At 35.5% G+C, this 72,089-nt stretch overlaps 2 protein-coding genes, 2 long non-coding RNA genes and 1 other non-coding gene across 6 annotated transcripts; 2 read left to right on the top strand and 3 right to left on the bottom strand.

Annotated features, from left to right (window-relative positions):
- Positions 1-12,093: 12,093 nt before the first annotated feature.
- Positions 12,094-12,200, bottom strand: LOC112753536 (small nucleolar RNA R71). The gene has a single exon (XR_003177920.1). It is a non-coding gene; the product is annotated as a small nucleolar RNA R71 (small nucleolar RNA).
- A 23,500-nt stretch (positions 12,201-35,700) lies between these two features.
- On the top strand, positions 35,701-47,453 carry LOC140179472 (uncharacterized). Its single transcript, XR_011872945.1, has 4 exons — positions 35,701-35,780; positions 35,915-35,967; positions 47,228-47,280; positions 47,410-47,453. It is a non-coding gene; the product is annotated as an uncharacterized lncRNA (long non-coding RNA).
- Positions 47,454-53,120: 5,667 nt separating this feature from the next.
- Positions 53,121-56,903, top strand: LOC112749563 (uncharacterized). 2 transcript variants are annotated; one of them, XR_003175119.3, is made up of 6 exons: positions 53,121-53,343; positions 53,433-54,502; positions 55,210-55,307; positions 55,819-55,877; positions 55,953-56,012; positions 56,506-56,903. It is a non-coding gene; the product is annotated as an uncharacterized lncRNA (long non-coding RNA). The 2 variants fall into 2 exon arrangements; XR_011872946.1 differs by lacking the exons at positions 53,121-53,343; positions 53,433-54,502; positions 55,210-55,307 and having other exon boundaries at positions 55,349-55,877.
- A 1,398-nt stretch (positions 56,904-58,301) lies between these two features.
- On the bottom strand, positions 58,302-60,722 carry LOC112749564 (uncharacterized). Its single transcript, XM_025797849.3, has 7 exons — positions 60,577-60,722; positions 60,152-60,383; positions 59,886-59,990; positions 59,701-59,760; positions 58,769-58,833; positions 58,570-58,672; positions 58,302-58,426 (listed from the first exon to the last, which is right to left on the bottom strand). Exons 2-7 carry the CDS (start codon positions 60,287-60,289, stop codon positions 58,379-58,381), a joined length of 519 nt encoding a protein of 172 aa, XP_025653634.1. The 5' UTR covers positions 60,290-60,383; positions 60,577-60,722; the 3' UTR covers positions 58,302-58,378.
- A 9,791-nt stretch (positions 60,723-70,513) lies between these two features.
- Positions 70,514-71,692, bottom strand: LOC112747945 (uncharacterized). Its single transcript, XM_025796151.1, has 2 exons — positions 71,273-71,692; positions 70,514-71,101 (listed from the first exon to the last, which is right to left on the bottom strand). The coding sequence occupies exons 1-2, from the start codon at positions 71,690-71,692 to the stop codon at positions 70,514-70,516; spliced, it is 1,008 nt and encodes a 335-aa protein (XP_025651936.1).
- Positions 71,693-72,089: the final 397 nt, after the last annotated feature.

A 72,089-nucleotide genomic window follows, 5' to 3' on the forward strand; every position in this document is an offset into this window, starting at 1 on the left:
GTGTGGCCCTGGAATTGGACTCGCATCAGATCATGCTTCTGCTTCTGTGGATTGTGTGGTGGCAAGGAAGAATGCTTCTTCAAGAAGGAACCTTGATGCCGTTGAGAGAGCAACACATAGGGAAGAGGTATTCTTCTTTCTCCATCATCATCTTCTACTTCAATTCTTACTGTTTTCTTTTTTATTTATTTAATTGATTCATTTATGTTGTTTTCTCTTCAGACACTGCATTTTCATGTTCATATAATTGTTGTGAATTGAAGCCTCTTCTCTTCCTCAACTCAATGACAGTTCTTGATTGTTTAATTGATCAAAGACTATACATTGGTTTGCCTGATGCGAAGCAAAGAGTCCAAGTTTTTGGTGTGCATAGTTCTGGAAAGCAACTTGCAGAGGATGTTGATTTTGAAAAGGTATATTGCTTATCTATTCAAATTCACTTCTCTCTTTTCCATTGAACTCATACATTGATTTCTTACATCAACAGCTTGTCTTCCGAACTGTTGGATTCTCAGGAGCAGATATAAGAAACCTTGTCAATGAAGCAGCAATAATGATGGTGGGTTTCTGCTGCATTTGATTTTATTCTTTGTTGTGCTACTAACTTCCAGATTTAGACCTGCTGTATGCAACATCATGGTGGTGTCTTTAGTGTGACTTTAATATGTCTGTAGTTGAAGGGAATGTGATTAATCACGGTTAAGAACTATAGGTTTTTGGTAAGGGGAGTTAATGTACAAATGATAGAGTTGATGCATTACAAAACATTTAAGGGCTGCAACATCTATTTGTTTTTTAATCTAAGAAGGCTCGAAGTGAGTTGGAGCATAGTCCAATCTTCTCATTCAGTTTATGAGAATTGACAATCATGTATTTTTCATTTATAGTAGGAAATTGTTATAGAGAAACAAAGCCTTAACCTAGTGTTTTTGAGTGTTAGTAGTAGTTATGAAAGTCCAGGTCCATGAATAGCCATAATCAAATCCTTGCATAGCTTCTGGTCATCTTGTATGCAGTTTACATGGTAAATTCCCCTTGCTGCTCTTCCCTCTGTTACTGTATTAGTAAGCAAAGATAAGATGCAAAATTAAAGCTTCTATTATTGGCTGCAGGTGAGGAAAGGGCATTCAAAAATTTCCCAGCAGGACATTGTTGATGTATTAGATAAACAACTGCTTGAGGGTATGGGTGTGCTTCTCATTTTAAATAACAAAATAAATCAACAACTTTTTTAATGTTCAAATGTTTTAAATTCTTGTTGCTATACTATTTTTATACTGTTTATGAATTTATTATAGGTTTTGATGCGTGTGGATTAAAAGCTTACCAATTTACCTTTTTTTATTTAGGTGATCTCAGATGCAAGACAACTTAATGAGAGAACAGGTAAATGATTCCATATGATCCCTTTTGTATCCATTTCTAGTTATTCCTATTTCTTAATTGATGAAAGTAGGACAAGTGACAAGTTTTATCAATATATGGTATTATGTAACCTTATATTCCTAGTGTATTATCCAATTTATACATGAATGACCAAAATAAAAAGGTCATGTGACTCTTTCTTAATTGATTATGTAGCCTTTTTAACAACCGTACATGGTTACACAACCACCATTTGCTCTTGCTCTTGCATAAAAATAAAACTACTCTTCTGACTAGATACATCCTTTTATATATGGAAAATACATGTTAATTGAGGGCACTGATTCTGTATGTATGAATGTGAAGAGTGAATTTGATTAGTTAGATCTTTCGTTAATAGTTAATATTATAATATAAAGCCACTTTTTTTAAACTCCCAAGAAATGTTCTGAAGATTAGGGGAAAAGAACAGATTCTTTAGAGCAAACACTAAGCAGGTTGTTCATCTATTTATATTTTTATTCATTTAACAAAAGATTAACAAATTAGAGCAAGGGCTTAATTCATAACTTTTTTTTCTTATGAACTTTATATTTTTATTATTTATGCCATTTACAACCTTTTAAATTATAGTTTAAATTAAGATCATACTTTTTTGATCTTCTTGAGGCAGCTCTATTGAAAAATTATAAAGATTAACTCTCTTGTGTTAATAAACCGAGACAATGTTTATCTTTCTATTCTTAGCCATTTCTCTGTACTATGGCTACCCTTTTCACATACAAGTTTTACTTTTAAAATGAAAAGTTCTTATTGGTGCCAATTTTTTTCACTTTTTTAAGGATAATAAACTAGATGCTTAGAAAAGAGAACAAAAAACTAAACTTTTTCATGATAACTCCTTTCTTGCTTACAGTATTTGTATGGTTTATTACAGTGGATGATTAATGTTACTGTTGATTTTGATTTTACACCATTTCATGTGTAATGAGGGTTGTCAGCAGCAGCACACACTTCATCAAATAAGATTATTTTGCTTTATTTGTGAAGACTATTCTAATTAGCAAGATAAAGGTTTACTTTTCTTATGCCATCGAATTTTATTTTACCTATTTATAATATTTATGAAAATATATTTTTAATTTATCTCATGATATGGACAAAAGATGTTGTTGTTGTTGTTGTTACTTTCGCGTAAAGCGCGAGTCTAAACCTTGATTTTATTTATTGACAAGGTTTTATGTTTTTCAGCATTCTTTTGCATTGGTTGCGCTCATGGAATTCCATTATCAATTGGGTGGGGCATGCGGTTATGCAAAAACTGAATGTTAGTACCTAGGTATATGTAATTCTTTCTTCGCTGTTACAACTTACAATTATGCCTCTCACTCTCACTCTTTCGCAATTCTGAACCTTTTAGCTCATCACTTTGTTGCATTAAAACATAGAGGTATGCTTATAATTTTCTGCTCTAGTTATTATGCCAGCTATGCCATTATAGACTAGACAGTTAATTTAAGCATATAACAAGTTCCTATTATCATGATAAAAGTTCCAATTCTAAATGTTGTCATTCAATTTTTACAGGAAGAGTTTAAGCCAATCTGCCTTCGAACAAAGGTACAGCTGACTATCTTTCCTTTTGTTTTATTTTATGATTTCAGGAAGAGTTTAAGTCAATTTTTGGTTTTTTAATATTTGCTTAGTGTCATAGAGTTTGGATATTTTTTTTTAAAATAGGGTTGTTCTCAGATCTTGTTTGAGTGCAAAGAGACCTGAGGGATCTCTATGTCTCTCTTTGCAGTTAATGGTAAAATTTCCCATGGAAATTGTTTTATAGACAACATTTGCTTTTTCATCTTTTTCAAGGCCTGTGACACCACTGCCAGAACCCACCGCTTTGCGACGTCGGGAAGGTCTGAAACTGTCTAGGTGGTAATCCCGACAGCTTCGCTTCTCCTTTCTATCAAGATATCCAAATGCCAATTCTTTCATTTGCTAGTTATTCTGTCATTCAATTTCATCTTTCACGTAGGTAAGAGCCACCCTCGATGCAGTTGAGGAAGTCATAGAAGAAAGAGATCTCGATCCCTTGTTTTCAGAGAGGTATTGTCTGCTTTTGCCTATAACTGAAGTAGCTTATATAGGATGTATATATTTTTTATATATATTTAAAAGTTAAAATATGTTATGCTTCAATTTAACAATTAGTGAAGCTTAAGTTGAATTAAGAAGTCTTCGTTGTCATTAAGTTCTCTATGTGCTAGTCTTATCCACATTTTTGCTTATTCTAGTAGAGGGTTTGCCTTAAAATTTGCTAGTCTTATCGACAGAGAAGGTAAACATGAACCACTTTTTTTTTTGGGGTCAAAATTCTCAAACTCATCCATTCTTTATAATAATTATTATATTATTAATAAGAAATACAAAGTGTTGGTTACTAATAATTATTATATTATTCTCAAACTTTTTGCAATTTTTTTTTTACTTTTTAATTATTTTATTTTTGTTCTGATCTCTGTTTTTCTCTGTTTTGATTCTTTGGCATAAATTATTCTAGAGGTACCTTTATGAGTGAAGCAAAATTTGTCATGTGTACATTTAATATAGAGAAGTGAAGTTGGCAGTGATAATGGGGCATTAAAGTATACAACCACTATTTGATAATGGTTCAATTGAGAGTTTACGTTTAGCTCTTCGTATATTTTGGTATTAAAGTATATGATTGTACTTTGTTATGGCAGGTATACTTTATTTTGGATAATGCTACTACTTAGCAAGCTTGCATTCAGCTACTATGTGGAGGTATTATGTCTTTAAATTTTACAACAGTTCCTCCTTTACCCTCCTTTAAGAAGCTCATGGTTCTTGCTTTCTAAGAAGAGATGTGATTCTCTATTTACTGATTCTTTTATAGAAAATTATTCATGCAAAAAGAGACTACTTCTGGAGTGCAAAATGCTTTAAATAATATGCTTTATTTTTATTCAAGCATTCCAATTCACTCCAATTCCAATTCGGGTTTTGATTCTATTTCAGTCAGGAGATGTCAAGATTAACTTTCAATGTGAAGCTTGATGCTGCCGATGCAATTTAGTTATCTATTAATATTTTAGATTATTCTATCTTTAAGTGCTAAGTGTAATTTGTGACATTCAGGTAACATTAGGATGGTCATCTTATCTTTTTTGGGTATCTTTTTATTAAGACAGAGAGATATTGGCCAATGATGTTGAAAAATAACATCCAATTTTATAGGTATCATGTAATGAATATTATGTTTATTTATGTGATTTTTGGCTTTTTTTTTCAATTTACAGTGTTTGATGGAGTAAATTTAGAAAACAAACCTAAAGTATTCATTTTGCAATGAAAAAATTTTAAAAACAAATTTCTATTTTACCTTACTGACGGATTTACAGACGGATTTTCTGTCTGTAATCAGAGTGTGAGATGATTTTCCAAAGTTCAAATTACAGACGAAAAATTTGTCGGAAAATTCGTCTGTAATTACAGACAGAAAATCCGTCTGAAAATCCGTTTGTAATTACAGACGAAAAATCCGTTGAAAAATCCGTCTGTAATTACAGACAGAAAATCCGTCGGAAAGTTCATCGCCTGCGGGAAATGGATGGAGAATTTACAGAGAAAAAATCCGTCGGTAATTTTCCGACGAAAAAAATCTGTCGGTAAATAATTTCCAATGGGGCTTTTACAGAGGGACAAAATCCGTCGGTAACCAAAAATTCGTCTGTAATAAAGACTAAATTTGTCTGTAAATCTGTCTGTATTAATCAATTTTCTAGTTGTGAACCTTTGTGTCACATGTGAAAACTATTTCAGTTTTACCGTGGCGCATGTTTGATTTTTTTATAAATATTGTTTAAGTTGTTTGATATGTTCACTTTTGGAATAATCTGCAAGCTAAATTCTAATGTTACAAAACCTTTCTGTATATAAAGTTTTTGAACTGGGTTGGGGTTATTTGTTACATTTTTAATCACACTTAATAGTGTAATATACATTTTCTACACATGATTACTAGCTTATTTTTTTACTTGCTTGACCATGGATGTTCTAATTTGAATAAGATATATTAAGACCAGATGATCATTCTTAATAAAAAGTTAATTAATATTAATCCATGATAAAATAAATATTAATTTTTTTTCAAAATATATTTCAAGAAGATGTCAAAGGGTATGTTTTGATTTTATTTTAGGTATAAAATTTATTTGAGTTGATTTACAATATTTTAGCAGTCTTTAGTTTATGTATTTGTATTTCATTTGATTTAATGTGAAATGATATCCATTAGGGATATTTGCTTTTGTAAGACAATTTGATACAAATCTGAGACGAAATTCTGTGGTGAAGTAACTCGTGACATATTATTTAGGTTCTGAATACTATGGAAGACTAACTATAATGGTAGAAAAAACTTTGGGTCTATGGTTCTGGAATTCGGTAGGTCTTATTCGTTTGTATTTTTAATCACAAGTAAAATTGTAGTATGCTGGTAATACACGTCTTCACATTGTTTGTATGCTACACTCACACTGCGGATGTTCAACTAGGAGTGGTCACTTATTCGGATGATTATTTCACCTGGTGTCTAGTTGTTTGCTTGTTTGGTCTAGTGGTTGATTCTCTGATTGGTTGACTTGTTTCTAGTGTGATTGATAGTTGGTTTTGTTAACACTGCACCACATCGGTTATTCTGCTTATTTGACAATGAATCCTTCATTATCGTATACTCATTTTAGTGCCATGATGCCGTGTGTGTGGAGATCTTGGGGTGGTTAGTTAGGTTTCTAATTATATTCAAATGATAACGTGTAGTAAGTGGCAAGAATGATGATTTACTGGTTCATTATAGGCACGAACGTGGTCTGAGTTTGATTTGCAGAGTACCATTCAGATGGGGAAAAAGGTAATATGCGTTTTGTTGTTAAGCAGTCTTTATTCTAGTTGCTTATAACTTGTATTCTTTTTGTTGATAGAAATTAGTAGAGACGCGCTATTCTCCATGCTATATCAACGGGATGATCACCCACCTGAAAAACATTAATGTCGTCGCGAAGCTAGCGGAGATCGATGCAATTGGGTTCGGATTCGTGAAGAGGATTCCAAAATGGGCAGTGAAGCAGAGTATAATGATAATACAACTAGTGAAGGCATACGATGTGGACACAATACACTTATAGTGGATGTCAGTAACATCCGTGTTAATTCTGAGTTGATTGGGAGAGCGTTAGGGATACGCGATGGTGGTAAGCTATTGCTGTTTCCTTTTTAGTTTTTGTCATATATAGCTTGGTTAGTTTCCTTTTTCTTTGCGTAACATTTATTGTACACATTTTGCTGAATCCAAAATTCTAGGTTTTGCCATACCCGAATTAAACAAGAAGAATCCTGCGCATATGGCCATCAAAGAACAGTTTAAGAATAAAAACATCAATCACCCAGTTGTATGACTTTGTATATGCCTGTCCCATGGACACCGAAGCAGAACGGGCAAATTTTAGAAGGCACTTCATCTTGGTGGTCTTCAAGATGTTCCTATGCCGCACGAGTCAACAGACCATTTCGCTGTGGCACATACCTCCTATTCTCGATGTCTCTGACCCCAACAGATTCAATTAGGCACATAAGACATTCAAAGTGGTTGGGGCGAGCAGTAGAAAAATTCAAATCTAAGAAGCATGAAACTTGTGGTTGCTGCATGTTCGCTCTGATGGTATCCTTTAAAGTTTAGTTGCTTATTTTACCTACTTGCTTTTATGTTACACCACATAACCTTTCAACCTTGCCATCCAGCTGTTATACTTTCAGCGATTGCAGCATGGGCCACTCGATTGCTGTCGAGAACCAGAGCCATGGGTTATTGCATGGACTGTTGCAGAACTTGACAAGAAGGCCACTAATGTCCTTGCAGATGTACTAACCCGGATGATTTATTCGTTGTTATATGCTAATCCACTTAACCATTGAGTAATTTTTTAAAAAAGGAATAATGTTCCAACGTGGGAATTTAGATTTTTACTTTCTAAACACAATGGACCTTTCCCTAATAGGGTTACATTGCATCGGAGATAGGGCAAAAGTGAGTGAGGAATCAACATCCAAAAAATAAAGCCAAAAGAGGGAACGCAAGACTAGAGCGGCGCACAAGGTAATGTGTTTGTTGGAATTTAAATTATTTACAGTATTGAAGTTATAGGTGGTTAGATTATATGAATATTTGAATTGTTCATTTCCAATTGCAAAACTGGATGCATGCCCCTATTTCCTTTGGATGTTTTATACGGTTAACGTAAGTGTGATTGTATGTCCAACATAGTAAGGGTGCTATATGCATTTATCAATGGATGTACACAGGAAAGCAAGGATGGATCTGTTAAAAGCAGGCACTGTAAGTCATCAGAAAAATCACCACCTAGGCCTATTGAAACAAAAGAACTTGATAGCCATACAACGCCACAAGAGGTGAGTGAATCTTGTTGTGGAGATACGTTGACTTTGTAACTTATGTACTCAGATTAAATACCAATTTTGTTGGGGTTGCGGGTTGAATATTTTTTGGGTGCCATGTTAGTTTTGTTGGATGTTGAAATGTCATTGTATGCAGGTAGATATTGACATAGTGATGTATATGTTCATCTTGGAACCTACATTGCTTATATTTTTAATTGAATTTTCTCATGTTGTCCCTATTTTGTGAGTGGAATTTGTAACATGCTCGTTTATAACACAGGAGACCAGAATAGGAACACGCAAAAAACTGCCCGTCGTTAGAGGCAAATCCTGGAAAGGCAACACTGCAACTCATGAAGCCCCAACGTGCAAGGAGAGACCTGTAGTTTCCTCAAACTCCGACGATGACGATGATGAGCCACTTGCTGGAAGAGGGCGCCGACTGTTTCAAGACCACTGGAATCCAAATGGTGAGCATATAAATAAGGAGGCCAGCCCGTCAGCTCCATCGGAGAATGATTTAGTTACACCATCTACAGCACTTGTGGAAGTTATTGATTACGATTTTGACAGGCAAGTTCAAGAAATAACCATCTGTTTATATGTCAATTGGCCATATCTCATTTTTTCTGTGATTTCAATCCGCTTACAACTAGTGTTATCTTACTATAGTTGCATTCGATGCAGAAACTTTGATTTGAACTTCGTGCAGTGTCCAAAAGTTGAGGAAATATTGGTAAAGGTTGAACAGGGTAGGAACACAAGGTTGATTAACATGGAACCCCTCCAGACCGTCATGCCTAAGAAGTCACGCTGTCACACACCTAGCCCTGGAAAGACTAGCTTTTCCCTTGGATTGACACAGCTTGAGAAGTCACCGGCCACACCCCCAATCACAACAGTACATTCGAGGCTTAAAAGTGTTAGATTAGGAGAGGATAAGGAGAAAAAGGTCCGGGGTTGGATTTTGAACTCTATCCTCAACAAAGAGGCGCCGTTGGTAACCTATGAAGGTAAGCCGCATCTTCAGCTGTCAAGGAGAGATCTATGGACTTTGAAAGCACGTGGTTGGGTCAATAGCAACGTAAGTTATTGAACTCAATGTTGTAGGAATTTGTTCCTCGTACCCTGGATATCATGCTTCTTAATTTTTTCATGCAGATAATTCAATGGATGTGCTACACATTTAACGATGCACCGGCTGTGCAATTCACATATGATTTCTATTGCGTGTCTCCAGGAATATTGGTATGAGGAATATAGTTTTTTCGTAATCTCATGATGCCTATTGCATGATTGGTTGCTGCTTTGACAATAGGAAACGATGATACTATAGCATAATCTGGATGCATTCCATAACGGGCCAGTTCCGGTGAATAAGGGCTTTGGTCCAAACTTCGGAGAGGATACCAGATTCTTTGACAAAGTGGAGGCAACCAAGAGAAGATGGGTGAGACATCATTCTATTTTATGTAGTGCATGGTCTACCATATTTAAATGAGAACTTATTTGTCCGGATTATTCATTCTACCTAATTTGATAGGTGTGTGTTGAAAATGTTAGACATTGCCTCATGTGTTTGCTTCATGTACTTATTGAATCGTACTATTTTCATTTGAAAATGACTTTGTTATGTCAATTAACCATTAATGGGAAAGGTTGGGTAAACTTTTGAAGGGTATGATATGGTTGTCGTGCATCTTACGCCATGCAGTTAATAGTTGAACGTGTTGTTATTTGTGAGTTCCTGTTGCAATGGTTTATTCCAATGTGTTGGAAAGGACATTGGTGGATGTATGCGTTTGACGTGACAAGGAAAAGGGTGTTGGCAATCGATAGTCTGCAATATAAGGAACTCACTAATGAACGGAGGAAACTAGATGCATATGCGGTAAGCTAAGACACCACGTGTGCATTGTTTATGTATACACCGATAACAAACAACAAAAACTGACGAAACATCATTGATTATTTTACAGGGGCGACTAATTGAAGACATGGGCAAAGTGGCCATCCCAACTTACAAACGTAGTACGAATGGCCCTAATTTTGCATATGTGATAAACCACTATTTTATGGTTTATCTTGTGCTAAGTTGAGTGGCTTTTATCAAGTCTCTGCACACTTATTCATACTATTTGCATGATTTTACAATCCCTTCCTAGTTTTGTTCTATAATTGAAAACTTGCTTCCTAAGCCTTTAATTTGTGTATTTTAATCCTTCTTTATACCATTCGATGCTGTGATCCGTGTGTTAAGTGTTTCAGGCTTTATAGGACAGGAATGGATTAGAGGATGGAGAGGAAGCTTGCAAAAATAGAAGGAATACAAGAAACTAAGGAGATAACCAGCGAGCATCGACGCGCACGCATGGCTCACGCGTGCACGCGATTTGGAAATCTGCAAAGCGACGCGTGCGCGTACCTGACGCTTACGCGTGACAAGGAAAATCGCCAAACGACACACAAGCGTGACTGACGCGTATGCGTGACATACGCGATCTGCAGAAGTTGCAGAAAACGCTGGGGGCAATTTTGGGCCGAGTTTGGACCCAGTTTCCAGCCCAGAAACACAGACTAGAGCCAGGGGACATGCAGAGAGTCAACACACATTCACATTAGGCATAGTTTTAGTTTTGTTTTGGAATCTTAGAGAGAATTCTACTACTTCCTCTAGGGTTCTTCACATTAATAGCTTTTAGAATTTATTGCTTTTGTTTTGGATATTGAGAAGAGTCATTACCTCCGTTGAAGCTTCATTATTCTAGTTTGTTTTCCTATTCCTTTACTCTTTTCTTGCCCATTAACCTTGTTTGGATAAGTATGTTTATGATTTTGGGATTTATTAATGCAAAGAACCACTTTTACTTTTAATTAATTTTCAGTTATTGTTTATCATGTCTTCCTTTTATTCCCTTTTTAATCCTGTGAAAGTTATATTCATGTTAATAGAGTAGTTCCCTAACTTGACTTGAGGTTGATTAAAAGGAGACCCTAGAGTTGGAATGCTCAAGTAATTAGTTAAATTGGAAGTTGTTGGCTAACTTCCTGGTCTCTGACTCTAATCCTTCTTTAGGAAAGGATTAGGACCTGGGGTTCAGAGTTGGTTAGTTAGTTGCTTGACTTTCCTTTATTTTATAAAGGATAACCAAGTAGAACAATAACCTTTTGATACTACACTTGAGAAAATCCAACAAGGATAGAACTTCCAATTAATCATTCCCCCGGTCAAGGCTTTTAATTGATTATATAAATTCTCTCATTACCTTCTATTGCTTCAATTTACAATTATTTATTTTTCTATTTCTCAAACTCAAAAATTTCTTGGAAAACCTCTGACCAATAAGCTGCACTCTTTTGTTAACTCGTTGAGAGATGACTTGGGATTTCTACTCCCAGTATTTTGTTCTTAATTTTGTGACAACTCTTTTCTAAATTGATAAGCGGACTTTAGTCGGTTGAGAACTGTACTTGCAACGCTGTTTTCTCTATAAATTCTTAATCGGCCAATTTCTGCCACGTCAATTTTTGGCGCCGTTGCCGGAGAGTTGCAACAGTGTGCTAATTTATTAGTTGAAATTTATTTATTTTCATTTTATTTTTTTATTTTATTTTTTTATTTTATTTTATTACGATGAGCTATATGTTTCTCTCATTGAATGACGCGTTCACTGCATGATCCGAGCTTAGCCGCATTTGATCCTGAAATTGAAAGAAATCTTTCACGTATTAGGCGAGCTCGGCGTCGGTTTGCCTCTGAAGGTGGTGAAGTGGTTATTGCCAATTCAGCAGTCTTATCTGAGAGCGAATCTGAACCGGCATTTGAGGAAGAAACAAGCTCCTCTACTACTGATTCAGTTGATTTACGTGCAGGTAACATGGCAGCACCCAGGAGGATTACTCTCCAGGAAGTAGGAGCTCCAGATTTTACACTGCAACCGTATCAAGTGCATCATCCTAATCTGGCAGCAGATTTTGAACTGAAGACTGCACTAATCAACTTGATGCCCAAGTTTCATGGCTTACCTGCTCAGGAGCCTATCAAGCACCTCAGGGATTTTCAGACAGCCTGTTCTACTGTTAGGCGTCTTGGTGCAAATGAAACTTCTATTCTGCTAACCGCCTTCCTGTTTTCTCTTGAGGGAAAGGCGAGGGAGTGGTACTACTCCCAACCTGAAGCAACTGTTACCAATTGGGATACACTCAGAAGAGAATTCTTGAAAAAAATACTTTCCAGCTGAAGTCACTGATAGAATGAGAAAGGAGATCTCCTGCATCATCCAAGGTGAATCAGAAACCCTTTATGAGTACTGGGAGCGCTTCAAGAATCTTTTGGATGCATGCCCCCACCACATGATTGACAAGTTGGTGTTGATCAACTACTTCACTCAAGGCATGAAGCGTCAGGATAAGACTACATTGGATGGTGCGAGTAATGGTCCCCTGAAAAGTACAAGACCGCAGATGAAGCGTGGCAACTGATCAACGACTTAGCTGAGTCCACTCGTAATCACAGGCATAGGAACAACCATCCCAAGATTGTTGCAGAGGTTTCCTCTAGCATTGAGACTACTGCTCTTACACAGTCTCTGTGTGAGATGACCAACCTACTGAAGCAGATACATCTGAGCCAACAACAATCTCAACCCCTCTCACCACAACATAGTCAACAACTGGTTCCTCAGAGAGTATGCGGAATATGTGCTGATTATAGTCATTACACTGATGAGTGTCCACAGCTCCAACAAGAGGACAACACCTTGGCAGCTACTCACAATTTCTATGACCGTCCGAATCAAAGATACTATCAACAAGGCGGCAATTATAACCAAGGTGGGAACTATAACCAAGGCTGGCAAGACAACTCCAACCAGGGGTGGAGAGATAATTCCAACCAAGGCTGGAGGGACAACCATAACAGAGGAGGCAGAGACAACCAGGAAAATCAGAGGTGGAATAATAACAACAATCAGAATAACCGGTATCAGCAGAACCAAAACCAGCCCTACAGAGCACCTCACCTAAGGCAATCCCAAGCGTCTCAGAACAACCAGCAGCAGGCCCCTCAGATTACTTATCACCCTCCTCTTCTAATGACGAGTTGCTTCAGTCTATTGAGCAAAGACAAAAGGCCATGGAGAACACACTTAGCTCCACTTTAAATGGTCTGACCTCTGCTGTACAAGCTCTTGCCTCACAGATTGGATCCATGAACACTTCCAACAACCAGCCTTTGAGCTCCAGTGGAATTCCTTCTCAACCCTTACCCAACCCCAAAGGTGGCATCAATGCCATCACCTTGAGGTCCGGAACCACACTGCAAAAGAAGAATCAGGAGGAGCCAAGCCCACAAGAACACGCCCCAGTTGAGGATATGGTTGAAGTGGAGGATGCTGAAAGGAAGATGCAACTACAAGAATTAGAGAACATTCGCCTAGAAGCATATGACAACTCCAGGCGATACAAAGAGAAGATGAAGGCTGTGCATGACAGGCACATCAAAAGGAGAGAGTTCAGACCTGGGGAGTTGGTTCTCCTTTACAATTCCAGACTAAGGCTCATACCAGGCAAGTTGAGATCCAGATGGGAAGGTCCCTACAGAGTAGAGAAAGCAGAGCCACACAGAGTCTTTCACCTGCGTCATCCTTCAAGCTCCAAATTCATCAAGGTCAATGGACATCGCTTAAAGCTATATCATGGTGAGAAGATGAAGAAAAACAAGGAGCTGGAGATCTTCCTCTTGGAGGATCCACCAACCGCAGAAGACTGAGCTAGTGGACCGTCCAACTTAAGGACGTTAAAGAAAAGTGCTAGGTGGGAGACAACCCACCATGGTACGATCTTTCACTTTTATTCTTAGCTTTATTTTATTTTATTTTTCTCAGTAGCCATTCATAGTTTCTGCATATACATCTGCATGCTGCATTTTGCATTCTACATATATATATATAAAAAAAGCACACGACGCGCAAGCGTCGCTGACGCGTACGAGTCATATGTGCGTGCAAGCCAAAGAAGAATTGAACAGAGAGTTGCGTGGGAGCAGGGCTGGAGGCGTGCTTTAGGCAAAAACACACCCACGCGTACGCGTCACTCACGTGTACGCGTAACCCTGCAAATCAGCATAAATAAGTATATGGCCAGAGAGTTATGATGGTGTGGGGTTGGAATTGTGCTAGAAGCGCAAATCCTATCACGCGTACGCGCCCCTGACGCGCGTACGCGTCGTTTTCCAATCCAGGGCACCCACGCGTGCCGTCCCTGACGCGCACGCGTCGTTTAAAAATTTGGCAATTGTGCGTATTGGATAGAGAGTTGTGCGTGCGCGGGGCTGCCTTCACGCCAACAGCACAACCCATGTCACGCGTACGCGTCCCTGACGCGTACGCGTCTCCTGAAATTTCCGCGCCCCATGCGTACGCGTGATGCACGTGTATACGTCGCATGCGACGCACAACTAAAACACCTCAGCGCCTGATTTCATATCTTCCACCCCTCCAATCCTAATTCTTTTCAATACTAATTATTTCTTCCCTCTTCTTTCTTTCTTCTTCCTTATTCTTTCTTACTCTCTATTACTTTCTTTTCCATTCTTCATCTTCTTCATCCAGGTTCTTTTTTTCCTCCCTTTTTACCCTTTTACTTTAATTTATGTTTCCTTCTTCTTTATTTTTCTTTTAATTTCATTATCTATGGGTTCTTTTTCTTTCTTCTTCCATGCATTTTTTCTGTTGGTGTTAGAAATGTAAATGGGTGATTCTTTTCTTCTCTATTTTGCTTGTGGATATATCAGGATGTGATTTGACAATTAATATTATTCTTTGGGTTGCTTGCATGTTGGATTTCATACTTTCCTTAACATATTTTACATGCCTACCAAGTGTTTGTGAAAAGTCCATATGGCATTATGCATTCTTAATTATTCTATTATTCTACTCTACTGCCTGTTTTTCACAAAACTCTTGTAACCCTTTATTAATTGGATATAATTGTCAATACAAATGTGATGGTTAGTTTGTTACGAGTGATAATACATTTTGGCTATCGAAGCTTGACCTATGCTACTCATGCCTTTGCCGACATGCTAATAAACATCTTGCATCTACTTGCCATAATATGCACTTGCCATATTTCCATTGATGAACTGATCACATGTAGTCGCGACCATATGTTAACGACATCCTTCTTTACCTTGGCATTGATTATCACTTGTACTGTCCTCCTCCTTGTTTTAACCCTTGGCTTTACATGTTACTTTCCTTTTCCCTTTTCAGGATGGCCACCAAGAAGGGTAAAGAGAAAGCTACTCCTAAACCACAGGCAAGGAGAGGAACAAAAAGAGCGCTAGCTGCGGAACTGTCCTCAACATCAGTCAAGCCATCCACAAAGCGAGTCAAGAGGATCATCAAGGTCGATGAAACAGAGAAAGCCTTTCCAGTAAGGGACACTGTGCGGTTCACTAACCGCTACTGTGAGCAGATGTTCCCCATCCTAGCTGAGCGGAACTACAACAATGAGCACCTACTCATCCTCCCTACCCATATTATTGAGTTTGTAGAGCCCCGTATTGAGCGCAGACAATGGAGATTCTTACAGAGATAGCCACGGCAGGTTAACCTCTCATGGGTAGTTGAAATCTACTCCAATTTTCACATGCCAACCCTGCAGTCTGTCTATGTCTGTCAGAAGCAAGTCCCTATCTCTGAAGGGGCCATTCAGCGAGCTTTAGATCTCCCCCTTGCCCCAGAAGGATTGGACGCATACCAAGAAGCCTCTTTCAAGCACCAGACATACCAATTTGATTGGGACGCCGTCCTTAGAGTTATAGCACAACTTGGCAGCAGATGGATATATGGATACCATCGATCCCGACCTAAGGGCATATTGGCTTCAGCACTTACCTTGGAGGCTCGAGTGTGGACACAGATTATGTCCTACTACATCTTTCCGAGCACTCACGAGTCCTCCTTCACTACAGACATGGCTGTTCCCCTCTGGTGTATCCTTACAGACCAGTCTCTTAACTTACCAAGATACCTCCGGCACGCCATGAGACACGTACAGATTACGGGCAACCTACCTTTTTCTGCCTTGGTTTCAGATCTAGTCTCGGCAGCTGGAGTCTCCTACAGAGCTGGGGTCCCCAACAGGAAGTACATCAGACCACAAGCAGCCACTACCAGCTGGATTGCAGACCCGGCCGGAGATATTCCTTCTTCTTCCACATCACAAGCACCTTCAATAAATCAGCTGCTCCTTCAGATACTTCAGAGATTGGACCGGCTTGACCGGCAGACAAAGAGAATGGAGCACCGTAACAAGCGCCAATTTACAGACCTCAAGGAGCTGATTGTTGACAACCACCCACCTGAAGAAGAACCAGACACTCTGGACTCCACTTTACCTACCAGTAACGGGAGCCATGATAACCCCGACTGTGGAGATGCTGTTACCAGCCCCCCTTTGTTCCTGACTGATGGCACTGAGGACGGTGCCAAGCTTTAAGTGTGGGGAGGTCGGTCAGTATCTGACTTCTGGAGGTAACCTCTCTCTCTTAACACCAACATTTTAGTTTTTCTTTTGGTAGATAGAATAGATTGCATGATAATAATTGTTTGCATGTATGTTTGCTTGGTTAAAGTAATAAATTTCTTTTCAAGACTCTATTTTATAATATTTCACTAATTTAAATTAAAACTTTTTTGTTAAACTTGTTTGAAGACTGTAAATTGGAACATAAGTTATAGCTAAGAACACACAACCTAGTGAGATTTTTGAGCCTAATTGTATGGTTACATTATCTAACCATGATATTTTATTCTTGTGTGTTTTCTTCTCTATAATTATAATCTTTATTTTGTTCCACACTATATGTCCAATGTTTAATGTGTTTATATGCATGCATATGATTGAGGCCATTATTTGATTATTAGCTCACTTATCCCAAATAGCCTACCCTTCCATTTACCTTTGTTAGCCACTTTGAGCCTTTTAACCCCCATTTATTCTATATTTTACCACATCACTAGCCTTAAGCGGAAAAAACAATTAAACACCCCAATTGAATCTTTGGTTAGCTTAAGATAGAGATTGTGTGTCAATTAAGTGTGGGAAAAATGTGGGAACATGGGTTAATAGGGAATGTGTTATGATAAAATATTAGGAATTTGGGCACCTACTCACGTGAGACCAGAAAAATTAAAAATTCATGTGCATTGATATATTATGTTTGCTTTTATCATTAAAAAAAAAAACCCAAAAATATTCAATAAATAAATAAATAAATAAATAAGGGGACAAAATTATCCCAATGTTAAGTTAATGAAAGATCAATGCATATGTGATAAAAATTAAAAGAAAATTTGGTACATGAGTATGAGAAATATGCAAAAGTGGGAATTTTGGGTAGCAAGGCATGATTTTAGAATTACATAGAGTGTGTGTGTGTGTTTAGGTGAAAGCTTAGGTTAATCAAGGATTCATATTATAGCTCACTTAGCCATATATACACCCTCACCTTTACCTTAGCCCCATTACAACCTTGAAAAGACCTCATGATATTTGCATTGGTACATTAAATACTTGTTGATTGGTTAGGTGAAGAACAAAGTTTGGATAGTATGACTAGAGAAGACTAGAGTGGATTACCCTATACACTTGAGTGATTAGAGTGCACATACACTATCAGTGAGGGTTCAATGCTTAATTCTATATTCCCTGCTTTCATGAGCTGTCTTCTTATAAGTCTACTTTTCTTTACTGTATGATTTTAATTAGTGATATCTGATTTATGTTTGTCTTGAGGAACTTATTTACTTTTACCCAAGTAGGCAGAATCATCTTAGCATATAGTTGCATTCATACATATGTTGCATTTCATGAGTCTTACTTTTCCCTATTTATTCTTTTAATTTCCTTGAGCTTAGCATGAGGACATGCTAATGTTTAAGTGTAGGGAGTTTGATAAACCACTATTTTATGGTTTATCTTGTGCTAATTTGAGTGGCTTTTATCAAGTCTCTACACACTTATTCATACTATTTGCATGATTTTACAATCTCTTCCTAGTTTTGTTCTATAATTAAAAACTTACTTCCTAAGCCTTTAATTTATGTATTTTAATCATTCTTTATACCATTCGATGCCGTGATCTGTGTGTTAAGTGTTTCAGGCTTTGTAGGGCAGGAATGGATTAGAGGATGGAGAGGAAGCTTGCAAAAATGGAAGGAATACAAGAAACTAAGGAGATAACCAGCGAGCATCGATGCGCACACATGGCTCACGCGTGCGCGCGATTTGAAAATTTGCACAGCAACGCGTGCGCGTACCTGACACGTACGCGTGCATTGGAGTTTGCACAAAGACGCGTGCGCGTACCTGACCCGTACACGTGACAAGGAAAATCGCCAAACAACGCGCACGCGTGACTGACGCGTACACGTGACATGCGCGATCTGCAGAAGTTGTAGAAAACGCTGGGGGCAATTTTGGGCCGAGTTTGGACCCAGTTTCCAGCCCAAAAACACAGATTAGAGCCAGGGGACATGCAGAGACTCAACACACATCACATTAGGCATAGTTTTAGTTTTGTTTTGGAATCTTAGAGAGAATTCTACTACTTCCTCTAGGGTTCTTCACATTCATAGTTTTTAAAATTTATTGCTTTTGTTTTGGATATTGAGAAAAGTCATTACCTCCGTTGAAGCTTCATTATTCTAGTTTGTTTTCCTATTCCTTTACTCTTTTCTTGCCCATTAACCCTGTTTGGATAAGTATGTTTATGATTTTGGAATTTATTAATGCAAAGAACCACTTTTACTTTTAATTAATTTTCAGTTATTGTTTATCATGTCTTCCTTTTATTCCCTTTTTAATCTTGTGAAAGTTATATTCATGTTAATGGTGTAGTTCCCCAACTTGACTTGGGGGGTTGATTAAAAGGAGACCCTCGAGTTTGAATGCTCAAGTGATTAGTTAAATTAGAAGTTGTTGGCTAACTTCCTGGTTTCTGACTCTAATCCTTCTTTAGGAAAGGATTAGGATCTGGGGTTCAGAGTTGGTTAGTTAGTTGCTTGACTTTCATTTATTCTGTAAAGGATAACCAAGTAGAACAATAACCTTTTGATACTACACTTGAGAAAATCCAACAAGGATAGAAACTTCCAATTAATCATTCCCCCGGTCAAGGCTTTTAATTGATTATATAAATTCTCTCGTTACCTTCCATTGCTTCAGTTTACAATTATTTATTTTTCTGTTTCTCAAACTCAAAAATTTCTTGGAAAACCTCTGACCAATAAGCTGCACTCTTTTGTCAACTCGTTGGGAGACGACCTGTGATTTCTACTCCCAGTATTTTGTTCTTAATTTTGTGACAACTCTTTTCTAAATTGATAAGCGGACTTTAGTTGGTTGAGAACTGTACTTGCAATACTGTTTTCTCTATAAATTCTTAATCAGCCAATTTCTGCCACGTCAATATGCCACAGTCACTCTGCAACCGAAGGGGTAAGTAGAACCAATCAACATACCCCAACAAATTTATCCATTCGTAGTTGTTGTAACATTGATATCATACTGATTGGACCATACGTACTTAATTATGTAGTTGGGACTGTGGCATCTATGTCATTAAATCCATAGAGTCATGGACTGAAGATTGTAAACTAGATGAATGGGACGATGTAAGTTACTCGGTCGCTCTGTTTTAAATTTGTAATTTTCAGTTCATGTTTACTTGACAATTCGATCATCACCCTCACAATGAAAATACCATACAGGATATGCTTCGGGGATTGAGAGTGGAGCTCATGGTGGATATTGTCATGGGAGCACACAATGAATCAATTAAACAGGTGCGAACTTTGTTGGAAAAAAATGAAGAACGTGTACGCTACAATTGTACAAGAAACAAGAAAAAGGAGGTTAAATCACCATTCACAGAACCAAGCACTAGGACATTGATGAAACGGGTCAGAGAATTACCTGTGAAGAAGAACCAGAAACGGAGAAAGCAATATATGTACTTAATCTTAAGACCACAAATACCTTTTTCACATTGTTTACGTGTTTTGTGGTAGAGTTTTGTTAGAACAGATAGGATAAATTTCCAAGTAGAAGAACATGTTTGGTTCTCTAACTACTCTGATTCTGTTTCAAGATATTAGTTAAGCGTAAAAGCTATTGGTTAAGAATAACCATTTGGGTACCAATAGAAATAAACATCCGCTATCCTACTGAATCGAACATCCAGGTTAAAATACTTGTAACTGATCACACACAATTCAACATGACTATTCTAAATAACCATCCGCGTACATGTAGAAATAACCATCCGCTAACCTACTGAATCGAATATCCACATTAAAATACTTCAAACTAATCACACACACTACAACCATACTATTCAGAATAACCATCTGGGGTACCAATAGAAATAAACATTTGCTATCATATTGAATCGAACATCCAGGTTAAAATACTTGTAACTGATCACACACAATTCACCATGACTATTCTAAATTACTATCTGGGTACATGTAGAAATAACCATCCACTATCCTACTGAATCGAACATCCACATTAAAATACTTCAAAATAATCTCACACACTACAACCATACTATTCAGAATGTACCAATAGAAATAAACATATGCTATCCTACTGAATCGAACATCCATGTTAAAATACTAGTAACTGATCACACACAATACACCATGACTATTCTAAATAACTATATGGGTATAGGTAGAAGTAACCATCCGCTAGCCTATTGATTTGAACATCCAGATTAAACAGCTTTTAACTATCTATACACACCACACCAAGTCCGTTACATTATAACCATCTGGGTACCTAGGGAATTCAACATTTAGATACGCTCAAATGGTAATTCGTTAAACCAAAGGCAATCAAACATTTAATCCAACATAAAAGATGAATTTATTTAATAGTAGTCTACAACTAGTCAATCCGCATAAAAATTGGAAGCATGGCGGCCACGTGCACGTAACAAAAAGCCAAACTCACAGAATACCAGTTTCATATACATCTGACCATCAACAAGTCGCACAATGAAATAACCATCAAACATACATATTGAGTTGGAACAACTAACAAAAAAGGAGCTCTAATATAACATAACAGATTCTGTATCCAAAACAGTCTAGGTATTGCCAAAAGAGTTTAACAGGGACATGAATCCACCAACTCCTTGCGGACCAATCTGCCGAGCGGGAGCATACAAATCTATATTTTCACAAGATTCTACACGATTATCCTGAAAGAAACAAATTCAAACGAAAATAAGTCATTATCCTATTAATCAACTATGTACTAAAGGTGAAGCTTTAAATTAATTACGATACCTACTTGGGCTGAACTCTTCCGCTTTCTCTGCATGGATTTCTTGATTGACTTTTCCAACTCATATCCGAGCCTTTTACCTTTTGGCCGACCCTTTGTATTTACCTTTGATGGGCCTTGAATGTCCCCTGTGGTCACCACAGAGGAAATCTTTGTGGCAATGCTAGTGTGTGCATCAACGACAACTTTATAACGCAACTTGGTACGATAATCAACTATCTTGGCCCTTGCATCATCCAGAGCAGCATGCAACATGGCTGCTTCATCATCACCATCCACAAATTCCTGCACAACGTTGTAGACGTGTGCATAAAACCCTCTGAATAGGTTGCGGCTCTCATCCGAACGTCTCACGTCGTGGCTACTCTTAATGTAGGTGCGCTTGCACTTTATTTTCTTGCTCCAACGATGAAGAACATAGCATGAAGGCACTTTATTCACCTTCTAAGATGAAAGTAATACGAGACAGTGGCAACACAATACACCTGCACTCTCGAACAAGTTGCACTCACATTGAACCTCGTGAGTCAAACGGTCGAAATGGACGTTGTACGTAACATATCGGGTCTTCTCATAGGCTAGTATTTCCTATTCTATTTTTACCCAGGCCAAGTCACCCTGTTCATTAACGGCACGAATATTGCAATCAGCCTTCTTGCCAAACTCCGTTTAGACATCCCTAAACATGTCGTTGGTGTACTCTTGTTGAAATTGTTGCTCGATGGATGAGCTAGTTGCACATGGGATTAATCCTCTCGAGTCTGCAGCATCGTCCTCCAGTTCCTTCTGCTCTTTGTTTCTAAGCACATTGTCAAACTCGTGGACGAACTGAACTAAGCTAGTCTTGCAATGTAAGTATCCACCAAAAAATGAGTGCATACTCTCACTCCTTTGCGTACTCCTCATAGAAGCCCAAAACTGACCCTTGAAAAAGATCGGCACCCACATGCGTCGGTCATCAAACAAGTCTACACAAAACAAACCACCCAACAACAAAAACCTGCATAAGGAACAGATTTTTAGAACAAAATACAAGAGCAGTACAACATCTAAGCAATGACAATACATGATTTAACTTAAAAAAATGAACCTGATAGCCATTTGTTGTGATGTAGGTTGAACTCGTCAATGAATTCAGCCCAACCATCCTCAAAAGCCTCAACCGACAAAGAGTTCCATATAATGTGCTTCAGCTCAACATTCAACTCGTTGAACCTAGCATAACCACCGAGCTTATACGGTATCTTTTTCGTTATATGCTAGATGCACCAACGGTGGCATGTATTGGATAGGACCTTCCTAATTGCACCAAACATGGACCTGCACTGGTCTGTGATTACGCCTTGCGGTGCAGTTCCCATGCACTTCAACCATTGCGTGAACACCCACTCGAAACTAGGGACCTCCTCACTGCCTAACAGAGCACAACCAAGCAAAGTAGATTTACCATGGTGGCTCACACCAACGAAAGAGGCGAATGGCAAATCATGCCTAAAGTAAAAACAAGCACATTTATTAACATCCAACTAATACAAAATACCACAAAAAGTAAACAACGCAAACGTAAATAAATTTTACTGGTTTGTTCTGTATGTGGTATCAAATATCACCACGTCTCCATAGTATTCATAAGAAGCCCTACACCGTGCATCCACCCAAACTGCACTCCCAAATTTGTAATCGTCGTCCACATTCACTGCGTAGAAGAAGTTCGGATTTATCTCCTTCATTCGCATGAAGTAATTCAGCATCTCCTTGACATTAGCGTTGACATTAGTGAATCGGAGTCTTGATGGGATGTAATTCCTGACATCCTTCTCAGAGAAGCCCAGGTTTGACGGCCCACCAACCTCATTAGCCAATGCTAGAAATGTCTTGTTGGTTCGAATGCCCGCCTCATCATTAACCTTAATCATGCATTTTGCATGCATGGTCAACTCTCTATTCTCGTGGTAATGCACCGCCTTTTTAGTTGAACATGGGTGTGAGTGCCTCAAATCAACCTTCAACAAGACCTAATCTTGCTTCTCCCTGTCAAACTTTGCATATACCCTTGCTCAGCACCCCGTAGCTGCAACCGTGTTTTTTCGTGTGGGTGCTTTGACATGAGATCTATGGAAACCCTCTTGATTACAATGAATAGATTGGTTAATCGGTTCCTTTGTCATCCTGTCATAATTTGTGTTCCTTATCTTACTTACAAAACCGACTTTCTTTGCATAGGTCGCATAAAAATCTCGGGCCAGCTTTAAATGCTTAAACCGCATCCCAACTCTTGGTATTTCGTCTTCGGCAAGGGAACTGCGATCCGGTAACTGCGAATCAGTTCAATACAAACATCATTCGATGAACATGAGGATTAATGGTTGATTCAAAACATGAGGTTCACAAAAAAATAGCAATGTACTAGAATCTAAACCTCATCAACAAGATTCGTGTCATCACTTCCAAACTCATTAATATCCGTATATTCTATTACCTACAATCAAACATACACAAACAAACAAAAACAAACAAACTAACTAGATACGGTACTATTAAACAAGTGTCATCTAAAAATATTTTATTCATACTTTTTCAAAGCATATCATTAAAAATTTATTATTTTACAAGACTTAACAGAAATCATAACAATGAGAAGTATACTCATACAAAATTCTCACCAGACTAGTTAGGTTATATTAATTAATTAATTAATTATATATAGCATGCATGGGTCTGCCACATATGAAACACACCTACACAACCTAAACCAATTTTTCTTCCTTGCTTTAAAAAGTCAAAAAGCTCATTATTAGCTGCTGTATGTAGCCAGTTTTTTTTTTTTTTTTGTGCATGCATGGCATGGGAGCATAGGTATGGGGATTCAAAACAATCTAATGGCAACCATGAGAAATGTTTAGAATTTAACACTAAACCTTTAATGAACCAATTTCAGTATAACATATTAAAAAGGTAACATAATAGTTTATCGGATTAAGAAAATAAATGGTTATTCTTCATCTTCTTTAGAAATTGATCTATGATTTATTACCCTTTAACTAATTACTATATTGATGAATCAGAACACCATAAAAAATTTTTGGAATGAATACCATCAACGTTTAACAATGTTGGGCTCAGATTAACCATCTCATTTATATGAAAATAAACATACGTCCCACACCACCAACATACATTGCTTACCTTGTTAGATTTTTCACCTTCCATGTCGCAAGAATTAAGAAGATTGTCACTTGAATGGATAGTATTGCCGTCGGTGAAGGAAGCTAGGGAATGAGAAACGGATTCAACAAAATTGGACTCCATTGAAGGGGCTATAAAAGGTCACGTAATCTTGAAACGACAACCACAACTTTCCCTTGTATTTTGGTCAGATCAGCCAGAGACGAAGCGGGGCTGACAGTGACCGCGGTGGACTTCGATGGACTGCACGGTTCGTGTGTTTGTCGGCAGTGGGAAGAAAAAACAAATTCAGGAGACGGCTGGCTGCTCGGCGGTTGGGGTAGAGGGAGGCGGCATCGGCTGCGGAGGCACGGCGTCGGCTTTGGAGGTGCGGCAATGACTTACGTTCAGCGGGGGAGGGTGCAGCGAGAGAAGAGAGGCTAGTTGGAGAGTCTCAATGTGAAAATCCTTATTTTTTTGAATTTCAAATTTGATTATTATTAGATATTAATTATTAATGTCACTAATTAAATTTAGTATTGATTTACTCTTTTAACCCTATTGTTCACATTGTTCAACAACTTTGTTGGTTACCTATACTTTTCCTTTCCTAAAATAATTACCAACTTTTGTTTTCCTAAAGTCCATGTGTTTTTTTTCACAAACTCTCTCTCATTCTTCATCTTTATTTTTCTCTCTCTTTTCTCTCATTCTTTATTTTTTTCTACCTTTCTGTTCTACAGAAAATAAAATTAACAAAATAATATAATTCAAATAAAAAAATTATTATTATTATATACATATTTTTTTAGTTTTAAATTTTCACCGCTTATCTTTCTAATCTATATTTTTATTCTCTTCTTTCAAATATTTATTATATGTAATTTGGAGATAATACTAATATTATAATTAAAAGTTAGAATCAAGATTCAATTGTTTAAAAAACATTAATTTTGAGTTAATTTTATAACTATCAGTATAATTTTTTTATGCTAATATCTAATTATATTTTTATATACATAGAGAGAAAAAAATATTATTTTTAAATAGCAAGTATAAAAATTAATTATTTCTATTTGTACAACAAACTTAACACTTAATTAAATATAAAAATATACACGTTAAATTATTTTAAAGTTTAGATAACGAATATTGAAATTAATTATTAATAAAAAAAATTAGACTTTTTCATATAAAAACAATAACTAAAAATCTTATTATTTGATTTTTTTTATCTGTAGAGACATTGGTCTTCTTAGTCAGAAACTTTTGTCAACCTACGATTTTTTTTTTTTGTAAAAGTAGTTTGATTTTATAAATCTTTTGTGCCATGCATAATTTATACTGTCAAAACAAAGTGAACCATAATTTTAAAAAATTTATATTCTCGTAATATTATTACGGCTAAAAATACTAATTTCTTCTATTTTTTCAACAAGAAATATATATAAATTGTTGAATATATATATATATATATATATATATGAAAACACAATAGTTTGATATAAATGTTTTATATGAAGATAATAATTAAAAATCGTTAAATTATTTAATATATTTAATTAAATTGTTTAACGTAATATATATTATATTTTAACTATTATTTTTATATAAATATTTTCATCTATGCAACCATTTTATACTATTATTATTATTATTAGAGTAAATACCCTTTCCGGTCCCTAACCATTTGCTCGATGGACTTCTCACCCCCTAAAAAATCTAAACACCCAAATCGGTCCCTATCTACTTTGATATATGTACGTTCCAGTCTCTAGTTAGGGACCGGAAAGGGCATTTACTCAAAGTAGATAGGGATTGGAACGTACATATATCAAAGTAGATAGGGACCGATTTTGGTGTTTAGATTTCTTAGGGGGTGGGAAGTCCATCGGGCAAATGGTTAGGGATCGGAAATGGCATTTACTCTTATTATTATTATTATTATTATTATTATTATATTATAATTAGGATCAATTAGGATCAATTAGAATTATTTAGTATATCTGAATATTTATTATAGAATATTACGTCTTTATTATTATGATTCTCTTAGCCCCTGTAAATACCCTTCTATATTGTATCATTCGAGACAACTTGAATACACTCAATAAGACACACAAATCCTTCTTCCTGTTTAGTCTCTTGTTTCTAACATGGTATCTGAGCCATGGTATTCTCCTTGAAGAGGATAGGTTATTTTTCTTGCGGTGAAATCACCGTAGTTTTTGCACTTTTTTCTATGCCATTTTTCTTGACTTTTTATCACTCCTTTGATGCTTTTTCACCTCACCGACTAGCCTATTCTCTCCATCTTGTGTCTTTTCGAATTGAATGATCAAACACCAATGTCATCCGCTGTTTTCCTATTCTCATGAAGAAATCATATAGTTTTTGATCTCTTTCGGCAGTTCCATCTACGTTCTCTCTTGGCAGTTCCGTCTGCGTTCTCTCGTGGCAGTTCTGTTTGTGTTCTCTCGTGATAGTTCCGTCTGCATTTTCTTGTGGCAGTTCCGTTTGCATTTCGTCTGTGTTTCCTTGTGGCAGTTCTGTCTGTGTTTCTTTTCGGCAGTTCCGTCTGCGCTTCCTTCAGACAAGCGGCAGTTCCGTCTGTGCTTCCTTCAGACAAGCGGCAGTTCCATCTGCGCTTCCTTCCGGCAGTTCCGTCTGCATCCGTTTTATAAGTTTATGCAATTTTTTTCTCTTTATTTCGTTGTTTTAAATATGTTTCAAACTCAAGTTGTCACTTGAGTTTGAGGGGGGATGTTAGAATATAATTAGGATCAATTAGAATTATTTAGTATATCTGAATATTTATTATAGAATATTACGTCTTTATTATTACGATTCTCTTACCCCTATAAATACCCTTCTATATTGTATCATTCGTGACAACTTGAATAGACAATTATTATTATTATTTGGATTGTGTATTAAGAGTTGACTTATTAGTAAATGTATATTGAAGTGTAGGGATATTCTCCTAGCAATTCCGTTAGATAATATTTTACCCATTTCTATCAACTCTTGTTTATTGCTGTGTTTAATATAAGTATTTTTGTGTATGTGTTTAATAGAAATATTTTTTTTCATGGCTGTATCTAATGAAAATGTCTTTGTAAATGTGTCTTTTTATACATGTCAATGCTAATTGTAATTAAAATATAATAATTAATTATTATTAGTAATAAATTGGCAAATAGTATATTAGTTCTCTATACTTTCACTTGCAGAATTAAGGTCCTCTTTCACTCTCTCTCTCTCTCTCTCTCCGCGTTTGAGAGTGAATGAGTTGTAGGTAGTCCAACATGGATGAACGGTCGGATCTAAGCTACTTAGCATCCAATGACATATATTAACCCTGTGTTTGGGAAACTTAAATTAATATTTTCAACAATTTTGTTGGTTACCTATATTTTTTTATTAAAATAATGGGTTATACTAGGTAATTAATGACTTTCTTGAATAACATGAACAATAAGTCTTAAATTTAATTATTATTAGATATTAATTACTCATGTCACTAATTAAATTTGAGATTAATTTATTTTTTTAATCTCATTATTCACATTGTTTAGCAATATTGTTGTCTACCTATACTTTTCGGAAAAGTATATGAAACCAAGGCTTTGAACCAGCCAACTTAAACAACATTATTTAATAATTAATTTTTAAATTTTTAAAAAATCAAAATTTAAATAATTAGCATTAATTAAGTTTTGGGTAATTAGGGTTAGAAAAAGTAACCTTTCTAAAGATCTAAACACATTCTCAGTAACCACCCCTCTCCTCGCCTGGACCTTCCGTCACCCAGAACGCCGCCTCACCACTACCAGATTGCGCCACGCATGTCGCCGCTGGAGGGAGCTCTCGTGTGAACGTCATAGCCCCTCCACTCCACGATTCCTAGCAGCAAAGATGACCACCGCATCCCCTCTCTCTCGCATTGGCAGCAGCGCCGCTGACCACCGCATCGACCTCTCCATCGCGAGTCGCAGCAGCGCCACTCGACCACTGCAACCCCTCTCTCCCTGCGATTCGAAGCGATGCTGACCACCGCAATGCCCTTCCTCTCCCTCTCGTTTCCACCTTCTTAATCATTTCTCCTTTCTTTCCGGTGAACCAATTCATATTCTTTTAGTTTTTCTTTTCTGATTTCCTTCTTTCTCTTGCAGTTTAATTTAAAATTCAATTTTTTATTGTTAATTTTGATATTTTTGTGTTGTGTTGTTGCGGATGAAAATGTAGGTATGCCATCATCCTTAGAAATTCCACACAGCAACACCATGTAGTACCTAAAATTCCAAATCTTTTAATTGCTAACTCCAGCAATGATTTACTTGTAAGAAAATAAACAATGCTGTTTAGTTTTGAAAATTATAGTATTTTAATTGGGTGTATGACATCAGATCATCAAACTTTTGTAATGATTTTGTTGTTTTCTCTTCCTTCGATCAACGGATTGTAGGTCATTGATCTTACAAGAGTGTCACAAGATCTTGCTTACCTTGTCAGTGATGCAGATTTGGTCATCTTAGAAGGGATGGTAAGTTCTTCCTTGGATAATGTTGAAAACTTCTATTGTATTGATCAATGCTAGATGCATTTTTGGGTTTTGATACTTGAAATTAAGTAGGATAACAAGGGAAGTAATGTTTTGGTTAGAAGTTATATGGTGGTATCAGTCTTTCTTGGTTTAAATTAATTATCAACTTACTAAACAATGTAATAAGATAGTTCCTTGTGTAAAGAAAGCTATTGCATAGCAAATTCTTAAACATTTGGATGGTTATAATTAAAACATTGAAATTCTTATTTTCTTTAAAATCTAATGTAGCGATGCGTTAATTGAGTTATTTGTTGAGGCCCTTTTTTTGGTATATTTTTGGGTGTTTTTTTATATGTACATGTGGTTGAAAAATTATTAAGCTACTACTTTTAAATTCTGTTTTTCTGCATACTATGATCTTGTTCTATTCCATTAAAAAAACTAAAGGTGTAAGAAAAGAAAAGGAAGGAAAACTTATGTAGCTTCTTATTCTTGTTATGGTTCATATACTCCTTAAATTCATTCGAATTGCCTCTATGAAATAAAATTATGAAGATTTACGTATTCATATTTTGGCTACTTATATATTTACCTTTTTTTACTAGTTTTTAGTTAGTGTCTAGTTATCATTATATATTTTCCTTTATGAGAATCCAAAGAGTTAGAATTTGAGAGCACCATAGCTTTTCACTTGTTAAGGACATATGCAAAGCATAAGAATTATACTCCGCTCTTACATTGTGACATAAGCACTAAGACAAAACCAAGTTCCTAAAGATTTGTTCTAGTTGTTATGTGTTTTAATTTATGGGTTATTTTTGTTTTGGTGGATGTTTCTTTTGCTTTTAGCTGGATATTTCTTTTTATTCTATATGGTTTTTTCTGCTAATTCAATTATGTTCTCCATCTTATGCATTTTGGTTGATGTGCTTGTAGCTTGTATGAAAATTATTAAATAGATTGTTGGTCTGTGATATATGTATCGTGTAGAGGATTCTGAAACTATGAAGATGTTTGAAAGAACAAATTTGGCAAACAATCAACTCATTCATTATCAATGTGTCCCTGTAGAAACATGGTTGATCTTGATTGGTATTGCTTTTGGTTTCTCAGAGGTATGGTGCCTTGCATGTGTTATAGTAAGTAGGAAACTTGGTTAATTACATTCAAGCTATGCTTATGTTTTTTAATTTAATAAGAGGAAGATCAACAAATTAAAGAAGCTGAGTTGTTAAGAAATCACAATAGCTCCATTTATTCCTCATTTTTTCTTTTTGCAGAAGCAATGTATCACATCATCAGAAGATACACTCAAGCATTCCGAGCTGCAAGATTACATTGAAAAATAGAAAGTCTACTTTAAGATGATTGATGAATTTGAACTGATAGACGAGGAATTTGAAGCAGTTGATGAACCGGATGAAGTGAAAAAGACGTGATCCAAGTGTAGCAGATAGAAAGTTGTTCTTTGTTTAGCTAGTTGTATAGTAATGATATAACAATTTTTTTAAAGTTTAAACGATGTAGCCTCACTCCTCTAACAAAATATAGGGTTCTTGTATTATTTTTTGTTAGGATGAATTCCTGATTCTACAGTGTTGCAAATTGTATGAATAAGTTGAATGAATATTATGATTCCTTTCATTTCATCTTAGCATGATGACAAATTTATTGTTAATTATGTAGGATAAGCTTTTTTGATTTGTCATTCACATGGCTGCCGTTAAAGTAACATCTATTTAGTATAAAAAAAAATATCCGGATGCTTGACAGAAATAACATCCACTTAAATCTTTGCAAAAACAATTAGGTGTCTACACGAAGAAACATGCCGAGTAGAATTTAAAAAAAAGATCATGCAATTCTTAAACAAATACAGTCATCCACAACTGCAACACAAGAAAACTAGGATAATCTATGAAGAAACCTCCATTTAGTCTAAAGACGAAATATCTGCTGCTTAATAGAACAAAAACAACTTATATCTTCGCTAAAAAAATAAGGTACAAACACCAAGAAACCTGCCGAGGAATATTGGAGAACAGAAAAACTTCCTAAAGAAAATAGAAGCATCCCTACTATTTAACATAGATAAACTCGGAACATATATGTAGAAACATCCATTTAGTAAGGTAAAGAAACATCCTAATTACTAGCAAAAGCAACATCCATGTAGATATTGGCATTAACAAACTGGTATCCACACAAAGAAACCTGTCAAGTAAGTTGATTACAAAAATAGGCCATACAATGTTTAAGAACCAGATACATCCACAACTACAACACAAGAATACTAGTAAAATATATAAAGAAACTTCCATTTAGTGTAAAGATGAAAGATGCTCCTGATTAACAGAACGAAAATCCACTTATATCTTGGCAAAAAAAATGTACAAACACCAAGAAACCTGCTAAGGAATACAGAGAAACAGAAAAGACATTGACTACCTAAAGAAATAGAGGCATCCTCTACTGATTAACACATATAAACTCGGAACATATATTCAGAAACATCCATTTAGAAGGGTAAAGGAACATATATGCAGAAACATCCATTTAGTCGGATAAAGGAACATCCTGTTGCATAATAGGAGCAACATCCACGTGGATGTTGCCAAAAACAATCAGCTATATGCACAAAAACACGTTGTGTATGGCTTAAAAAAGTAAATACTTTAAAAACAGTATCACAAGTGTCTCAAACGGATACAAGATCATAATTTTTCTAGGTATCTTTCATCTTCTGTTGTCTTGCCCCTTTGATTGGCTTTTTCGTAGGTAACCCCGCATCCTGTAGCATGGTCTACGTGCTCGGTGCTGTTAAGGGAGTTCTCACTTCCTTAAGTTTGTTTCTGGGCTTGTTGCGGCCTACAGGATGGTCGTCTAACACTGAAAGTAAAGCAGCTTTCAATTCCTACCAATTGCAAATAGCAACATCGAAACTCTAACAATTGCAACTTCATTTTCCCTAATTTCAGCAACATTCAAGTTCCAATTGCATCAACCCACCAAAATAAAGCAATTTAGAGAACAACATCCAGTAATTCATCAAAATTTAATCCTCCGTATAACACACCCTAATTGAAGATGTACATTTACAAAATCAATCAAGAACCATCCACATGCATGCTAGAACGAACATCTGTTTAATATGATCAGCAATATATAAATAAAAAAATTTGTAGATAAAATAGCTCTGTTTTACCGTGTGTAGATAATTGAAGCCGTTGTGTTTTTCTATGTAAATTGCAAACCACGCATATCGAATACAACACATTTGAGCATGTACATGTAGAGTAAACTATGTAGTAATTAATTGCCTAAATTTGAACACCATTGAAGACACCAACACTTAAAATAAACAACATCTAACCTTTTTAATGGGAAACAAACGGAATTTTGTAGAAAAAAAAGTCCAATTTAAAAAAAACTGCACAATCAAATCTACACACATGCAACTCAGCAAAATCCAACTCCTAAAGATAAAGAAACTTCCAATCTCTAACAATTGTAAATAGAAACTTCGAAACAATTGCAAATAGAAACTTCGAAACTCTAACAATTTCAACTTCCAATCCCTATTTTCAGCAACATCTAAGTTTCAATTGCATCAACTCACTAAAATTAAGCAGTTTAAAAAACAACATTCAATTCAAAATTTAATCTGCCATAAAACATACCCTATTGAACATGTACATTCACAAAATCAATTAAGAACCATCAACTTACCTGTTACAGCCATTTACAGCCATTTGAGAATGCTTATAGAACTAAAGCCAGCAACTGAACTGAAGGAGAAGTGGAGAACTGTCCACGCCTCCAGCAAGCAGGGATGGCCTTCACATGTCGGCGTTGAGTGTATCAGACAATGGACAACTGGTTGACGCAGATGGTTGTTATTGCATGCGCGGCGAAGATGCGACTGAAACCTCTGGAAGAGAGCCGTTGAGGATGCACCGTCTTTGTTGGGAGGATGTACAGTCGGGGATGGTGCTCGCAGTGGGTGCTGCGCCGCCGTGGGACAAGGTGTACGATGTCTTTGAGGTGGAGGGTGAGAACTGGTGGAAATAGGTGTTCGGGTGAAATGGTAAAATTTGAAAAATTAGGGTTACAATTGAGTAACTTGGGGGATGATTTTCGGTAAATTGGACTTTCGGGTCCAGTCCAAAGGATGTTGTCAGAAGTTGGCTGATCCCACTCTTGGTTTCCTAGCAGAATTCATACTTTTCCATTCCGCAAACAGAACGAGAAGATTCTCTGTCGCAGTCCCAACAATTCTTCTGGTAACGCAATTGTATGTGTAATTTGATTAGGAATTTTCTTTTTAAAAAACTTGTTCATGTTTATTATTCTGTTATGAGAATTATTCATCTTTTGCGATGATTGTTTTACTATTTGTTATCCCTTATTAATGATTCAATTCATAAAAAGCTCTTTTTTTGTTTTAGTGATAATGAGTGCTGATTTCTTGTTTGGAAAATCAAAACTAGGGTTTGACTTTGCTGCAAATGTTTCTTCTATATTTTGAGTTGAGCTTTACGATTCAAGTTCATCTAAACTCGTGTTTAAGCTTCACGAATTTGTGTTAACTGACTTATATATTTGCGCTTCACAGGGATTATACTATTAAAATGGCCAATAATTCTCATCCCCCCTAGTATGCAGGTACATGTTCTTATCAGTAGTTCTTAATGTTTTATCAATCTTTCTCTCTATGTACCAGCTATGCTATCATTCCATATTTTAGCAAGTTTATTTGTCATTCAGCTGAAGGATTTGATTGTGCTTATTATTTATGGAACTAGTTGCTCTTTACTGTTTATTTTGTTAACTACTACTTCTTGCTCTCATATGGGAATATTTTGCGAGTTTGCATCACTCTTACAACTCCTTATCTACAGTTTCGGCCAGTCATTCAGGCCTAGCAAGGTCAGCCATTTGCTCCAATGGCTTCCCAATAATTCGAACTTGCAGGACATGTCATTCCTTCTTCAAATGTTGCAATGCCTGTTGGTCAGAGTCAGTAATTGCAGTATTCACAACCAATGCAACAGTTGCCTCCAAGACATATTCAGCCTGGTCAATCTGCTCCTTCGTCGTAGGTTATATCTATGAAATATGTCCAAACAAACAGGCCCCCGACATCCGTCCCACCACATTCACAGCCAACTGTTCCCCACGTAAGCAGTCATATGCCCAGCTTGGCTGTTTTAACAGCAATTCTCATTCTTCATATACTGTATGGTTGCCGTATTTTCTTTGTAGTTTTACATTGGTTGTACATTATTAGAGTCCAGTTTGATATACGGTTTCATACTCTTTTTAGTTTCAACCATCGTATACTCAGCAGCAGGATAATGTTAATGCAATGGCTCAGTACCAGCCATCGGGCCAAATGCATGCTCCTCCGGTTGGACAACCTTGGGTGTCCTCTATTTCTCAGAGTGCTGCAACTGTTACACCAATGTAACAGGCTGGAGTGCAATCATCTGGTACTCCGTCAACTGATTCTGTAAGTGTTTTATCGTTACCTGTTTTTCTAATGCATATTACTTGTTTTATTATCACGTTATTAAATTTTAATATTTACCTAGTTGTAACAAGTATTGACACAAATAACATATGCTAAGAATGTTTCAAAAATTTTGGCACAGAGCTTAGATAGTAGTGAATATTGGTAGTTTGACATTTGTGAGTGCTTAAATATTGTATAAGTTTTGAAAATTTTAGGACCATATCCTACCATTTTTAGACATTGATATGGCTGTGTCTGTCTCCATGTCAGGTTTAGTGTTCATGTACATGTACATGTGCGTGCCTTGTATATCTTCTTTTTTTTTTCTCAATCTCTCTCACCAATTCTATCATTGTCATGGGCATATTTTTGGAGGAATTGTTAAGATCCACTAGAAGGTATTGAACATGAGTCTCACATTTGAAGTATGAGAATTTAATGAAACAATTTATAATGGCCTTGGGCTCTACTCTAGGTTGTGGCATGTATTACCCAGGATTTGTATTATTATACTTCAATAAATTTAGGTCGGCTTTTTGTTATGAACTTATGATATCATTGGATTGAAGTGGATTCTTTGAGAGCATAGCTTATAAGCTAACTGAATCTCTATAATTCATAAAGTATTTTTATGATGCTTACATTAGACGTGATTCATTGATTCAGATTTCTACTAAAGGTGGTAAAATATTATTATGTTTTTATATTATAGTTTTTGAGAAATATGATCTAATATAATTCTTGGTTTGTTGCTTTGTCAAATTTAGGCAACAAGTTCCCCTAACCAGCAGGATCTGATTGGCAAGAGCATACTGCAGCTGATGGCAGAAGGTATTGATTAATATCTTGTTTTTCGAGGAAACAGATGATATCTTTTACCGTTTACATTATTGGAAAAATATCTTTTACAGTTTATGATAACATTTGGATTGCTTATGTAGTTTGCATTATCTTGAATCATAACAAGAAGTTTTTGTTCTTTGATCATCTTTACCAGATATTACTGCAACAAGAGAACAAGGCAATCTAGTTAGGAGAAACCATTGGAACTGACGTCACCTATTGAGGTGAGTTGTTTGGATGATTGCTGATGCTGGCACAATTTGAATGCCATTTTTATATATGTTCGACATGCTTGAAAATGTTGTGTGGCCAATTAAACTGGTTTCTAATGTAATCGTTGACCATATCTGAATATTTTAATCATCAAAAGAGTTTTATGGTGTGAATATCCTTTTATGTGCATGTGCTTTCACTGATTTGTAGATATCATGGCAAGTCAGGAGAAATTTTAGCAACTGCTCTATATAGTCACTGTGAAGGCGGTGGTTACACTTTCTCGAGGTAGGCAATAGTTTGCTATTTATAACCCTTTTTTTTTTATGTTTTGGTTTACAATCTTAAAATGCAAGATTGGTGTATATCTGAATTATCATTAATTGATTATTGTCTGTACCCTTCACACCCCCTTCCTCCAGTGGCTTAAGGGTGAACAACATGGGATGTGTGAATGATATCATTTGTTCCCTTTGTAAGTGATGAGCGGATATTTTATAAGCTTTTTGGGGATAATTTCATATAGTTTTGAGTATGTTTTAGTTAGTTTTTAGTTTATTTCCAGTAGTTTTTAGGAAAAATTCATATTTCTGGACTTTACTATGAGTTGTGTGTTTTTCTGTAATTTCAGGTATTTTTCTAGCTGAAATTGAAGGAGCTGAGCAAAAATCTGATTCAGGCTGAAAAAGGACTGCTGATGCTGTTGGATTCTGACCTCCCTGCACTCAAAGTGGATTTTCTGGAGCTACAGAACTCGAAATGGCGTGCTTCCAATTGCGTTGGAAAGTAGACATCTAGGGCTTTCCAGCAATATATAATAGTCCATACTTTGCACAAGAATAGACGACGTAAACTGGCATTCAACGCCAGTCCTCTGCCCAATTCTGGCGTCCAGCGCCAGAAAAGGATCAAAAACTGGCGTTCAACTCCACAAATGGCCTCTGCACGTGAATTGCTTAAAGTCTCAGCCCCAGAACACACCAAGTGGGCCCCAGCACACCAAGTGGGCCCCAGAAGTGGATCTCTGCATCATCCATCATAGTCCACTCATATTTTATAACCCTAGGCTACTGGTTTAGTATTTAAACGACTTTTAGAGACTTATTTTGTATCTCATGACATTTCAGATCTAAACTTTGTATTTTCTGACGGCATGAGTCTCTAAACCCCATTGTTGGGGGTGAGGAGCTCTGCTGTGTCTCGATGAATTAATGCAAGTATTTCTGTTTTCTATTCAAACACGCTTGTTCCTATCTAAGATGTTCATTCGCGCTTAACTGTGATGAAGGTGATGATCAGTGACATTCATCACCTTCCTCAAACCATGAACGTGTGCCTGACAACCACCTCCGTTCTATATCCGATTGAATGAGTATCTCTTAGATTCTCTAATCAGAATCTCCGTGGTATAAGCTAGAACTGATGGCGGCATTCATGAGAATCCGGAAAGTCTAAACCTTGTCCGTGGTATTCCGAGTAGGATTCAAGGATTGAATGACTGTGACGAGCTTCAAACTCCTGAAGGTTGGGCGTTAGTGACAGATGCAAAAGGATAGTAAATCCTATTCCAACCGGATCGAGAACCAACCGGTGATTAGCCGTGCTGTGACAAAGCACGTGAGCGTAGTTTTCACTGGAAGGATGGAAGGTAGCCATTGACAACGGTGATCCACCAACACACAGCTTGCCATAGGGGGACGTGCGTGCGTGAACAAGAAGACAGAGGAAAGCAGAGATTCAGAAGACAAAGCATCTCCAAAACTCCAACATATTCTCCATTACTGCACAACAAGTAACTTTTAATTTATGCTCTACTGGTTATTCACAATTCAATTGATAAACATAATTGACTTCCTGACTAAGATTTACAAGATAACCATAGATTGCTTCAAACCAACAATCTCCGTGGGATTCGACCCTTACTCACGTAAGGTATTACTTGGACGACCCAGTGCACTTGCTGGTCATGTGTGCGAAATTGTAAGAGAGTAACAATTTTGTGCACCAAGTTTTTGGCGCCGTTGCCGGGGATTGTTCGTGTTTGAACAACTGACGGATTACTTTGTTGCTTAGATTAGGAAAAATCTTTCTTTTTTTTTGGTTTAGAGTCTTTTATTAATTACCCCTTGTTAAAATACTTTAAACTTATAGCTCAGTTATTTAGAACGTGGTGTTTATGTTCATGATAATTGGCTATCATATTTTTTAAAAAAAAACCTTTTTCAAAAATAATTTTTCTATTAAATCCTGTGCCAAACTTTAAGTTTGGTGTTTTCAAAAATAATCTTTCTTAAAATTTTTTGAAGGTCCCATAACTCATTTGGCTAGAGCATTAATTTGATTGGGTTAGAATCTTTTATACTCTTTTCAAAACCTTCTTTTTCAAAAATATTTTTTCTATTAAATCTTGTGCCAAACTTTAAGTTTGGTGTTTTCTTGTTGATTCCCCTTTGATTTTCGAAAATTTTGGTTTGGTTTTCTAAAAATTTTAAGTTTGGTGTTCTTCCTTCATGTTCTTGTGTTCTTGTGAGTCTTCAAAGTGTTCTTGAGTTTCCTTGTGTCTTGATCTTAAAATTTTTAAGTTTGGTGTTCCTTGGTGTTTTCCCTCCAAATTTTTCGAAAACAAGGAGCATTAGATCTAAAAATTTTAAATCTTGTACTATCTTATTGTTTTTCTCTCTCCTCACTAAATTCAAAAAAATATCTTTTCAAAATATCTCTTCTAACTTCCTAACTTCTTATCTTTTCAAAATTTGTTTCAACTAACTAACTAACTTTTTGTTTGTTTCTTAACTTTTTCAAAACTACCTAACTAACTCTCTCTCTCTAATTTTCGAAAATATCTTCCCTCTTTTTCAAAAATTTCGTTTTTTTTAACTAATTATTTTTAATTTTTTTTTACGAAAAAAAAAATTTTTTACTTCAAAATTCAAATTCTTTTTAGTTATTTTATTTTATTTAAGTATTTACTTCTTATAAAATAAAATAAATAAAAAGGTAAATCAGTCCAAGTTATATCCATAGATCCATCATGGACATAAGTGGAGATGGACAGTCCAGGAGGACTTTGGGGTCATATTCTAACCCCTCTACTGCTTCGTATTGGAGTAGCATATGCATACCCTCCATTGGAGTTAGTAGCTTTGAGTTGAATCCTCAGCTCATTATCATGGTGCAGCAAAGTTGCCAGTATTCCGGTCTTCCACAGGAAGAACCTACAGAGTTTCTGGCACAATTTTTACAAATTGCTGACACAGTACATGATAAGGAAATAGATCAGGATGTCTACAGACTATTACTGTTTCCATTTGCTGTAAAAGATCAAGCTAAAAGGTGGTTAAATAACCAACCTAAGGCCAGCATAAGAACATGGAAACAGCTGACAGAAAAATTCCTGAATCAATATTTCCCTCCAAAAAGGATGACACAGCTAAGGCTGGACATCCAAGGCTTTAAACAAGGAGATAATGAATCTCTTTATGATGCCTGGGAGAGATATAGAGAGATGCTACGAAAATGCCCCTCTGAAATGTTTTCAGAGTGGGTTCAGTTAGACATCTTCTACTATGGGCTTGCAGAAGGAGCTCAGATGTCTTTAGATTACTCAGCTGGTGGATCTATCCATATGAGAAAGACAATTGAAGAAGCTCAAGAGCTCATTGATACAGTTGCCAGGAATCAGCATCTGTATCTAAGCAGCAACCCTTCCATGAATGAAGAGGTTAAAACAGTAACTGCTGAACTCAGTACTGTAAAACAAGCTGCTGAATTCAATCAGCAATTAGATTTTCTAACAAAGTAGCTAGCTGAATTCAAAGACAGGTTACAGGAGACAAGGATAGCTAATATACATATGGAAGAACAGTTTAAGCAAACAAAGCAGCAGCTATCAAAGCAAATAGCAGAAGAATGCCAAGCAGTTCAATTAAGAAGTGGGAAAACATTAAATGCCCCACCTCAAGGCATCAAAAATTCAAGAAATGAGCAACCCACCAAATATTCCCCTGAGGACAGTAAGAGCCCAGGGAAAAATAATTCTGGCACTAAAACACCAGAAAATGGGTGGAAGGCTGGCGCTGAACGCCCAGACCATGCCCAAAACTGGCGTTCAGCGCCAGAAACAAGGCAGGATTGGCGTTCAATGCCAGAAATGGGCAAGAATCTGGCGCTGAACGCCCAAATGGGGCAGAATCCAGCGCTGAACGCCCAACAGGGGCACATTTCTGGCGTTCAGGCGCCAGGAACAGACAGTGAGTTGGCATCTAACGTCACTCCAGCCTCTGACTCTGGTACTCAATTGCCAGTGAGGGATCAGACACACACAAGTGCTGATAACAACCCCTCTAAAAAGGCTTCTTTAACCACTAAGGTTGAGGAATATAAAGCCAAGATACCTTATCCTCAAAAACTCCGGAAAGAGGAGCAGGATAAGCAATTTGCTCGCTTTGCAGATTATCTAAGGACTCTTGAAATAAAGATTCCTTTTGCAGAGGCACTTGAGCAAATACCTTCTTATGCCAAGTTCATGAAAGAGATCTTGAGTCATAAAAAGGAGTGGAGAGAAACAGAAAGAGTTCTCCTCACTGAAGAATGCAGTGCAGTCATTCTGAAAAGCTTTCCTGAAAAGCTTAAAGATCCTGGGAGTTTTCTGATACCATGCATATTAGAAGGTGATTGCACCAAGACAGCTTTATGTGATCTTGGGGCAAGCATCAACCTGATACCTGCATCCACTATCAGGAAGCTTGGCTTAACTGAAGAAGTTAAACCAACCCGGATATGTCTCCAACTTGCTGATGGTTCCACTAAATACCCATCAGGCGTGATTGAGGACATGATTGTCAGAGTTGGGCCATTCGCCTTTCCCACTGACTTTGTTGTGCTGGAAATAGAGGAGCACAAGAGTGCTACTCTCATTCTAGGAAGACCCTTCCTAGCAACTGGACGATCCCTCATTGACGTCCAACAGGGGGAAATAACCCTGAGAGTCAACGATGACGAGTTCAAGTTGAACGCTGTCAAAGCCATGCAGCATCCAGACACATCAACAGACTGCATGAAAGTTGACCTTATTGACTCTTTGGTAGAAGAGATCAACATGGCTGAGAGTCTCGAATCAGAGTTGGAAGACATCTTTAAAGATGTTCAGCCTGATTTGGAGGATTCAGGGGACATGAAAGAGCCTCTGAACTTTCTTCTGAAAGAGGAAAAACCTCCTAAACCAGAGCTCAAGCCACTGCCACCATCCTTGAAATATGCATTTCTAGGAGAAGGTGACACTTTTCCAGTGATCATAAGCTCTGCTTTAAATTCACAGGAAGAGGAAGCACTTATTCAAGTGCTAAGGACACACAAGACAGCTCTTGGGTGGTCCATAGGTGACCTTAAGGGCATAAGCCCAGCTAGATGCATGCACAAAATCCTATTGGAGGATAATGCCAAACCAGTGGTTCAACCACAGAGGCGGCTAAATCCAGCCATGAAGGAAGTGGTGCAGAAAGAGGTCACCAAATTACTGGAGGCTGGGATTATTTATCCTATTTCTGACAGCCCCTGGGTGAGCCCTGTTCAAGTCGTCCCAAAAAAGGGAGGCATGACAGTGATTCATAATGAAAAAAATGAACTGGTTCCTACAAGAACAGTTACAGGGTGGCGCATGTGTATTGACTACAGAAGGCTCAATACAGCCACCAGAAAGGATCATTTTCCTTTACCATTCATAGACCAGATGCTAGAGAGACTAGCAGGTCATGATTATTACTGCTTTTTGGATGGCTACTCAAGCTATAACCAGATTGCAGTAGATCCCCAAGATCAAGAGAAAACAGCATTCACATGTCCATCCGGAGTGTTTGCTTATAGAAGGATGCCCTTTGGGCTATGCAATGCACCTGCAACCTTCCAGAGATGCATGCTCTCTATTTTCTCTGACATGGTGGAAAAATTTCTGGAAGTCTTCATGGATGATTTCTCAGTATATGGAGACTCATTCAGCTCCTGTCTTGATCACCTGAAACTTGTTCTGAAAAGATGCCAAGAAACCAACCTAGTTTTAAACTGGGAAAAGTGTCACTTCATGGTGACTGAAGGAATTGTTCTTGGGCATAAAATCTCAAACAAGGGAATAGAGGTGGATCAAGCAAAAATAGAGGTAATTGAAAAATTACCACCACCTGCCAATGTTAAGGCAATCAGAAGCTTTCTGGGGCATGCAGGATTCTATAGGAGGTTTATAAAGGATTTTTCAAAAATCGCAAAACCTCTAAGCAATCTGCTAGCTGCTGACACACCATTTGTGTTTGACACAGCATGCCTGCAGGCGTTTGAAACGCTGAAAGCTAAGCTGGTCACAGCACCAGTCATTTCTGCACCAGACTGGACATTGCCATTTGAGTTAATGTGTGATGCCAGTGATCATGCCATTGGTGCAGTATTGGGACAGAGGCATGACAAGCTTCTGCATGTCATTTATTATGCCAGTCGCGTTTTAAATGATGCCCAGAAAAATTACACAACCACAGAAAAAGAACTACTTGCAGTGGTTTACGCCATTGACAAGTTCAGATCATACTTAGTAGGATCAAAAGTGATTGTGTATACTGACCATGCTGCTCTTAAATATCTACTCACAAAGCAGGATTCAAAACCCAGGCTCATCAGATGGGTATTGCTTCTGCAAGAGTTTGATATAGAAATAAGAGACAGAAAAGGGACAGAGAACCAAGTGGCTGATCATCTGTCCCGGATAGAGCCAGTGAAAGGGACGTCCCTCCCCTTTCTTGAGATCTCTGAGACGTTCCCTGATGAGCATCTATTTGCCATTCAGGAAGCACCATAGTTTGCTGATATTGCAAACTATAAAGCTGCAAGGTTCATACCCAAGGAGTACAATAGAATACAAAAGAAGAAATTAGTTACTGATGCAAAGTACTACTTGTGGGATGAACCCTATCTCTTTAAGAGATGTGCAGACGGAATTATCCGTAGGTGTGTCCCCAGAGAGGAAGCACAGAGAATCCTATGGCATTGCCACGGATCTCAATATGGAGGCCATTTCGGAGGTGAGCGAACAGCCACCAAGGTCCTCCAATGTGGCTTCTATTGGCCCACACTCTATAAAGATTCCCGAGAGTTTGTACGTAATTGTGACAGTTGCCAAAGAGCTGGTAATCTGCCTCATGGTTACGCCATGCCTCAACAAGGAATCTTGGAAATAGAGTTGTTTGATGTATGGGGAATTGACTTCATGGGACCTTTCCCACCATCATACTCAAACACTTATATTCTGGTGGCAGTTGACTATGTATCAAAATGGGTTGAGGCTATTGCCACACCCACCAATGATACTAAAACAGTGCTGAAGTTCCTCCAGAAACATATCTTTAGCAGGTTTGGTGTCCCTAGAGTGTTAATCAGTGATGGGGGCACTCACTTCTGCAATAAACAGCTTTACTCTGCCATGGTTAGGTATGGAATTCGCCACAAGGTGGCCACTCCATATCATCCACAAACCAATGGGCAGGCTGAAGTCTCTAACAGAGAATTAAAGAGAATCCTGGAACGGACAGTAAATACCCGAAGAAAGGATTGGGCAAGGAGCTTGGATGATGCTCTGTGGGCTTACAGAACAGCATTCAAGACCCCTATAGGGACCTCTCCATACCAACTCGTGTATGGTAAGGCATGCCACTTGCCCGTGGAACTGGAACATAAGGCCTACTGGGCAACCAGATTCCTAAACTTTGATGCCAAATTAGCAGGAGAAAAACAATTACTCCAGCTAAATGAGCTAGAGGAATTCAGATTCACAGCTTTCGAAAATGCCAAGCTTTATAAAGAAAAATAAAAAAAATGGCATGACAAGAAGCTGTCATCTAGAATCTTTGAACCAGGACAAAAGGTCCTGTTGTTTAACTCTAGACTCAGGCTATTCCCCGGGAAACTGAAATCCCGGTGGAAAGGACCATACGTGATTACAAGTGTGTCACCATATGGTTATGTGGAGCTTCAAGATATTGATTCTGATAAGAAGTTCATTGTCAATGGACAGAGAATCAAGCATTATCTTGAAGGCAACATTGAGCAAGAATGCTCAAGGCTGAAGCTAGATTAAAAAGCTCAGCAAGGTCCAGCTAAAGACAATAAAGAAGTGCTTGCTGGGAGGCAACCCAGCCATGGGGCAACAATCCTCTAAGCATTTTGCCCTATTTTTCTTTTTTATTTGTTTATATAAAGTTTACTGACACTAAGATAAAGAATCAATTGCATAAGTTTACAGGGTTACAGAAGGAATTTGCACACAAAACAGAGAAAAAGAGCTCAACGGCAAGAAGACGCCAGTAAAGGGGCATTTTGGGCGTTCAGCGCCCAAAATGGGCATCCAGTGGGCGCTGAATGCCAGTAAGGATAGCTATCTGGCGTTCAAACGCCAGAAAAGGGCAACAACTGGGCGTTGAACACCCAGGAGAGCAGCATTTGGGCGTTGAACACCCAAAACAGACAGTGTTTGGGCGTTCAAACGCCAGGATGGTGAGGAGGAGCTCTCCTTCTACCCATCTCCTTTCTTTTCTTTTGCTTGAGGACAAGCAAAGCTCTAAGTTTGGTGTGCTTATCCGTGATCACTAAGATCATGGCCCCTAAAGGAAAACAACCCACTCCAAGAAGCAAGGACCAAGCACCTCACAGACTAGAGGAACATCCACTTCCAAACCTCAAGGTTGTTGAGTTCTAATCTTAGCCTTAACTCTGTGATAATTGTTCTTATTTTAGTTTTACCTTAGGAGTCATATAATAGTAATTAGTATCTATTTTGATTTTATCTCCAATTAAGTTATAGTCTATTTTTCTCATCATCATTAAACATGAATAAAATAGTAGATCTTTTGAATAAGAGGCAATAAAATTTCGAGCTTTTAATAAGAGAAATTCTAATTAGTTACATGTGGTGGCAATGCTTTCTGTCTTCTGAATGAATGCTTGAACAGTGCATATGTCTTTTGAATTTGTTGTTTAAGACTGTTAAATATGTTGGCTCTTGAAAGAACAATGAACATGAGACATGTTATTGATAATCTGAAAAATCATAAAAATGATTCTTGAAGCAAGAAAAAGCAGCAAAGAACAAAGCTTGCAGAAAAAAAAAAAGCCAAAAGCTCTTAAAACCAAAAGGCAAGGGCAAATAAAAAGGATCCCAAGGCTTTGAGCATCAGTGGATAGGAGGGCCTAAAGGAATAAAATCCTGGTCTGAGCGGCTAAACCAAGCTGTCCCTAACCATGTGCTTGTGGCGTGTAGGTGTCAAGTGAAAACTTGAGACTGAGCGGTTAAAGTCAAGGTCCAAAGCAAAAAGAAGAGTGTGCTTAAGAACTCTGGACACCTCTAATTGGGGACTTTAGCAAAGCTGAGTCACAATCTGAAAAGGTTCACCCAGTTATGTGTCTGTGGCATTTATGTATCCGGTGATAATACTGGAAAACAAAGTGCTTAGGGCCACGGCCAAGACTCATAAAAAAGCTGTGTTCAAGAATCATCACACTGAACCAAGAAAATCAATAACACTATCTAAATTCTGAGTTCCTATAGATGCCAATCACTCTGAGCTTCAATGGATAAAGTGAGATGCCAAAACTGTTCAGAAGCAAAAAGCTACTAGCCCCGCTCATCTAATTAGAATCTGAGCTTCATTCAAAAACTCTGAGATATTATTGCTTCTCAACCTATTAGTCTTCTATTTTATTTGTCTAGTTGCTTGAGGACAAGCAACAGTTTAAGTTTGGTGTTGTGATGAGCGGATATTTTATAAGCTTTTTGGGGATAATTTCATATAGTTTTGAGTATGTTTTAGTTAGTTTTTAGTTTATTTCCAGTAGTTTTTAGGAAAAATTCATATTTCTGGACTTTAATATGAGTTGTGTGTTTTTCTGTAATTTCAGGTATTTTTCTGGCTGAAATTGAAGGAGCTGAGCAAAAATCTGATTCAGGCTGAAAAAGGACTGCTGATGCTGTTGGATTCTGACCTCCTTGCACTCAAAGTGGATTTTCTGGAGCTACAGAACTCGAAATGGCGTGCTTCCAATTGCGTTGGAAAGTAGACATCCAGGGCTTTCCAGAAATATATAATAGTCCATACTTTGCACAAGAATAGACGACGTAAACTGGCGTTCAACGCCAGTCCTCTGCCCAATTCTGGCGTCCAGCGCCAGAAAAGGATCAAAAACTGGCGTTCAACTCCACAAATGGCCTCTGCACGTGAATTGCTTAAAGTCTCAGCCCCAGCACACACCAAGTGGGCCCCAGCACACCAAGTGGGCCCCAGAAGTGGATCTCTGCATCATCCATCATAGTCCACTCATATTTTGTAACCCTAGGCTACTGGTTTAGTATTTAAACGACTTTTAGAGACTTATTTTGTATCTCATGACATTTCAGATGTAAACTTTGTATTTTCTGACGGCATGAGTCTCTAAACCCCATTGTTGGGGGTGAGGAGCTCTGCTGTGTCTCGATGAATTAATGCAAGTATTTCTGTTTTCTATTCAAACACGCTTGTTCCTATCTAAGATGTTCATTCGCGCTTAACTGTGATGAAGGTGATGATCAGTGACATTCATCACCTTCCTCAAACCATGAACGTGTGCCTGACAACCACCTCCGTTCTATATCCGATTGAATGAGTATCTCTTAGATTCTCTAATCAGAATCTCCGTGGTATAAGCTAGAACTGATGGCGGCATTCATGAGAATCCGGAAAGTCTAAACCTTGTCCGTGGTATTCCGAGTAGGATTCAAGGATTGAATGACTGTGACGAGCTTCAAACTTCTGAAGGCTGGGCGTTAGTGACAGATGCAAAAGGATAGTAAATCCTATTCCAACCGGATCGAGAACCAACCGGTGATTAGCCGTGCTGTGACAGAGCACGTGAGCGTAGTTTTCACTGGAAGGATGGAAGGTAGCCATTGACAACGGTGATCCACCAACACACAGCTTGCCATAGGGGGACGTGCGTGCGTGAACAAGAAGACAGAGGAAAGCAGAGATTCAGAAGACAAAGCATCTCCAAAACTCCAACATATTCTCCATTACTGCACAACAAGTAACTTTTAATTTATGCTCTACTGGTTATTCACAATTCAATTGATAAATATAATTGACTTCCTGACTAAGATTTACAAGATAACCATAGATTGCTTCAAATCAACAATCTCCGTGGGATTCGACCCTTACTCACGTAAGGTATTACTTGGACGACCCAGTGCACTTGCTGGTCATGTGTGCGAAATTGTAAGAGAGTAACAATTTTGTGCACCAGTAAGTTTCTTTGGCTCTTCCTACATGTACAAAAAAATAAAATAAGTATAAAACATTTATGGGTTTATTTTATTGTTGTTTTACCACTTCCAACTCCTCTTTAATTTGTTTATGTATCTCGTTTCCCATTTTGTGATCTAGTTTAACGTTTTTTTAATTGCAGTCATGTATGATTATGTATTTAGGCATGAGCATGTCAAAAGTTTTGCTTTGCTTTTATGCATTTTATATTATAACTCTTAATACTGGCAATGTTGTCATCTTACAGTATTCTCCAGGCATTTTATCTTCGATCCTTGATTTGTTTAATTGATGCCTCTAGTTTCTAACAGTAGCATGTGTTTAATTTATTACCTTGATATGATAATCTGTTGTGGATGGTTTATGGTTAGCATTTGCAAATATCTCTAACTTTGCTGGATTTGACAGAGGGCTGATGCATCAACTGTTTGGAAAGAATTCACATCTTCAGATGGAAGAAAGTGCATTTTATCCCTTGTTGTATAATTTTATTAAGTCTATTTTTCTGCTACTTTTTTCGGAGAACTTTCTGTGGCACGTATTTGTAAAATTTTACTTATGATCTATATTTTGACCATGATTTCTTTTAGGTATTATTACAACAAGGTTACTCAGCAATCAACATGGTCAACACGACAATACCAGAGGAACTTAAGGTAATAATTATGTATGTTATAAATTTCTATAACTATACATGGAAACATTAAGTTTCTCAATCCAAATTACAATCTTTCTGTTGACTAGATCAAATCAAAATCAAATTCCTAATTTATTTCATGAATCTTTTCTGTAAATAGAATTAATTATAATATCCTTTCCGATTTTAGTTTAGCTTATTTTTAGGGATTTTATGATTAGAAATCTTTCTTTATTTTAGGCTAGTATTTTTCTCATTTTCTAGTTATTTCTATTTCTATAATTCCTCTATAAAGAGATAATTTCCTGTACATTTGAATATACATAATATTCAGACACTTCAAGTTGATATCAGAGCAGAATCTCTGCACTGTGCCTCTGATTTATAGATATGGCTGACAGTTCCTCAGTCATTAATCATGAACAAAAGGAGAACATCACTCCTACTCCATCAGATTTAAAATTTGAGCAACAGGTACTAGTTAGTCGTGACTCCCATTCGGTTCAGATCACCACATTTTGACTCAATGGGTCAAACTACCTTAGGTGGTCTCAATCAGTTTAGATGTACATTCGTGGAAGAGGGAAGATTGGATATCTCACTGGTGAGTGAAGCCAGCCTAACGTCATTGACACACAATATAATGTGTGGGATACCGAAAATTCCATGGTGATGACATGGCTGGTGAACTCAATGGAGGAGGATATTAGTAGTAACTATATGTACTATACCACTGCCAAAGAATTGTGGGATAGTGTCAAGGAGATGTACTCTGATCTTGGAAATAAATCCCAGATTTATGAACTTACTCTAAAAGCTAGAGAAATTCAACACGGGAGTGACAATGTCACCAAATATTTCCACACATTGAAGCGGGTGTGGCAGGACCTTGACCACTTCAATAACTATAAGTGGATTTCAGCCGCTGATACCAAACACCACCAACAAACAGTGGAAGAAGGAAGGATATTTCAATTTCTTGCAGGCCTCAATGTAGAGCTAGATGAAGTTCGTGACAGAATTATTGGAAGAGCAATCCTACCCTCAATTGGAGAAGTTTTTGCTGAGGTTAGAAGAGAAGAAACTCGTAGAGCTATGATGATGGGGAAAGACAAGACTGAACAGACTTCTTTGGAGTCTAATGCACTCTTAGTGGCACCTGCTGCACTTAAAAGTTCATCAAATCAAAAGCATCCCTCCAATCTTTGGTGTGACCACTGCAATAAACCTCGTCACACCCGAGAAAACTGCTGGAAGATTCATGGAAAACCAGCACATCTTAAAGGCAGCAAACCTGGTCCTAAAATACGTTCTATCCCAACTTCCCATGAGGCTGAAAAACCATCCTTAAGTAAGGAACAGGTTGAGCAGCTCATAAGGCTATTAAATTCCAGTTCTGTATCTAGTACTCCTAGTGGTTCTTTGGCTCAAACAGCTAATTTTAGTATTCCTATGTCCCTTAACTGCACCTCAAACTTGAATGCACCATGGATTGTCAATTCAGGTGCATCTGACCATATGACCAGCCTCTCTCCTTTATTTAAAACTTATTCTCCTTCTTTTGAAAATGAGAAAATTAGAGTTGTTGATGGTAGTTTTTCATCCATTGCTGGAAAAAGTACAATTAAAATGTCCAAAAATATTGACCTAAGAAATGTCCTACATGTACCAAAGCTTTCTTGTAATCTTCTCTCTATTAGTAAAATCTGCAAGGATTCCAATTGTGCTGTGACATTCTTTGACACTCATGGTATTTTTCAGGACCGGACCTCAGGGAAGATGATTGGCAGTGCTAAGATGATGGACGGGCTCTATCATTTTGAAGATAAAATTCATACACCTTCACCTCGAAGTAAACTTGATCCAAGGGCAGAAAAATGCATTTTTATTGGCTATTCTCCAACTCAAAAGGGTTATAAATGTTTCAATCCACACACAAAGAAATGTCATGTAAGCATGGATGTTACTTTTTTGCAACATGAAATATTTTTTCAGAAAAAATTTCTTCAGAGGGAGAGTCTAAGTGAAGAAAATTTTTTGCATGAACCTTTACCCACTCCTATCTTACATATTGAGGATACAACTTTCATTGATCAAACAAATTATAAAATAATTGCCAAAAAAGATGTGGAAATCAATTCTGAAATTGTGCCAGAATTAGTTGGAACACAAACAGAAAAAGAAATACCACAATCAAAAAAGGAGCTTCGATGTTATGTTCGAAAATATCCCAAGAAGAATAGAGACCAGCCCATCATCTCTGTACCAACCCAATCTGAAACCCCAGAAGACGGCCCAACTGTAGTACCTGAGGATCTTCCAGGTAAATCTAAAATTGCTACTTTTAATAATAATTTGCCAATAGCCCTTAGGAAAGAAACCAGAACCTGCACCAAAAAGGTACTCAAAACTAGCACCAACCATCCTATTTCCAATTATGTCTCTTACCAAAATCTCTCTAAAAAACATCGAGCTTTTACTTCTAAAATTACAAATCTGTTTGAGCCTAGGAATATAGAGGAAGCACTAGATGATCCCAATTGAAAATTAGCAGTGATGGAAGATTGACATGCACTCAAGAAGAATGAAACTTAGGAGATTGTAGATCTGCCACAGAATACAAAATTGGTTGGTTGCAGGTGGGTTTTCAACATCAAGTGCAATACTGATGGAAGCATAGAGAGGTATAAGGCTAGGTTAGTATCCAGGGGATTTACACAAACCTATGGAGTAGATTATCGAGAGACCTTTGCTCCAGTTGCTAAACTCAACTCTGTGCGGATTCTCTTATTTCTTGCTTCGAATTACAATTGGCCTTTACATCAATTGGATGTAAAGAATGCTTTCCTGAATGGGGAGCTAGATGAAGAGGTGTTCATGAAACTTCCACCTGGATTTGAGGCTGAACTAGGGAGAAATAAAGTGTGCAAACTAAAGAAATCTCCCTATGGATTGAAACAATCCCCAAGATCTTGGTTTGAACGACTTGGAATGGTGGTGAAGGGACTTGGTTATACTCAAAGCCAAGCTGACCATACACTTTTCTATAAACATTCAGCAGTTAATAAAACTACCATCTTAATTGTATATGCGGATGACATTATTCTAACAGATGATGATAGCTTGGAGCTAAAAAACTTGAAAGAAAAGCTTGCCAAAGCTTTTGAAATCAAAGAACTTGGCTCATTAAAATACTTCCTTGGAATTGAATTTGCAAGGTCTAAGGAAGGCCTTTTTATGAACCAACAAAAGTACATCCTAGATCTTTTAAAAGAGATGGGATTACTTGGTTGTAAAACTGTTGAAACACATATAGAGCCTAACTTAAAATTGAAGCCAGCTGAACCAGAAAATGTAATGGACAAAGGGAGATATTAGTGGTTAGTGGGGAGGCTAATCTATTTATCCCATACATGCTCAGATATAGCCTTTGCTGTGAGCATGATAAGCCAGTTTATGCATTCACCTGGCCGAGAACACATGGATGCTGTCTTTAGAATCCTAAGGTACTTGAAGGGGTCGCCTGGGAAAAGGGTTACTCTACAAAAACTATGGACATCTTCAAGTAGAAGCCTATACAGATGCAGATGGGGCTGGGAATGTCATGGATAGAAGGTCAACATCTGGGTATTGCACCTTTGTTGGAGGGAACCTGGTTAGTTGGAGGAGTAAAAAGCAGAGTGTTGTGGCACGAAGTAGTGCAGAAGCTGAGTTTAGAGCAGTGACTCATGGAATATGTGAAGCACTATGGGTAGAGAAAATCCTACAAGAACTAAAGGTTCCGATTTCTCTACCAATAAGGTTGTATTGTGACAATAAATCTGCAATTTCTATTGCCCATAATCCAGTTCTGCATGATAGAACTAAACATGTTGAAGTTGACAAGCATTTTATAAAGGAAAAGATTGAGAGAGGGCAGATTTGTACCCCATATGTTCCGACCACGGAACAATTGGCAGATATTCTAACTAAAGGATTACCCAAGAAGACCTTTGATAATATAATAAGCAAGCTGTCAATGAAGGATATCTTCAAGCCAGCTTGAGGGGGAGTGTTGACTAGATCAAATCAAAATAAGATTCCTAATTTATTTCATGAATCTTTTCTGTAAATAGAATTAATTATAATATCCTTTCCGGTTTTAGTTTAGCTTATTTTTAGGGATTTTATTATTAGAAATCTTTCCTTATTTTAGGTTAGTATTTTTTCCATTTTCTAGTTATTTCTATTTCTGTGATTCCTCTATAAAGAGATGATTTCCTGTACATTTGAATATACATAATATTCAGACACTTCAAGTCTTTCTATTCAGTTGGCTCGTGAATTGGCGCTAAAAGCTGCCAACCAGGGAATGCAGTTAGAAACAAGTGATACATCCAATACTGCTGTTTCATCTGCTGCACCATCAACAGTGACTAATACTGCTAGCTCAAACACTCCTTTGACATCAGATGGGCTTGCTTCAAGTCCAGCTTCTGTCACACCAATAGCATCATTAACTGGTCCTTAACAGTTGGTTTCTGGATTATCAAGTACCATTAGGGCTGAACTGAGTACTGTGGTAATTGTGTCTATGGCAGTAGCTGGACCTACGAATCCTCTTGACACCACTACACCATCCAGGTATAAACTCTGTTCTGTTTTCTACTGTTTTCGTCTATACTTTTGGTAGTTTCTGTTGCTAACTTATGTGTCAAACTTACCTGAGCAGTGTTGAAAATCAAGCATCTCAGGATTTTGCTGCTCCTAGCAGTGGAGCTTCTGTTCAAGATATAGAGGTAACCTCCCACCCCAACTCTATTATCAGCTTTTAGGTTTTCTTGCATTTATACAAGTGTACAAGAGCAAAGAATTAATGATTTCAAAAAGAAAAGATAACTTAAACATAACACTAGAATAAATTTGCACCCTTGGTTTGATCCCTTGTAAAATATTTAAGCAACTGAAAAATGCACCAAACCATGTATGGCAGGGTAACAGCCGAATAGAAAGTTTTGTTATCACTGGGACTGTTTAATTGGCACCTAGATAACATAAAAACAATAGAGGAGCTTTTCAAAAAATTTATTTCTATTTTTACACATTAGTTCTAAATTGATTTTTGTCCAACTTTTCAATTGTTACTTCAAGTTATAATCATCAGAATTTTATATGATATATGTTCCTTATATTTTTCTATGTTCTTTAATGCAGCTTTGAGGAACGTGGAATTCCTGCTAAGTTTGTTATAATAGATGATGGATGGCAATCTGTTGGTTTAGATCCAAATGATATTGTATAGAAAGCTGATAATTATACAAAGTCAGTATTTCTTTTCTTAATTTTTTCCGTTCTAAAATTTTAAGCTATGTATGCTTATTTGTTTACATTAGTTGATCAAAATCCGGAATGGGAGAAAACGGAATACTATTGACTTAGTGATTAAATTCTATATAGATTGATCATTAATGTAATTGAATGAGCTGTAAATGTTATTATTAGATCCAATATGTTTTTGGTGGAGACTAATAGCATTTCTTTATAAATGTATATACTAGAAGCAGGGCTTTATGCCTTTGTTATGTGGTTATTTTTCATTACCTAACTTTGTTAAGAAGAGAAATAATTTGATGCAAAAATGATCATTCAATCATTTTCTATTATATGATTTTGTTGCAGGCAGGTCTTCATTCATGGAGGCCTTGGAGGGAGAATTGACCCAAGTAATCAGAAAATTTTTTTATCCTGAATTTTATAGAATCATTCTATTTGATCAGGTTAGGTTTTAAACTACTTTTAGCTAAAGAATGCTCCACCTTTTTTAATAATGAAATTTATTCTTTGTCAATGGGGTGCAATTGACGATATTGAAAAGCTATGAGAATACTTGGAGACTCTAGAATGGCAGGTCTCTTTTCACCCTCTGGTTGTTAATCATCATACATTTTATCGTCATTATGTAATGGGCTATGATATTTTCCTCTGTGTATTATGCAGGTATTTGGAGGATCATAGGAAAGCACACTTGCTCTTGCTTACAACCAAGCTCACCCAGACAAGGTGTACTAATTTGTTATTATTTATCATTTTTTTTGTGAAGAACCAATTAGTAGGTCGGTAATGTATAATTTTTTATTCCCCAAATATTTTGTTGTTAATCTCTTAAAATATCTTTTAAGTTTTACTGGCATGATCCTCAGGGGAATTTTTCTCTTAAGGAAGAAAGAGATTGACTGGTTTTATGAAGGTGGTACTGTTGCAATATTCCATGATGGTTGGTATATATAGAGCATTCCTTTTTATTTATTTATCTGGAATTATGTTTAAATACCTCTAGCACAGTGAACTTTCATTTCGAAGTGAAGACAATTTTGACTTATTTAATATATGGAACTATGTTGAAGCTTTATTTTATGCCACTTTCATTTCATATCAAAGATTTCAATTTTTCCATTGAGAAAGTTTTTCTTTAATGATTTGCCACACATTGATTCAATCACATGACTTGGTTGTTGTTTAATGCATGGTTAGTGTTTAAGGTGGTTGGACAAAACCTTTTTTATTATGGATATAGCACATTGCTATTTGGATGGCAATGCTGATGCTATGGAATTTTGTTCACAAGATTGGTACCACCATATTCTAGCTGTCTTTACATGCAATCTCCAACAAGGTGATCACCCCATTCAACATGGAAGCATTTCTCTCCTAATATTAATTGACGTTAAGTGTATATCGGGTTAAACATGGTTTATAATAAAAAGCTTTTTTGATATGATTTTGAAAATGTAAGATCAATAATATTATATCCCAAGATTAGGCTTGTCCTAAGAATGCTATCAATTATTAACCTTTGTTTTAGTATTTATATTAACTTATTATTCCATATACAACATTGATTGTTTTTGTGTGATGGTTGTGGTTGAAGCATGTGATTTTCATTTTCATTTTTATTTTTTGTGTTGGTGTGTGGTATTCAATAGATAGATCGGTACCAAAAGGTGGAGAAGTCAATGGCAGAAATGTCAATGGATGAAAACGAGATCAGTATCACAAGTCAGGGAAGGGTGAGCAACTACATTACTTATGCCATGACCTTGCTTCAGGCTCCTTACCTTCGTCCTTTCTATTTGCTCTTTCATTAGCACAACTTGCAATACAAACTACTATCGCCTATGTTCGTTTAGAACATTTGGTGTTGTGATTATACTCCTTTCTTTTATTCCTTGGATAAAATAAGAATTACCTTGAAATGAACTGGAGAATTTACAAGAAGCTAAGAATCATGCTTAGCTGCTGCAGTGCGAACATTGAGTGTTTTTTTTTAATTTTAAATTCAATTATGAATCTAAACTAAGTACATGTTTGGCAAATAGTTCTTTTTATTTTTAGAACCTGTTTCGGAAACACATTATATTGTAAGCATTTTTGGACCTAAAAAATGTCAAAACAAAATGGAACTTAAATGGTGGAAAATGTATTTGGATGAATTTGACATGTTATCTATCTATTGATGTTGTGAGGACCATTTTGTACAGGTTTTTGCTCAGATTATATTGTTTGCTTCTTCATTGGAAAGGTGTTCCAATGAAATTGTTTTCAAAGCAATGGGTTGAGCTATCAACAAAATTGTAACAATTTTTGGAGTTGATCAACGTCTATTCATTTTGTAATTGGTTGAGCTGGGCTATCTTCATACATGATACTTTGTTATATTCTAATAAGTTCTTTATGTTTTGTTTTTTATTTATATATGTTGGGTTTGCTTCTGCAGCTGTGGGGTGATCAAATAATATACAGGAGAACACACAAATTGGATCCGCTAATATCACTGGTACTTGGGAGCCTCTAGACGAAGGCCTCCTTCTGTATGTATGTGCAGTTTCTGAATAGTATTTTAAAATTGAGTGATTAAAATGTTCAGTATTCCATTTAGGTTTTACTTTTTTTCTATTTTATTTATTTATATGATATTGTCCATGATGCAATTTGGGGACCACAAGGCATGTACTATTTGATAACAATAACCCTTTCAAAGAAGGGAACAATACATCATCTGTGGGTAGGTTGCAAGAAGTGGTTATGGTGGATTTGTTCAAGACAATATTTTGAAAGTTCCTTATTTTGACCATAGTTGTTCATGCACTTTGGTTTTACATGCAGAGGACTTTGGGTATTTAACACAAATGATCAAATTATTGTTTTAATTTGCAGTGAAAATAAGTTATTTTATATTTTTTGTGTTAGTTGTTAATTAAGTTAGAAAAATATGTGGATTGATTCTCTGCACTTCTTTAGCCGTTTCCAACATTTCATGTGTTGAAAAAAATTTATATAAATTTTGAGTATTTGGTATGATCTTTAGTTTGTTGTGCCATTTTAGGTATTGATCACCATTACCAGCTGATTAAGTGAAGGCATCAAGTGATTTTGATTATAGAGGTAGGTTCATATGACAATTGGTTCTCAAAAAATAAATGTCCTTCTCGCCATCTATATGACCTTTATGTTCTGCAGAGAGTTCACCAAATGACCGAATTCAAGGTCGTGGTGGATTAGGAAGAGGAAGGACTAGAGGTATGTATCATGTTCTTGCATTCATTTTTGTATTCCATGTTATGTTTATAATTATAGCTTTGTAGGTTTTGGTGTCTCTTAGATAAATCATTTGTTAATTGTAATGACCGAGTCCTTTAACTTAGTTACTTAGACCATTATATTTTTCTTATCTCAGTTTTTCATTTTCAATCTATAGCTAATGTCTTAGATGTTATGTATAACACTTGAGAAAGTGATGGCTATATGCATAGAATCTGGGGTTTTCAGGTACTATTTGCATAGAATCTGGGATTTTCAGGTACTCATCAGTGCATCTAGATAACTTCTGCGTGTTTCAATATCCTTTTATGTAACTTGTCCACAACCAATTAATCACATTAAGAGCTGGTAGGGAAACATGTCAGAATTTTTCCTTTAAAAAAACTCTTAGGGTTTTTGTCAGGTATTTAACAGGTTGACAGAATGTTTATTCTATGAACATATTTGATATGGTTGTTACATTTTCTTTTAGGTATTAGTTTTATTGCAGCCGATTATGAGGATGGAGGCTGGAATCGCAACATGAAAAATGCTAGGGGTGAAGGGGCAGAGTAAGAGGATGTGGTTTTTGTGGATACAACCAAGATATACCTCCTTATGGATGTAACACTTAATCCTTATTGTTTTATTTTTATTTTTTCATTTTAACTGGATGGGAAGCATTGTCATTTTTTCCTTTTTTCCTTTTTTCCTTTATATTATGAAATGATTAAATTCATTATTCTGTGTATAAAATATCATATCTTCCTTTACATCCGACATTTAACCTTTTTATCCAAGGATGTGCTGCAACATGTCGTCTTTTATTCAAATGTCTTTTTTGTATATAGATGAGAGAAGACAAAGAATTATATATCTTGCAGTGTTGATTATTTTGAAGGCTTTTGTGAAATACTTGATAGTATATTATATTTAAATCTTGCTACATGTTGCATTTATCAAACTTTGTCAATATTTTTGTGTACTCTTTATGATTCAAGTTCATAATAATATTCAGTAAGGGTGTTCTCACAAAAAAATCAGTTTAGCCTTTTACTTTTTATTACCTTTGTTGTTTCATTATTTTATTTTGGAAGACACTATATGCACAATTTTCTATAGTGTTAGGGTAATTCATAATTATTATTTTCTATTTTTACTATTTTTTCTTACTGCTTCATGCCTGTAGTGTTTGATTTAGATTTGATGTTTTTTATGTTCTCTCATATTTAAGGATGAAAAATTAACACTCACTCATGAACTACTTGATTCTATCAAAATTGAGATTGACTCGACTTTTTCTATTTGATTGAAAATTCTGTAAAAGGGCATTTTATTTTGACAAACCTAACAAAAATAAAATTTTTAAAATACCTATATATTTATGATATTATAACAATTATGGGTGTGTTTGGATTTGCGTTGGAGAAGAGAGAAATGCGGCGTTTGAGTTCTTTAAACGATTGATTTCTATCTTCAACCCACGTTTAGCAAAAGTTACAAATTCTAGCTTTTTCATCTAGCTTTTCACGTTGGATTGAAATTTATATTCTATGTACCAAATATATCCTTCATTATTTATATATTTATTATTTTTATATAATATTTTTTTTAATACTCTCTTATGCATATTATTTTTTATAAAACTTTTGTTTTTTTATGAGTTCTTTTACTGTTATTGTTATTTTTTTTGTATGGAATATTTTTTTTATTTTGTATTATAATTTTATTAATTCTATTAGAGTACTAAAAAATATTGAGAGTACTAAAAAAAATATTAAAATTTATTTAAATATTTAAAATAAAATTATAAAATAATATAAAATAATTATTTAAATTCATGTCATTTTCTATAATTTTTCATCTAAAAGTGATTTTGAATAATGTAATCCAAATAATATTTAGCTTACTATAATCTATTTTAAAAACAAATTACCAAACATAAATCAAAACAAACCTCCATTTGCAAACCATAATCCAAAAAATAGAATTACTTTAAGCAACATAGTTTATGTTTGTAATTATTCTGTTTTCTGTTAAGTGATATTAATACTAATTGTGTCCATATTATTATCAATCGATATTATACAAGGAAAAAAATTTATCAAGGTTGCATGTCCAATGCATTTCAATTTGACATTATTAGATGTGAATATTAAAGATTTTTTTAAACTTATTTATTGAAATAGAGTATATGATTCCGGGCAAATGCAGGGTATTCGACTAGTAGATAATGAAATTAGGAATTGAAAGTGATGGCATTGTTGTGCATAGGAGTGGGACATGGGGTTGTGTCATTCATTGTATTTGTATGCATAGTCAGCAAATTAAAAGAGCTTGAAGTTTGAATAATGTACGACGTTCAACTACCACAAATGAACACATGCGAGTAAGGTCATCAATCCTCCATGGCCCTTCAAAAACAGGGCAAAGAAAACCTGTCATCTAAATTATTTTTGTATAATGAGAGCTTCTACCTCCTGCTCCTCAACTAACTACTATACTACAACGACTATTTATTTTAAAAAAGCCGGACGAGAAAAGCAACGGCACACACCGTAAAAACAGTTCCTAGGCAATATTCTCCAATAACTCGTTGTGTTGTTAATATCTGAGCTTTGAAAACCATCGCATCTCTATCTATCTCCAACCTCGCCAACCTGCATCAGAATCCACATCCAAAAAGTTTGCACTTTAAAGAGGATAAAATTACAAAAGAAACTAGTGGGTCAACTGTCACTTAAATTTAAATGGACCTGAATTCCTGGATACTCTTTTCCATATCATTCTTTAGTTTCTCAATCTCACGTTGCAATTGCATCTACATTATAAATTTTCCATCATATAACAGCACAAAGCAAGTGCAAATTAACAACCTCAGTGTAACTAGAAATTGAGGAAAAAATTACAAGAGCAAACAAGAAATTAGGTGTAAAGAAAAATATGAGGAATCAAACTAGTTTCCATAGTTTAGAGCCACCCTTAATACAATTTTACATACAAATTTTTCACCACAAAAGTTGTTTCAATAACAGTAGCCATTTGAATTACTCATGTTTCCTAAATCCATGTATCTACTTTAAGATGCAAAGACATGAATCTATATCAATATAATCAAATCTCTCATCTCATGATTAAATGAGAACATGAGACATGCCCCATGAATATTCCAGTCGTTATTTAAATGAGATAACATTGAGAATGATTACAATCGGTATCATGTATCAGAAGACACAGTACCACACAACAAGAAACAGACACATCAATTTCTATCAGAACTATTTGGCTCTTGTTTGATTACAAGATTTCAAATCTATGGGTTAACCAATTGGAGTTTTTAAAAATTCCATCCCAATATATAGTCAACAGATCATATTTTAAATTCTAGAGAAAAGCAATTTACAGAATGACATATATTAGATATTAAACAGTTAGCATAATTCCCTCTCAATGTTTTCTTCAGTTATCCCGATATCAAACAGGATAAAGTAACGTTAGAAACGTAATTACATTTGAAAATACAAAAAACTAAGATGTTAGCCTGAAATTTCAACATCATTCAATGAGGTAACTTAACAATCATGTCATTGAATTAGAATGTACTATTGTTGTCCAGAACAAAAGCTAAAAATAGATGCTTTGCAATTAGTATTCCTATTTATATCAACTACATTAGTATGTAATATACCTGTGACCTCTGCACTTCAGCTTTGATTTTCGACTCGTGAGACTCTTGAAGCATTTCAGTCTTTTAAGGGACAAAAAGAAAAAAAGAAAAAAAAAAACTTATGTTAGTACACGAAACTACTATTTTAGATTCCAAGAGAGTGGTAAAGTTCACAAACGAACAATATAAACATCAAAAGACCTCACCCTCTCCATTAATGATTCTTGTACTTTTTCCAAAACTTCAGTTATACCGGCAGATATCGCCTGAGCCTGCTTTTTGGGCACTCCTTGCCCCTCAAGTCCGCTAGTCTAGAAAGCAAAAGCGTAACCAATGACACAAACAAACCATTCATTAACACTCACTAACGAGCTTAAAAGTGCACATTTGCAATTAGTTAGAAAACACACAAGTGAACAAAAAACCATGAAAAAAGAGAATAAAAAATGGTAAGAATGTAAACTTAAATTACAATAGCGGATGCATCACAGAACCGCCGACCATTTGATTTCGCCATCCGGGAAAATGATCTGAGACTTGAGTTGAAAGTGAACGATTTTGAGAACCCAAAGCCCGAAAATTGAGCCAATCGCTTACAAGCCGCAGCCATTCCCTCAAAAATAAGAAATTGGAGCGAAGAAGAATTTTCGAACCCTGAATATGCCCTACTCCCAAATCGGATATAACAACCTTGTTTTCAGCCACTGTTTAAACAAAGAAGAAACAGAATCCAAGGACATAAAATTAATTAAACACGAATTAGGCCAAAAAAGTAGATGAATTTTTCCAAGATTTGATTTTGATTCCTCACAAATCAATATAATTTATCGGAAACCAAACAAGATAAGAAGGAAAAGCATAAAAGTGAAAAAAAAAAGGAGATTTTCATTGAGTTACCTGAATGTGAAAAGGATAAAAAAAATGCAGAAAAGGGAAGGAGGTATTTTTGAATCGGTAAGAACCAAAAAAAGGAAACGGATTCGTGACTGTAGGATGGCAGACCTATTAGAGATTTCATGCAGGTAATATAAAAGTTATAGGTTGGGAAAAATTTGAAATGAAGAGGTATTTATAATTGGAATGACAACTTACTGGGATCACTTTTGTAACTTCTTTTTTATCTTATGGATAGTTATCTTTTTTTCCTTTTAATTTAGGATTTGTTAGGATTCTATATTTAAATATATGGACAATTTATTTTATAGATATTTAGTTATTTTTTTTTCTTTTGTTTAGGATTTATTGAAATTTTATATTTAAATATGAATAATGTTATTTATTTTTAAATTTGTTTATGAAATAAATTTAACTAAATTAAACTAAGTTAAATAATATTTAAAATAATATTATTCATAATTAATTTTTATTAATATTAGACTAATTTAGTTAGAGTTGATTAACAAAAAAATTTAAATCTATAATATTATTCTTTAAATATATGAATATTTTTATAGGTGCAGTTAAGATTTTGTAGAAATTATTTAGCACTAATATAATTTATTATTCTAAAAAATAGTGGTACTAATAAAAAAATATTATTTTTATGAACTATTAGATTTTATTATATGAAATCTAAAAGATAAGATAAAAAGAAAAAATGTCTGTCTAAAATCGGCCCCAAATCTTTTGAGTTTATTTGATATATTATAAAATTTGAAACATTAAATTAGAGTGATAAATAGGCTAAAAAAATTTAGATATAGAAGTAGAATAAGTGATATACTTTAACATTGTAATTTTTAATTTTTAGTGTTTTTTAAAACTATGGGAATTGAAAAGTACACGAATCGGAGGTCAACTTGTGTTTAAAAAATTAAAAAAAAATTGGAGTATACAAATCGGACCGGCTGATTTGTGTACTCCAAATTTTTTTAATTTTTTAAACACAAATCGAAAGGTATCGCTTAAAAATTGGACGTCCAATTTGTACTCCCTAAATTAAATTATCTCATGTTTTAAAAAAATATCATAATAAATCACAATTCAAAAAAATACTATTATTAATCTAATATTAAAATATAAAAACAAAAATGTGTGATAAACAATTTAATCATTTATATTTAATTTATTAATAATTTATTAAAAATTCCTCTAAAAGATACTAAATATTTTGATATTTTAAAATTGGTCCCGGATAAATTTGAGAACCAAGCCCCAAACTAGGCCAAGAAAGCAGAAGAATTTTTCCAAGATTTGATTTTGATTCCTCACAAATCAATACAATTCATCGGAAACCAAACAAGATGAGAAGGGAAAGGATAGAGGTGGAAAAAGAGAGATTTTCATCTGAATGTGAAAAGATAAGAAAATGCAGTTTAGAGGTTTTATGCAGGTAATATAAAAGTTATAGGTTGGGAAAAATTTGGGATGAAGAGGTATTTATAGTTGCAATGGATCACTTTTTTTTTGTGACTAGCTGGATCACCTTTGTAACTTCTTTTCTATTTTATGGATAGTTATTTTTTTTCCTTTTAAGTTAGGATTTATTAGGATTTTATATTTAAATATATTGACAATTTATTTTATAGATATTTAGTTATTTTTTTATTTTGTTTAAGATTTGTTGAGATTTTATATTTAAATATGAATAATGTTATTTATTTAAATTTTTTTATAAAATAAATTTAACTAAATTAAACAAAGCTAAATAATATTTAAAATAATATTATTCATAATTGATTTTTATTGATATTAGATTAATTTAGTTAGACTTGATTAATAAAAAAATTTAAATCTATAGTATTATTCTTTACATATATGGGTATTTTTATAGGTGCAATTAGGATTTTGTAGAAATTATTTAGCACTAATATACTTTATTGTTCTAAAAAATAGTGGTACTAATAAAAAAAATACTATTTTTATGAACTATTAAATTTTATTATATGAAAATTAAAAGATAAGATAAATAAAAGGTTCTGTCTAAAATTAGCCCAAATCTTTTGAGTTTATTTGATACAACATAAAATTTCAAACATTAAATTATATCGATAAATAGGTTAAAAAAATTTTGGTTTATTTGATACATCATAAAATTTCAAACATTAAATTAGATTGATAAATAAGCTAAAAAATTTAGATATAGAAGTAGGATGAGTAATATATTTTAACATTATAATTTTTAGTATTTTTTAAAATTATGGGAGGTACATAAATCGGAGGGTTCAATCTGTGTTTAAAAAATAAAAAAAAACTAGAGTACACAAATCGGACGGGCTGATTTGTGTACTCCAAATTTTTTTAATTTTTTAAACACAAATCGGAAGGTCCGAGTATAAAAATTGGACGGTCCGATCTCTGTACCTCTTAAAAATTGGACGTCCAATTTGTACTCCCTAAATTAAATCATCCCATATTTTAAAAAAATATCATAGCAGATCACAATTAAAAAAAATACCATTATTAATCTAATGTTAAAAAATAAAAACAAAAATGTGTGATAAACAATCTAACAATCTATCTATTCTATTATATAAAAATCGAATTTCTGCCCTTAATGATGAAGCTGACGTGGCATGCTTCTAAAAGTGTTTTTCGATTTATTTCTTTTAACGCATTAAATACAAGTTATTACGATAAACTAACTATATCAACTAATTAATTTGATTAGATATTTAAATCTCATATAGTTTATTATAATTTATATCAATTTGATTTAGTATAATTTCCAAATTTATTTATTTTAATATTCTGTTAGTATTTTTTAATTTATTTCTTTTAATTTATTAAACCAAATTTATTATGTGTACTAATTAATTAATTTGATTAATTTATTAGTTATTAAAGTAATAAATTTATGAATAAAATAGGTAACTGAGATATTTTCAACTAATAATTAAATCAAATCAAATCAAATCATATATATTGAGCTAATTTCAAATCATGTGAATTAAAAACTAAATTAAAATAAGATAATTTCTTACTTATTCAAGTTGAGTGCAATAAATACAAATTAATTTTGTTAGATAATCATAGTTGTCTGGTCTACTATATATAGATGGCCACACAAAATTATAAAAATCGTAATTTTGATCTCTCTTGCTATTTCAACTCTTCTTTTCTTTTTCTTTTTTTTTTCTTTATGTATAATTTATTTTATATATAAATGTATCCAAAATGAGAAAGTACGAATGAATGTTTTATTAATTGTTTATTTGATGAATATATCTCAATTTAAACATTTTACTACTATGGATAGAAGTTGACCTGTAGCAATTCAAAGTGGCCAATGTATTTTTTTATAGTATTAGATAGAAAAATATTTATTAAAATGAATATACCCATTGTAATGAATTTTTTTCAATTGTTATATTTTTATGTCAGTTGTGTAAATTCTTTGAAAGCACAAGATAATAAAATAGGTTACTTTAATATCATTAGAAGCTAAATTTTATGGTTCAAATAAGCACCACTAATTATATTAAAAAAGTAATTTTGTAATAATAATGTGATTTACATATTAATTTTTTCGAGTAAATTCATTTCAAATTGTAGAAATTAGATTCAATTACGCTAAAATTTTAAAGGTAATATAGAATTTGACAACAAAATTAACATTCATTAAGAAAATAAATTTATTTATGGCTATTTTCTAATTATAAATAATAACAAGACTTATGAAAAAATAATAATGTCATCATATTTATTAATTAAATAATAAATTTGGTAGTTGATAGTTTTATAGGCAGAAATTATTAAGTAATTACATAAAAATTAGCAACGAACAAGCAATAAAAATTCAGAAAAAAATCTATTATATAATACTAATTTCATAATTAAAATATGTCACATATCATATTCTCATATATTCTATTTATTATCTATTCTATTATATAAAAATCAGGTTTTTGCACGTAATGATAGAATTGACGTGACATGCTTATGAGGGTGTTTAGCAATTTGTTTATTTTAACTCATTAAATATAATTTATTATGATAAATTTGTTGAAATTTTCTCAGTCCAAAGATTATCTATGTTAAATCATTAAGAAAGAAAATACTGGATGCGGAAGCGTACCTGAATTCATAAACATGAATCATGATCAGAAGAGTTGATTTTGTGGTTCTTTCGATCTTCCTCAACCAAAGCCTTATGTATCCCTAGACGGTTGAATTGTAACTCTTCTGATGGGGAAAGAGCGACAAAGGCGGCTTTGGTGTATTGGGGACCGAAACCATGAAGGCACTATTTATATTTGAGCATGGCACCCATTAAACCCTAAAACCCAAATAAAATAATATCTAAAGTCCAAAAGATAATATATCTAAAATCCAAAAGATAATTATCTAAAGAACAAAAGATAATATATGGTTTTATTCTCATTTAATTCCAAATCAAGAGTAATAATGACTTATTCAATTTAGCATTTATAACAATAAATGATATCACCATTATATAAGTCATTTAATTTGAAATAGCATAATTTGTGATTATAATTAATATATGTATTGCCCACAAACAAATTAGGAAATTAAAATAATTTCCTAACAATCTCCCACTTGGGTTATACATATATTCTTTCTTGACATAATCACATCTTATAAACTTTATACGCGCATCTGAATGCTATTTCTCTCATTACTTTAACAATCTGGTCCATCTCATACATTAGATATGGAACTACCGCAGCTTTTATCACATTAATGTTGTGACTAAACCACGACAATCACTATCCTAATATACTTAACGACATAGATCAAATTTGGATGAATAATATGGAAATTACATGCCAAGTGATCTCATGCATGTCTATTTCTGGCTGGTCCAATTTTAAAACTTTATTGAGATCAAACACAATACAAATATTGGAAAATGAACATTTCACATAACATGAAATAAACCATCAACTTAATTCTGCAGAAAAATAACTCAATATCTGTCATAGGACATATAGCATAAAATAAACTCCCACTAAACCAAGGCATCACAAATATTGACACCTATCCGAGCAGTGTGCTCATAAAAGACTTTAGGGATCAATTCCTTGGTTATTGAGTTTGCTAGCATATACTCTGTTCCTATATGTTCTATGAAAATCTGTTTTTCTTAACATTTCTCCTTGACAACTAAGAGCTTGATGTCTGTATGCTTCGATTTTGTCAAGCTCTTATTGTTGCTGGAGTATAGTACTACTGACTTATTGTCACAAAATCTATCTATTCTATTATATAAAAATCAGATTTTTGCACTTAATGATGGAGCTGACATGGCGTGCTTCTAAAAGTGTTTCCCGATTTTAACGCATTAAATACAAGTTATTACGATAAACTAACTATATCAACTAATTGATTTGATTAGATATTTAAATATCATATAGTTTATTATAATTTATATCAATTTGATTTGGTAGTTGTTATGTCAATTTTTAGCAAATCGATGGTGGTTCGATTCTAATAGTTTGGAAACGAAACCTACTCCTCTTTGTAGGTACCAGTTCTTCTAAAAGTGCATCAAAGTGTCTTTCATTAGGTAAATTTTGGGAATAAAGATAAATTAAACTTTGTAAATTGAAAAAAGAATAGAAAAGAAATAAAATTTTCAGAAAGGAAATTGTTTACAAATAAAAGATAATTTGCATTGAAATTAAAAATAAAGCAATAAAATGCCTTTGATTAGATCAAAGGACTTTGGCATGCAAAATTAAAATGCAGAAGGATAAATTGAACAATATAAATAAAGAACACTTGGAAAGTAAATTTACTTGAAATGTTAAATTTACAGAAACTAAATTGAAAGAGTGAAAAGATGGAAGGAACACTACAGAAAAAATTACTCGATTGCAGACTTAGGAATTCCTTGGGATGTGAGTGTGCTTGAGTGTTTTTCTGAGTAAAAATTCCAACCCTTATTCCATAACGCTTCCTAGTATTTATAATTTATCTTACATAACTGACAGTTCACTACAATTGATTACAAGATTACAACTTTGAATGCAATTCTTCTTGGTAACCGTTCCCGCCGCTTGATTGTAGACGTTTCCCATGATTTTCTCGTGTGATAGAAGCCTTTAACTGTTCCACTACGATAACTATTTGACCCGCTTATCAGATGCCTTACTCAATTATTCATTTCGAATATCTTATTCGATTAGACCTATCCAATTAATAAGTCACTTGAAATCCAATTTGCGCTAATCACTTTCAACCCCACGCTTACGCGTACATCTTCTCGAGAAATCGTCCCTGACTTATTCCGAATCAACTTACTTTCATCGAAAATATTTTTTTATCAACAAATTGCCCCCTTGGATTAATGTGTTTGCCTTCGATAACATTATTAGAAAATAAAACACTTAATCCAAAATTGAAAACGTCAGTTCTCAAATCAATAATAATTGTCATTTAAACTCCCCATTAATACTGACCCACTTGGCACATCTCCCGAAACTTGCGCTTTCTCTCTCTTACCACTTCATCTTCTTCACGAAGTTACCTCTATTCGCATCCCTTTCATAATAACGGCTACAGTAATACTTTAAATTCATCATTCTCACCTTTGTTCAAATCTTTCGAAACTCATTATTCTTTGAATCCTTCTTACATCGAGAACTTCCTCACAACATCCTCAACCTTTAGTCTCCCCTTTTTTATTCAACAATGGCTGGTTTCTCCTCTCACGCTGCCACCCAAGACAAGGGTAAAGGTTTTGCAGTAACACCGCCATCTCCACCGGCCCTTCGCATTCTTAATCAAGTCAATGATGAAGTCATTGACGATCCCCATTTGCAAATAAATGACACTAGAATCTTAATCCCCTTCACAATCAGTGCAAATACGCACTGTTTTCTTGGACCAATTGAATCTCTTGAGAGAGCAAACAAAACTTTCTTTTTTCCCAAGCGCTGAAGGGGAAGATTTGCTGATAAACCAGGCTTTTAACATCTCTCATTTCATCAATCAGAAATCCTTCAGAAATAATTCAAAAATTAATCCTCAAGGATTCGATTTCACAGCTTGGTACCAATGCCTCGAACCCACAAAAAATGCTAACTGGGGAGCCTTAGGAACACAGGAACTTCTAAGGCTCTCTCATTTCTTACTCACAATATACCCTTGGATGATTGGGGCTGTGACTTATTTCTGGAACAGGACAACCAACAACTTCCACCTTCCTTGCGGAATGATCGGAATGTCTCTCCTTGATATAGCTGCTATTACAGGACTCCCAATAAATTCTCTAGATTGTACCCCTGACATGCAATCCAAGCACCAGTATAATGTCATCTTAACCAACTCCTACAGCGACTTCATTGCCCATAACATGGGTGAAGAAGGTACAAAAATCACAGATGATGAACATGTAGCCTTCTTATTTTATTGGTTAAACGCAACCCTATTCTGCTCTCGAAGCGTACAAATGTCAACGCTCTTCCTTCCCTTAGTTACTCTTCTTCATGAAGGGAAAGTTCTCAACTTGGCCAAGCTTACTTTAGGGCACATTTTTGAAGAGCTTGGTCAATTTGTTTGTAACCTCTGAGACAATAAAATAATCAGTGCAGGAAGTCCTCTGTGGCTTCAATTATGGCTCAATGCCATTTTTGAGAATTTTATGACAAAACCTGAAGGTGGCAGTACTGACAAGCAACACATTGAAGGTTTTCAATTGTCTAATTACAAACCCAATTTTCTGAACACCCAATCAAACGAAGATAGATTCTGGGTTGTTTTCTCTCTTTTTCATTCTTGCAAAGATTTTGACAATGACCAACTCAATTTAACTCCTTTTATGTGTCGCAATTGCGGCCCTGCCTGGCTGGATCGTTTACTCTTTCCTAACACTAATGAAGATAGTGAATTGCAAACCGAATTTGGGCAAACCTGCTGGCTGTTCAAGTAATTTCGATAGGGTTGCCTTTACACAAAAAAGAAAGGTTCAAGATAACCCTATATGCTTCTCATTTAACAGCCAGACAACTTGGGTTTTCTCAAGCTATCCCAACAGCACAACCTCGACATGGTGATCCATTCTGCCACATTGCTCTAACATCTCAAGAAGATTTCAATGCCTGTCTCTTAAAAAATCAACAACGGAAGGACCGCTTCAACTTCTTGATCTATGAACGCAGCTCATACATCACCAAATCCTGTTTCGAATGGTGGGCTACTTACTATTCAAGGTATACCCGTACCTTAGAAGAAATTCAACAAACTGCTGTTCGAACAGTCCCTGTCGCTGAAAGTTCCCCAAAAAGAACTCACAAAAGGAAAGCTGACACTGCTCGACCACCACCACACAAAAGTAGAAGGACTCCTACCAGAACCTCTCGAAAGGTAACTGTTTTTACTCATAACTTTTCTTTTTAACTTAAAATGTTCTACAAATTGTATTTTCTTAACCATACTCAATTCTGAACTTCTTACCAGTTACTGCTGCCATCATCAAGCGAAAGCGCTGATGAAAGTGAGCCAACCAATAAAGATACTATCGCTGCCTCCTTCCAATCGGAAGATATAGCCAATTCGGATCCTGGTCCTCAGCTGGTACAGAAACCCAGACTTCTTCCGGTAACACAATCATCTCTATCCACATTTTCATTCAAATTAAAATAGATTCTGAATTTATAACTGTGTACCTTTTATACCAGCCTACCACTGTTGCCCATTCAATTTCATCCTCTGTGGCTCCTGATCAACTAATTCTGCAACAACAAAATGACCCAGAGCACTCCACATCACATGACTCAATTCAATTCACAGAGCCTATTTAGCCAATTCCAGCTGTTTTTCCACCTCCTCTTCATACAACACAGGTGGTTGATCTGATGGCAAATCCCTTGCAGCACTCTCCAGTAGACACCCATATACTTGAGTTGATTTCACCAAACAATCAAACTACATTTTCTGCAGAAAACTAGGTAGCTCCAGATTCTGACTCTGCTTCTAGAATCGCTGACACCACCAATTAAGATTCTTCCCGATCTAGGGTCTTAGAGACTCCTCCCAAACCACCTAGTCCTCTTCAACAGGCTGGTTTTAAAACTCCCCCTAGACAAGTGTCTGAAACATTGGATGCCTCTACTACTCCACAAGTGCTACATTGGCCAGTTTGATCTTTGTTCTAGACCAAGTTATTCAAGAGGATGAAGTGCCTGTACCAATACCAACACTTCCAAGGCCTGCTACATCAAAACCTTCATTTGAATTAAGTGCTGACACCCGAGAACAGCTTCAATCACTTATAAAGCTTCTGGATCATCCACCTGCCACATGGGTTAATGATACAATTCTTAACCAACTTTTGTTTGAGCTTTTGAATTCTTCTATTGAGCTATCAGCCTCTTTACTTTATTCTAATTTAATTCAAAAATTCAAGCAACTACTCAATGAGAGCATAGCTTCTCAATTCCAAAACCAAGAAATGGAGAAAGAAGAAGCAAAGGTCCAATCTAGTATAGAGAGTTGTATTACAGCCTCTCGACCAGTTCAAGTCTCCCATGAAGAATTCGATTTGAGGATTGCTCATGCTATTTCCGTTCAAGCTTTTTATGACAAAGAGGAAACAAAACTTGAAGCAGAACTGGCTCAAATTAATGAAAAACTTACCAGAATACGTCAAAGATGAGCTATCATAGCCAAGCCTCTAGCTTTCGCTCAACAAGAACAACAACATCTCATCCAGGAGCTTATTTCGATCCAGACCAAACAGGAAGAATATGAAGAACAACTCAAAAAGATCCACTTTGACAAATTCAAACAAGCTGAAGTGCTTTTAACTTTGGCCAACAGGAGGGCAAAACTTCGCTCTGATTTAGCAAAATTACTAGCACCTTGAAGTTTTTCATTTCTCTTTGTATGACTATCTTTTCTATTTTCTAGACTTATGCATGTTGAACTTTTAATTCTGCCAACAATAGTATTGCTTCAAGTATTTTCCATTAATCGAGTTAATTACTCTTTCTGACTCGATATCTTTAATCAGATAAGCATTTCCCGAATATGTTCCTATCACTTGGAAAGGACCCTCCCAAGTATGGGACCATTTACCAAGAAATTTCAATTTCTTTTCCATTGGCAAGATAACTTTCAAAACCAATTCACCTATATTAAAAGACTTTTCCTTGATTCGATGATTGTAACTTCGAGCAATACTTGCTTTCTGTCGAATCATGTTATCGAGTGCCAAAATTCGCTCCGAATCTAACTCGCTCAATTCATCGAATATTGCATTCCAATAATCATCGACTAGTAAATTACTCTGCTTTGATATTCTTAAAGTATTTAGATTTATCTCTAGTGGTAACACTGCATCATGACCATACACCAACTTATATGGCGAAGTACCTGTCGAACCCCTTGGTGAGTTTCGATAAGCCCACAAGACTTGGCTTAAAGTTTCATGCCATGTTCGTGGCTTATTTCCAATATGTTTTTTTTTTATCAAACTTATCAAAATCTTATATGCTGCTTCTACTTGCCCATTAGCCTGTGCATAATAAGGAGTCGAGGTAACCATATTAATACTTCTCGAAGCTGCAAAATTTTTAATTCGCTGACCAGTAAACATTGTTCCTTGATCAGTACTTAATGTTTGAGGAATTCCAAATTGATGGATAATATATTCCTCAATAAAATCTATTATCTCACCTTAACTTACTTCTATCGAGGGAATCGCTTCAACCCATTTTGTAAAATAATCAATTGCTACTAAGATAAACTTGTGTTGTTTTGATGAAGGAGGATGAATTAACCCAATTAAATTCAAAGCCCAACCTTTAAATGGCCATGGCTTTATTATCGAATGTAATTCGGATGCTGGGATTTGTTGAATCGAGCCATGTTTCTGGCATTCTAGACATGCTTTTGCATAATCAATGCAATCTTTAATCATGGATGGCCAATATACATGATTGCAATATAACACCCACCTCATTTTTTTTCCAGCCTGATGGGCACCGCATATCCCATTGTGAACTTCACCCAAAGCAATATTTTGGTCATTTTGACCCAAACATCTCGATAAACTCCCATCGATACCTTTCTTATACAATTCATCAGCCATCAAAACAAAATTCATTGCTCGTAATTTCATCTTTCTATCGACTGGGATACTGGGATCTTTCAGATACTTAGCAACAGGCTTCCTCCAATCAACATCTTCCCATTCATCGATGCACAAACTTCCCTTTCATTTGCAGGAACTAAAATCTGATGAATACTGGCCAATTTCTTAAAGGTTCCTGAACCGATTTTGTACTTCGAAGAAATCTGGGCTAATTCATTAGCCATTTCATTTTGAATTCTTGGAATATGAACCAAAGAAACCTTTTGAAAAGACGTTAACAACTCCCAAGCAGTCGTCAAATACTTCTGTAACCTCTCATTATTACATTTAAATTCTTTCAATAACTGCTTCAAAACCAACTGGGAATCCCCTAATATCTGAACTTCCAAAACTCCCTTATTAATTAAGA

Source organism: Arachis hypogaea, chromosome 15 (assembly GCF_003086295.3).
Source record: "Arachis hypogaea cultivar Tifrunner chromosome 15, arahy.Tifrunner.gnm2.J5K5, whole genome shotgun sequence".
Classification (NCBI taxonomy): domain Eukaryota; kingdom Viridiplantae; phylum Streptophyta; class Magnoliopsida; order Fabales; family Fabaceae; genus Arachis; species Arachis hypogaea.

Bases quoted from the DNA above. Each gene is read 5' to 3' on its own strand.
- LOC112749564 (XM_025797849.3), bottom strand. From the start codon at position 60,289: ATGGCTGCGGCTTGTAAGCGATTGGCTCAATTTTCGGGCTTTGGGTTC. The intron at 59,761-59,885 runs GTGAGGTCTTTT...GTCCCTTAAAAG, and splicing joins AAGAATCATTAATGGAGAGG to ACTGAAATGCTTCAAGAGTC. The intron at 58,427-58,569 runs GTGTGTGCCGTT...CTGTTTTTGAAG, and splicing joins GCCTAGGAACTGTTTTTACG to GGCCATGGAGGATTGATGAC.
- LOC112747945 (XM_025796151.1), bottom strand. From the start codon at position 71,692: ATGAATTTTGTTTTGATGGCTGATGAATTGTATAAGAAAGGTATCGAT. The intron at 71,102-71,272 runs GTAAGTTAAGGT...TATTATGCACAG, and splicing joins AAGCGATTCCCTCGATAGAA to GCTAATGGGCAAGTAGAAGC.